The sequence below is a fragment of the Castanea sativa genome, chromosome 6 (genome assembly GCF_040712315.1).
Source record: "Castanea sativa cultivar Marrone di Chiusa Pesio chromosome 6, ASM4071231v1".
Taxonomy (NCBI): domain Eukaryota; kingdom Viridiplantae; phylum Streptophyta; class Magnoliopsida; order Fagales; family Fagaceae; genus Castanea; species Castanea sativa.
Window position 1 is genome coordinate 36,339,340 of NC_134018.1, and position 67,469 is coordinate 36,406,808.

General features: G+C 38.0%; 4 protein-coding genes, 1 long non-coding RNA gene and 1 pseudogene across 6 annotated transcripts; 4 read left to right on the forward strand and 2 right to left on the reverse strand.

Annotated features, from left to right (window-relative positions):
* Window positions 1-2,583: 2,583 nt before the first annotated feature.
* Window positions 2,584-8,931, reverse strand: LOC142639874 (heat shock 70 kDa protein 17-like). Its single transcript, XM_075814011.1, has 9 exons — window positions 8,736-8,931; window positions 7,440-7,685; window positions 7,168-7,301; window positions 6,787-7,027; window positions 6,050-6,134; window positions 5,769-5,919; window positions 3,005-3,071; window positions 2,812-2,912; window positions 2,584-2,677 (listed from the first exon to the last, which is right to left on the reverse strand). The coding sequence occupies exons 1-9, from the start codon at window positions 8,916-8,918 to the stop codon at window positions 2,584-2,586; spliced, it is 1,302 nt and encodes a 433-aa protein (XP_075670126.1). The 5' UTR covers window positions 8,919-8,931.
* Window positions 3,302-5,456, forward strand: LOC142638292 (transcription initiation factor TFIID subunit 4b-like; annotated as a pseudogene).
* A 10,305-nt stretch (window positions 8,932-19,236) lies between the features above and the next one.
* LOC142641024 (protochlorophyllide reductase-like) lies at window positions 19,237-22,125 on the forward strand. 2 transcript variants are annotated; one of them, XM_075815377.1, is made up of 5 exons: window positions 19,237-19,364; window positions 19,483-19,581; window positions 20,338-20,872; window positions 21,313-21,671; window positions 21,808-22,125. In XM_075815377.1, the coding sequence occupies exons 1-5, from the start codon at window positions 19,311-19,313 to the stop codon at window positions 21,961-21,963; spliced, it is 1,203 nt and encodes a 400-aa protein (XP_075671492.1). In that variant the 5' UTR covers window positions 19,237-19,310; the 3' UTR covers window positions 21,964-22,125. The 2 variants fall into 2 exon arrangements, with proteins under 2 accessions (XP_075671492.1, XP_075671493.1); XM_075815378.1 differs by lacking the exons at window positions 19,237-19,364; window positions 19,483-19,581 and adding an exon at window positions 20,107-20,236.
* Window positions 22,126-28,757: 6,632 nt separating this feature from the next.
* Window positions 28,758-29,885, forward strand: LOC142639875 (uncharacterized). The gene is made up of 2 exons (XM_075814013.1): window positions 28,758-29,200; window positions 29,339-29,885. The coding sequence occupies exons 1-2, from the start codon at window positions 28,758-28,760 to the stop codon at window positions 29,883-29,885; spliced, it is 990 nt and encodes a 329-aa protein (XP_075670128.1).
* A 7,285-nt stretch (window positions 29,886-37,170) lies between these two features.
* LOC142640406 (protein STABILIZED1) lies at window positions 37,171-40,665 on the reverse strand. The gene has a single exon (XM_075814478.1). It carries the CDS (start codon window positions 40,519-40,521, stop codon window positions 37,417-37,419), a length of 3,105 nt encoding a protein of 1,034 aa, XP_075670593.1. The 5' UTR covers window positions 40,522-40,665; the 3' UTR covers window positions 37,171-37,416.
* A 2,385-nt stretch (window positions 40,666-43,050) lies between these two features.
* Window positions 43,051-46,272, forward strand: LOC142638469 (uncharacterized). The gene is made up of 2 exons (XR_012845019.1): window positions 43,051-44,388; window positions 45,538-46,272. It is a non-coding gene; the product is annotated as an uncharacterized LOC142638469 (long non-coding RNA).
* The last annotated feature ends 21,197 nt before the right edge of the window (window positions 46,273-67,469 follow it).

Consider the following 67,469-nt stretch of genomic DNA (forward strand, 5'->3'; position numbering starts at 1 on the left):
AGAATTTTTACGACTCCAAAGTCGCAATAGTTTTGAATATGGCTCTATTTAATACTGAGAGTTTGACTTAGACAGTAAAATGCCACATAGTTGCAAAGTCATGTTCGCATGTATTGAATTGTATATCAACTGATCAGCATTCTACATTTCTTTTTCTTTATCTTTTTTATATTTTTATCATTCAAAACACCAATAAATACCAAGCATACTAAAGAATTGATGCCTTCAATAACCACAAGGTCCACAACTTACTCACTGAGGAGTTCTATTTCATATTTTCCCCTTTCATTTTCACAAAATTTTGAACCATCCTATTCTTAAAAAGAAATGTTGATAATAAGTATCCATATTATTACTTTTCTTCTAATGATGGTATCAATTAAAATTTACCATGAATGTTTCACAATCTTAGTAGACCCTTCACGTCTAAAACAAATTCAACTAGATTCTCTCGATGGTTTTTTTCCCCCCTTCTTCTTCTTTGGTTTATCAAAGGGATTAAAAATAATTCACTAAAAAGGAATCACAAGAAATAAGAATTTACTCGCTTATCACCTTTACTAAAATATAAGTATTAAAATCTGAAATTCGAGAATTGACCAATGAGAAGGAATATATGAATCAACAACGCCACCCTCAATGAGGTGCAAATATATCAATTTCCACAGACCTGTAATTGGTCTAGAGAAGAGACTATGATGACAACAAGCAGCTCTCAATTAACATAAACCCATTTAGATTGAATAAGAAATATATCCAGCAAGATATGTTACATGAACCATTCTCAAATATAAAATGGTCTCTAATCATCTTTACAAAAAATTTTGTATTCAGTGTGAATGTTTTCTAGGCCAACCCAGAACATGAAGAACCCAAAGCTGAAGGATCCTTCAATTCAAGACACCAGCAGCATCATGCCACATCACCTATCCAAAAATGAAGGGTTACATATCATTAGGGCCGGTGGCCGAAGGCATCTTTGGTGATGAGCAAGGTACCTCAAAGTTGAGTTAAATATACTTCTGGTAACCATTTGCTTCATACCTGATATTTATTATTGAGCACCTAACCTTTTAAATAGGTTATCGCTAGAATATCAGTTTCAGAAACACATGGCATCAGCTCCTCCAATGCAAAATTGCAGAGCAAGGTTTGTAAACCAAAGCATGAACAACTTAAACGTCAAACAAAGGAATAAGAAACAAAGCTGGTGTAGTAATCCCTTTGAATACAAAGAAAGAGGACACAAAAGACAACTGTCCAATCAATTAATTGTACAGGGAATGCAACTTAAACTTGCTATGATTTTACAAAAAGAGTACAACCATAACTCACATTTATTAAAATCACAGAATTCATTCGGGATGGGTGACTTTCAAAGGAAAACTGCATGCCCCATTGCCTTATGATAGAACCAACAGAGAAGATCGGTGAAAGAAATAAAATCAATTTTCCTTAGTTTTTTGGGGATCCTCAGTTTTCGGGGGACCCTTCCACTTGAAGTTTTCTGCATATGTTTTCACCTGCAAGCAGAACGGAAAAAGGTTCTACATAGTTAGGGCTGATATGGATATTTTGAACAAGTAGATGAAACAGTATTCTAAGGATGGCTATGATCATGTTATGTTTCTTAGGTCAAGTGTCAATACAAAAATACAAGACTAGCCACATGCTGACTAAAAACCATCTAAATCGTGAACTTACATGGCCACAATGAATCAATATTCCAGACAGTGGTGCTTAATAGCCCAGAAACCTGACCTAGAGGGTCGCGGATGGGTTTGAACAAGTACAAAGTCAGCTTGAGCCATGGGGGGTAGTTTTTTGAGGAAATTTAGTATTCAGGCAGGTGTCGAGTGTGAGAAAAACCCATCCAACAAACCCAACCCGTCCAAATTACAAACAAACTGCCAACCTTGTAAAGAGTTAGCAGAGAACATTCTCAATCCATTCTCCTGTGTCAATTGTTTTTTTCTAAGATGATTTGAAATTTGATTCAGTGAATTAAGCAACAGCAGCTTTGTTGTACTTTTTTTTTTCCCCCTGTAAGTAAGTTTTGGCCCCAAGAGGAGCACGGAGAGAATTAAACTAGTGACCTCCGTTGTATGAGTTGTGGTCCATCATACAAAAGTAATTAAGCCTTTTTGTTTTAGAAAATATAAATAAATTAGAACACCATCAAAATAATCTAATATTCTAGTCTATAGTAGGAAGAGATTGATGTCTAAATTACAACTAAAAGTATGGTTATTTTTTGTGCCAATCAGCCAACCATCATATATACTATGTACTTGACGATAAACTGTTTCCCTTTCTTAAGAGGCTAGGTTTGTTTCCAAAATTAAGCTTTTATCTTGTATAGTTCCACCTTACTGTCTTCCAAGTACTCATGCAATTCTGTAGGGTTAAATGTTCAACACATAAAATTTCTTCCTACTTTATACTAAATTATCTGACTAATATATATTTTCCCTGGCTTCAACAGTTTGAAAAACACTAACTGGTTCAACCACCATACTGATCTCCTCCTGAAGCACATGCAAAGGTACATATGGATTTTTTCTCAATTGAAATTTGTTATAACTACACTGTCACCATTTGAAGTACCTGTTGCAGTTCAACAAGATATCTCCGAGCGTGTTCAGCTGCTGTCGGCCGTGCAGTAAGCTCTTTAAATCTACAACCAAAAGTTCACTAGGTCAAACATCATGTTTAGCCTCTCTAAATTCACAATGTTAGAAGCAGACATACTCAATTCAGTTCAACTCAAGATAGCCTTAATTTCAACAACAATTTTATTACAAGATATACCTGAAGAACGTGGGATCACCAAAATCTTTTAACATATCTAAGCGTTTCTGAAACTCTGCAGCTGTAGCATCTTCACCGTCTGTGTACAGCCAATCTTGAACCTGAGGCAATTCAAGTTTCTTAAGTTAAAAAATATCTACTGACAGCTATGTGACTACAAGCATTCTGATTTGGTCAAAAAAGAAATCCTAACCTCATCAAGCTTTTCCTTAAAAGATTCACGTTCCTCAGCAGTAGAAATTTGTTCAAACTCCTCAGATGTTTCAAGCTGGAATAAAAAAAACATGGCATCAATTGAGAAAGCCTCTTTATATGTCCAGTAGACAACAACAATAACAATAACAACAAAGCCTTAGTCTCAAAACTTTGGAATCAACTATGAATCCTTAAAAGATTAATAGGTGTCGGCCAAATGTATTTTTCTCCAGTAGGTAAGGTATATTAGAGCATCTTTATGGATTTAGGGTTTGTTTGGTTGAGAGGATGGAAAATGGGAGATGGAAAATGGAGGGAACTACAGAGAAATGCATAGAAGCAAGAACAGACTATATCTGGAATGGAGCTAAAGCAACATGAATCTATTATTGAAAATCAGCAGCAACAGAGTGATGCCTCGAAGGAACTCAATCGCCTCCAAATGTCACAGAAAAGAACCCAAGATGATTGTCAACAGGGGCCGGGACAACAAATTTCCATCCAGAATCCTCAACAAATTCACATCCAGAATCCTCAACAAATTCCTGTCTAGAATCCTCAAACAACTGGTATGCAGATTTCTGAAAAAACTCCTATCCTAGTACATGAGCCAGATAGAAGCTCTAGTATTGAAGGTGAATCTCAATATTCAAAATTACAGAAGATAAGTAATCAACAGGCAACAACCACAGAGCGAGCAAGCAACCCAATAAATCCTAATAATAGAGCAGGGCAAGTACCATTTGGCTGGTTGTTGCCTATCTTGCAAGCCCAACTTGATAAAGACAGGGCCATGCAACTTCAAACAATATTTGCTAAACTGAAGGTGCGTGTCTGTTTGTGTGAATGAACTGGGTGTTCATTAATTTTACTGATGAAACTAATTTCTAAACTATCAATGCTTTTCTAGAAAAATGAGATCCCCAAAGAAGGGTTTTGTAGGCTCATGAGAGGTATTGTGGGAGACCAAATGCTCAAAATGGAAATTCAAAAAATACAATCACAGGCAAGTATAGAATATTTTTACACTCATTCATCTCTATTCTCTTAAAACTTCAAATTTTTATTTCCCCAACATTGGGAGGAATCGGAGTGAATGGAATTAAGTTTAATGAAATTTTCATTAAAATTCCCAAAATACCCTTATATACTTAGCCTTTTGTTTTAAAATAGTGGTCTAATAGTAATATTATCATAAAATGATTATATTTCTTTCTCTCTATATTACTCCAAACAAGGTTACTTACTTTTCATTCATTTATTTCAAAATATCCAAATAAGATTACTTAATTTTATTCCACTCCTTTCTTTTCCATTACTTAAATACGCTCTATTACATTCCTTTATGATTTACTCATTCCATTCCTTTCACCACGGTGATCTTGGTGTACTTTTTACACTTCGTTTGAGAGGAGGGAAAGGAATGGAATGAAAAAAAAAAATATTTTAGAATATTTATTCCACTTCCTTGTTTGGGAGTTTTTAGTGGAGGGAATTAAAAAATATTCTTTTGTCTGGGAGTTTATGTGGAAGGGAAGGGAATAGGTAGAATGGAACGCTCATTCCTTATTCTCTAAAAACCTCAAAATTTCACTCCTCCTAAAATTGGGAGGGAATGAAATTAAGTTTAATAATATTTTACTAAAACTCCCAAAATACCCTATGTATTTAGTCATTTATTTAAAAATAAGGGTATTATAGTAAAGTTGTTATAAAATAATTTCATTCAATTTCTTCTAATCTTATTCCCACAAGATTACATAATTTCATTCCATTCCATTCCATTCTTTTCTTTTCATTTCCATTACTTAAATACATTCTATTTCATTCAATTCCTTTATAATTTACTCATTCTATTTTATTCCATTTATTTATGAACCCCCTAACGAAGTGTTAGTCAGTTATGTAGTGGTTTGTAATCAAGATAAAACCAACCTGTTTTATGCCTGCAGCCAAGTGCCAACCAATTGCAGTTACAATCTCAAGTTTCAGCACGGCAACACCCTCAGCGAATGCCATCTGTTAATGCCAGTTCCACACAATTCAGTGATCCCCATTCATTTGCACAACTTCATCAGAAGGGCACGATCTCTTCTGCAGACCCTTCGCATATTCCCTCTTCAGTTGTTAATTCAAGCTATCCAGCCATAGAAAACAATGCTCAGAAATCTCGAGAGGTGAATCGCCAGTCAGATTCTCATGGAGTGCCCGTAAGCCAAATGACTTCTTCGAATGTGAACAGTGTCAATCAAGAAAGGGAGCGATCCTCAATTCCTGCACAAGGACTTAACAAGCAGCAACAACATTTGCACTTTCCACCCATTTATGGAGGTAGTGGTGGTAATTATCACCCATATTCTGTGTCAAATGTCAGTACTTCCACATCTTCTGTCAAACCACAACCTCATGATGCGCAAATGAGGCAAATTTCACAACTCCTGGAACTATAAAGGAAGAATCTTCAGAGATGCAGTCTACTAGGATGGGTCTTACAACTTCTACGAGTATGATGCCTTCAAATTCAGTTTCTCGTTCCATAACAGCACAATTGGAATCTACTGTCCCGGTAATCTTATCTTCATCATCAATATTTCTCTATTGCATATATTTTTTGAGGTTTTGATCAATAGATTTCCTATGTTTTTACAATTGTATTTCAATTTTAAATGAAGAGTGGACTTCAATTCAAGAAGTAATCTTAATTAATATCTCCCTGATATTAATTAAGAAAATCTCCCCGATCAAGTATACTAAAGTGAAAATCTATGGAAAATGGGAGATGGAAAATGTATTTTAACTGTGCAGTTCTTCTTCGCTCTGCATCCTTTTTGTCCAATGCTTCTAATCTACGTTTAGCTTCAACAAATGTTTCTTTTGAAAGAGACATTCCAGGCCCCAATGTCTTCTCAACAATCTATAATTAATAAATGAGGGAAGTAAGCAAGGATAGTGTGGAAAATGGATATTTAATATCAGAAAATGTTTTAGACAACTGTTAATACATCTAAAGAAAATTCAAAATTATTATTATTATTTTTTTTTTCCTTAAGCGGGACCTTAAATGTCTTCTTTTTCAGCTTTCTCTCTGTACCAAGATCTATGGTATTATGTTCTCCTACTGTCTCGTTCTATGAAGCATGGGTGTGTTTCGGGATTCGGGTGCGGGAGCGGGTGCGGGAGCGTGTGCGGGACTCGGCAATTTTTGAGAAAGTAAGGTGCGGGTGCGGCGATTAAAAAATTATTAAAAATATTTTTATTTATATTTTTAATATATTGCTAAACATACTTTTTTCACATTATATAAATATATACCAAATTTAAGAGCAATAGTAAATAATAACTAGAATACAGAGAATGAGAGAGAACCTAGCTAAAGAGTGAAGGCAGAGAGTGGGAGAGAGGCGCAAGAAAAATGAAGAGGGAGAGGGCTGGGTCTTGGTTTTTTTCTAAACAGTGCGTTTGCACCTCTTTTTTTTTCGGCCAAGTTAAATGGTTACGCACCTATTTTTTTGTTTTTTTTTTTGAATTTCGGCCGGTATCTGCCAATTTCGGCCGGTATCCACCGATTTCGCCGGTATCGATTTGCGCCCGATACGGACCGATTCGGGCCGAATCGGCGCAAATCGGCCCGATTTCGCGCGCGTCGGCCTGAATCGGCGCGAATTGGTGCAAATTGCACCAAAAAAATTATTTTTTTAATGCTTGACGCGGCACGGACGCGCAGGCAGCGGCGTCGCCTGCGCGTCCCCGCGTCGGACGCAGGTGCGGCGGCCCAAACGCCGCACCCATGCCTCCCAAGTCATCATTAATTTCTTCTGAATCATTATTTGCACCAGCTTCAATTGATATGTTGGGGGAAGCAGTAATTGAATTCTCCAGGGTCAAAATCTTTTTAGGAACTTCTACCCATTCCGATATTTCGATAACTGCATCTGCCCTATCCAAAGAAAGAATTCCACTTCTACTGAGAGAGAAATGCAAATTTGCCTTGATGGGGGACGACAAGTTCCGGGATGAATACCTGAAAAACATAAAGAGAACATGCCATAAATCCAAATTAGAATTTGTCTAAAAAATCTGTGTGGAGAGAGGGTTGCTATTGCTTGAAGAATCAAAGCAAAATGCACATGAACATAAGATTTAGGAATTTGCTAATCTTACTTTTCACTTGCATCTGTTAAACCAGACACATCATACTGAGCAAGTATGGGAGAGGTAATACCAGGTGGTAAAAGATCTTTATCGTAAGAAAGTGAAACTTCAAAATCTTTCTTATGGATAATGGACCTGAACATCTGTTATGCAAGCAACCCCAAACATAAATAGTAGAATCAGAGAGGAAGACTAATGCATTCAAAGTATTTTTCCAACCAACCTTTCTCTTACAGAAATAAAAATAAAAATAAAAAGATTCATATTGCTTTGTTGTTTACCTTGCTTGGAAGTTTCTTCATTCGTTGTACCAGTAACTGCCTAGTGCTCTCATCTTTCAAAAGTTCAGGGCCGTCTAACTCAAAAACAAGCCCATAGGAAGAACCATCAACCATTCCCAGCTTGCGGTTCAATTTGATTCCATCACTTAGATTTGCAGCATGTAGTGCTGCACCGAGAACTATAGCTTCATCAGCATCCAGATGTTTGTCCAGATCTTTCCTTCCAAGAAACTCCTGGAGCTTAGCCTGTTATTAGGGAAAAATAAGTTTTTTCTTTTTTTGGATTCATTGACTGTCAAAAATGAAAGCTCAGACATAAATTTCAAAAGCTAGTGCTGTACAATAAAATTAAATCAATTTCGATATATTTTTTTAATTGGTATGATACACATCTGGTGGGTTTTGAACCCACAACATAACATTCCAACCTATTCTTATGGAAGGAAGAAATGTCATTTGAACCATAACTCATTAGTTAAATAATTTGAAGTAATTGAGACACCGATATATAATAAATCATAATGGTGACAGGTAACACTAGAAATAAAAATAAAATAAAAAACTAATTGCACATTGGCATGCTAAACATTACCATGCATCTTGACATTGACAGTTTAACCTGTATCATGAAGCCCGCACAAAATGACATGCAATTGCATGCACATTAATATGTAGTTAAACCATATTTATGACTAATATCTAGCTGAATCTCATGCAAAGCTGTGAGTTATGCATTTTTCTTTTGATGTGTGCACAGGATGAATACACATTTTGCATTCACCTCTTCATTGAAACAAACAAATAAATTGAGTATTCTATGCAGCACTTTTTACATATATGCCAAAATTTCATAAACACATAAACCTCCCAACCATACACAAATCATTCATATTGGACCCTGAGGAATCAATAAGAATTTTGCCAGAGCTTCAAAGGATTGGTCATAGGTTTATTATTGTTGCACATATAATTCAGAAATATATGTCTAGAAGACAAATTCTAACTGACACGCAGAAGTAAAAAATGGAGAATGAATCTTAAAAACTAACTCCAGAGAGTATCTTTAAAAAAAATTAAGTTGAAGCATATCTTTTAATAGTGCCACAAGGGCAAGAAATAAACTTTTAAACTAAGCAAGTAAAGTCAAGATAATTCTCTCATAGAATTGAGCTCAGAACCCAATCTTTAATTGAGTATAATATGCAACTAGCCTCATGTGATTAATGTTTCACTACTTGAATTTGAGATAAGATTCTCGCCAAAGAGCAAATTCATCAAGAAGATGACATTACAAACCTGCAACTTTGGGACTCTGGTACTACCTCCTATCAACTCCACTGCATATATCTCATCCAACTTCAAACCAGAATGCTGAAGCACTTCTTTCACAGGTATAAGAGATTTCTCCCACAGATCTTGACAGAGCTCTTCAAACTTCTCACGGGTTATGGTGCTCCTGGGGTAGGGGAGAAAATTCATTATAAGTATTAATAATTAATCAGTTCAGTACCTAAGGGCCAACCATCAGTATGCATAACTTGTAAGATAAAGGGGACAAGATAATTATGTTTAGAAATATAATGTAAACTGTTGTCTATAGAAAAATATAATAATTTTTTTTGATAGGTTCTCTTTCATTTTAGTTGGAAAGCTAAAACCACTAAAACTTTTGAGCATAAAATGGAAAGCTAAAACCACTAAAATATGCCAGTGTAAGAAACAAAACAAGAAACAGTATAGAGAACAAAGCAAAAGGCAACAAAACACAAATGCTACAAAGGGTTAAAATATAACAACTACGAGTACAAGCTATGTCATAATAAAGTTTAATAAAAATTGGCACAAGTAGCCTATACTTTAAGGAAGAGAGTGACTACAAGCTGATTATATGAAGTATAAAGAAGTAAAGAATAGTTGAAATTGACATCTTTTTTTTATTTTATTGGTAAATTACACACGAACCAAGTGGGTGGGTTTTGAACCCACAACCTCCTCCAGCCATTCTTATGGGGGGAGGCAATGCCATTTGAGTGAGAGTTCATTGACACTAACATCTATTTCACATCAAATCAAAGTAGCCAACATAATCTAAATCATTAAAATAGTCTATCAATGTGAGGAGTTTGTGCCATCAATGTGAAACTTTCCAACGAATCTGGTATTGTTACCCATCCGCAACATGAATGGGGAACAAATATCAAACTCCTGACCTCCACGTGTTCGTCTATCTAGAAAAAATGGATGCTTTGAAAAAAATGGATACTAAAAAAAAATTTTGATTCTCAAGCAACTACTAAATTCAACAACTGCAAGGAAATAAATTACTAATAAAATGTTTGCTATGAAATGAATCGCAAATTGGAGTTCCTTCTTTTATATACTTTTATCAACTTAGATGACTTTCAATCATATACAACTTCAAGATGGAATTTATATAGTAGACGCAAGCTTGACACTAGTAAATCAGAATAATATATAAAAAACCTTGTTTGAACAATGTTGTATTACCACAGCATGTGCAAGCTTATCTATTATTTGCACCAAGTAGCACATTAGAGATACCATGTCAATCACCTGCAAACAGAACGCAGGTCTTCAACAATAATGAAATATGAATAGAATGAACTTATTGCTAAAAAATGTGTATAATCCCCTTGCTCATTTAACACATCGTTATCATAATAAATGGTAGACTAACTAATTTTGCGTTTTTTAACCCTCGTGTAATGTTTGGGCGGGGGAGGAGGCTGCGGGGCATCATCCTTAGGTTCATCATCATGCTACAAAGACAGTAGATGCATACAATCAATATTCGGTGTAATCATAAGAATAAAGTGAACTACAAAATATATCATTACATTGTAATTAATAAAATATACCATAGAGCTGTCATTGTGTCCTATTTTGTGTCCACCTGTCCCACAAGTGGGTGCTCTTCTAGTGCGTTGCGGTCTACCTCGTGGGGGTGAGGGCTGATGAGGGAGATGCTCGTCCGGTACATCTGTAGCTGGCTGTAGAGTGTCAATCCCAATCGAAGGTCCTAAAGGGTCAGATGAGGATGAGGTAGGTGGGTCTATGGGCATAGTGGGTGCACTGGAGCTGGTGGGTGGGTATGAGGGTGTCTCGGGGTGTATAGGAGGGGTCAAATGAAACTGAATACCAAGATCAAAACTGGGCTGCGAAGGTGGGGTGGGTGAAGGGACCTCGGGCTGAGGAGATGCATCTGGGATGGGTGGATGGACCTCGGGCTGAGATGCATGCGGGATGGGTGCAGGTATCTCGGGACTAGTTACAACCCGAGGGGTTGTTGCACGCTGACCACGGCCCCTAGCTACACTTGTGCTTGGGCTGCTTGTTGTAGTAGGCCGACCACGGCCCCTAGTTGCACTTGTGCTTGGGCTTGGTGTAACAGGCCGACCACGGCCCTTAGCTGCACTTGTGCTTGGGTTTGCAGTAGCACGTCGACCACAGGTCGATGTACTTGGGGGTGATGCGCTTGTGCTTGGGGTTGCAGTAGCTGTTGATTCAGTCTCATGCCCATTGTTTACCTGCCTATTTGCTGCAGGATCACCACCAAGCCCAACCACATTATTTAGGACACGTCGGACATGGTTGTGTGCTTGGCTGCTTGCAGGAAGCATGTCCAACAACGCTAAATGGCTTTCAATCTGAAACAGAGAAAGAACCAGTACAATCAGATTTGAGACATTTATGTATCAATTATAGAATGGATAATGTAGTACTTATTAATCTACTCAAATACTCAACTAAGAACTAAAAGTTTTATTAGAATGCTATATGTAATAGAAAGTCTTTTTAATTGGATGTCAGTCAGATCAAACCAAATTTGCTAAAAAAATAAATCAATTGATTCTACATACGTACATGTACTGAAGAAAAAACAAAGCAGACAATGCCATCTAATTAGAACACATTACCATTATATCTAATTTAGCGTTGTTGCGGTCGACATACTTTCGAGTGACCGGACGGTACCAGTGGTAATAGTCATGATCGCGAGGCATCTCACCAGTCTGAGGAAGTGCATGGCAAAGTCGTTGTTGTCTCATACCCCATGTAAGGATATATGGTCCATGCTCCTCCCTCCAATTCTTTTCCACCTTCCCACGCAAGTCTATTCTATGCAGTCTATGATCATACACAACATGGTCGGGCCGCTCCTGCGCCAACCCAAACTGTCGAAGGACACGGTCTGGGTGATGTGTCTCTACTATGCAAAAACACACAAGTGGCACCCTTGCCGTCCACGTATCCCTCCCTACAACGCAGAAGTCAGGAAGGTGGCCGAAGTCTGCCTCATATGGCTACCACATAATCTACAATAGAAACAAAAAACAATTATCATAACATCTTAAAATGTGAAACAAGGGAGTGTACATAGATAAAAGGGAAAAAAAATTAAAACAGAAGATATGTTAAAGCAATGATTTTAACATGTTCTTAAGGAAAATTAACATAACCAGACAGAATTTTTGTATATTATTACCTGGTCCGGCTGCATTCTAACTAATTGCTCGCGATAGTGGATCAACACCGTGCTAGATGGCCTACTCTTCGGGCTTGGCACCCGCACCCACCTACAGTTACGAGCGAATAACATAAGATAAGCTAATACCACTTAGTTACTAAGAAGAGTACATTGCATAACACACTGAATGTAATCAAGAAAATACTTACTTAAATGCAAGTGGAGCTTTTGGCCATGGGCCATAATCACATCCAGGTGGGGGCTCTATCCTCAGGCACAAGAATGACAACCTCGCCTATGCCCAATACTGGACCAATTGCAACGCCCCACCAATCTGCGATGCCTCTTTATCACTTGCCCAACACAACTCTCTATACAACCATGCCAGGCAACCACTGCCCCAACTATACTGTGGCGGATCATGAAGGTTCCGCAGGAACTCCAAGAACATCAGATGCACCCTATCTCCCGACTTGTCCATGAAAATCTTATCCCCTAGTAGCGCTAAAATATAGCACCGGGCATACTGATGTACTTGCTCCTCCGTTGCATCATGAGGCAGTGGCTCTGCAATGCGCTGAACGAGGCGGCTAATGAGAATTCTTTGCCCCGCCAAAGTTTTGTTGTCATTCACTGGAACTTCAAAACCAAGCAACTCCACGCACAGTTGCCTCCAGTTCCCATCCACCACAGTAGTCGGCCCAACCAAGACCTCACCGTCTATAGGAAGTCCAAAAATGACCTCCACATCTTCTAGGGTGATTGACATCTCACCATGTGAAAGATGAAACGTGTGAGTCTCAAGCCGCCAACGCTCAACTAGGGCCAATATTAGGCAATGATCTTTCTCTCTAGAAGGGACCCTAAACAACCCTTCTAGCCCCAACAACTTGATAATGTCAATCACCCGATTATCTTGCATCGTTATGTTTGCCATCTCCTTAGCACAACCACGGCACGTAAGTGGGCCCGGGTCCTGCAAAATCGATAAAAATTATAGTTGTTAGAACTAGATATACAACTTTGAAAGAACTTGCTAAAAGTGAAAGACAACGTAAAAATTAAAGCGGTTGTTAGAACTAGATATTTCACCTCGCCATTCCAAATGTCCTCTGATCGAAGATTTTGTTGTTGCGTCAACAATGAAGCATCTTCTGGACTAGGACACACGATCTCTGGCTCCTCATCAATCCTATACTCCATACTGCAAACTGTGCTACTGTGAGATCATTAATAGTGTGGGGGCAAAGGAATGCTATTCTACATGCAAGGAAAATCTATACTGAAGAGCAGCTTATTGGCATTATTTAAAAAAAGATGCTAAAAGAATGGAAAGCAAGAAGAAGTACAGCCTTGATCTTTTCTGTTCCTATGTTTACCTATTCATTTGAGTTAAGCTAAGTGATACTGAGTTTGTACACTAAAGATTCATTGTTGAACACTAACAATTCATGTTGGTTTTTTTATTTAGTGAGAATCATGTTGGTATATATTTTTGTATTTAGTTAACATAACATCTAAAGTAGCAATAAAACAATGTTCACATTCACTTAGAATCTTATCAGAGTATTTCAATAACCTCTTACAAAAAAAAAAATGCATCATGATGCCTTTCAACTGTGAAAACCAAAACAACCAAATGTAACTCCCAACTTCTGACCATCTCAAATAAATATAAACACTAGGGAAGAAAGTCATTGCAGTCATGATAAAAAAGCATGCACATATATAATGGGAGAATCATAAGCCTAAACAACAAAATCAACATGAGATAGATCCCCATTCAAAATAAGACTATATATTGCAACATCTCAAAATGGAATACAGAAAAAACTAGTTGGGACAAAGGGAGTAACAACATTCAAAAGTGAAAATCAATGAAATTTTCAGTTTTTATGCACAATAGATGCAACACTTCAATGCCACATCATTTGATCAAGTAGCACATAGATTAAAAGAAAACAATATGGTGATTGGAATGCATGCGAGTGTATAGTGATTACAAACACATTTTTAACAACGCAATATGCATTTCACTTCCAAAAATTTACAGATCCATTTTTAACAACACATTATATAGTTGCATTTTACATTTTATTAATTATTTAAAAAATTATTTTATTAATTGTTACGATATATTTCCTCGAATCAAGGGATAAGATTTAATTAGAATTTAATTTAGCTAACATTTTATCATCAAATTTTTAGAAATTTAAATCCTACTCCAACTAAAAATTTATTATCAGAATTTCAAAAATTATATATATATATGAACAACTGATGTTGAAAATTTGCTATAGTACAACCCATTTTTTTATTGGGTCTAAAAAGTTTTCATTGAGGCCTATTTTGCTTATCCTGCTCATATATTGGGCTGAGAAAGGCATCTGCTCATAAATGAAATGTACCTCTATGAATTGCACGTCCTTTTTTTTTTTTTTTTAAATATGTTGTTTCTTAGGTTGGAGTAGCATGATGTTAGCAAATCAGCTGTGCTTGAATCCTAAGCAAAATTATGTAACTGACACAAAATACGTTTTGCAGGAAAGAATTTTTGAGTAGTTGCCAGCAGATGTTACAGATCCTACAACTTAATGTTTTTTGCAGTCAAATTTGTTAGTGACAGACTGACATAGGTTTGATTGAGTTGTTGTGGCCAAAGGATTCAAGTTCATGTGTCACATTGGGAGTAAGGTACTAAAGGAAATTGTCCTGGTTATGGTTATAATGGATTTTAGAGACAGAAAGACCATAACCCCTATTGTTAATTCAACCTCGATCTTTTATTCTTAAATGATAGGAGTAGTATATTTAGAATAAGGTATAACTAACTTGACCGCAAAAGGATGTGGCTTTCAGCCAAAATAGAAAGTCTTGGAGCACTCAAAATAGTAACTCTGCCTCCTCACCTCTAGTTCCTCTCAATTCCTAAACTCAAGCAAGTAGTTTCGGATTCCCAAGAAACAAAAAGAGTAGGGAATAAAAAAAAAATACAAAAAACATAAAACAAAACACACCTTTCATTTTCAAACTCCATTTTCCTTGACCAAGATCCAAACATTGCTCAACTTTTTTTTAACATCAAACCCGGAAGGAACAATAAACGGACAGCTGAAAAAGAGAGTAAAAACATGGTGTGAGACACAGATACAGAGAGAGAGAGATCAAAATTCCACATCTTGTCTTGGATGTTAAGTCATTGTATTCTTCTTCCACATCGTGTTGGGTCTCTCTTCTTCCTTCTTTTTCTGGTAAACACAGTAACATATGCTGCAAACCTCAAATTCCCAAAGAAACAATGTTGCTGACTTACTCACCAGCTCCCTCTTTCATATCCAACCCACCTTTTCCTTGTAAGTCTCTCTCTCTCTCTCTCTCTCTCATACACACACACACACACACCCTGTAGAAACACACTCATTTACTGTCTAAAATGATATCAGAATTTGGGGTGTGGAACTTCTCAACATTTTGTGGGTATTGCGGCTTTTAGTGTGTTTTGAAAAATTGCCTCCACTATGTTGTTTGCAGCTTTAAAAAATGATGTCTTTTTGCTAAGAGCAATTTTTTCTTATTTTTGCAAATGAAGGGAAATGGTGTCTTAGGGTCTTTCCCTTCTTGTCAAATGAGCCACTTAAACAAAAAGCATCTGTTCACCGAGCTTAAGATACTTATTAAAGAATATATATGCATCACTGTCATTTGCATTCAAATGATGCACAGTCATATAGCAACAATACTTTCTAAGGTTAAATTTCTACCAAAACATGCAGTGTTTTACAGTGACTGCCTCACCATTTGATTTCATGAGTTGTATAATATTTATGATAAGGATATATTAACTGGGCATTAAGTGATGGAGATCGCAAAGGTTTTGTCTTCTCCAACTCAATTTCTCAATATTTTCTTGACACAAAAAGAATGATGAGAACTTGAATAATGAGTATTTTTCATCAGTTATCTTCTTTAGATCTTCCAATTGAAATTGGGATAGGGTGAGAAAATTATCAGTCTTAAAATGAAAGAACAACGTTTTTCATTTACATTAATTTTTTTTTCTAAATTTAATAATTGAGGGAGAGAAGATTTAAAGCATAGAAATCTTCATTGGAAAATATCAATTAAGACTTTTTTTTTTTGGAGAGATGAATATCACTTAAGACTTAAATCAACAAAATGCTATAAATTTCAATCCACAATTCATTTATTGGGTTAATTGTACCACGAAATGATTCAGATCAGAATTGAGGTTAACTATTTCTCAAAAAAAAAAAAATTTGAGGTCAACTCGTCACTTGACTTGATCTATCCGGGTAGATAGATTTTTGACTTTTTGTTGACCAATTGGTCAATCATAACCAAATTTATCAATCGGTTTCATTGGATTCGAAGAAAAACATCAGAGAAAGAGAGAAATCAAGTAATGAAAAAAGAAATTGAAAGGATTCACAAACTCAAAGGAATTTGTCTCAATGTGGATATCAATGCCACAGCTTTGTTTTGCATACAGTTTACGGTTCCCTAAAGAATGCTTGGTGAAACTTTTGATTATAACTTTCTCATAATTAGTGCCAGGTATCATATACTCAAAAATAGTTGGTACTTGCTGTAGTTTAGCAGAAATTCAAAAAGAAAGAGGGGCAAAAGGGGTGAGACGTAGTTTTGTACAAGTACATCAGTAAAATGCATCAAAGTTGTCCCAACCTTTGCACCAAAAGACGCAGCCATGCATTGAAGGTTGGCTTCAACTCATGACTTCTGGAACTGGAATAGACACTTATGGCATAATCAAATAATCTAGTTGATATTTCACTCAGCTTATTGCTGTAATGAGGCTATAGCATAAGTTGTCCTACATTCTCAATTCACAGATAAATATAAATATAAACTACATCCTCAACCAAATGTAACTCCAACCAATGAAAGACTCTTGATCCCATAGCAGTTTGAACAATGCCAAAAAGTATCACCATTTAAATAAATCTCAACATTAACACAATAAGCATATAACAATCGACAACATTGTCAATTTTCAATGTCAGACATCAAAGCATATGAACCAAACTATAAATTCAAGAGGGAACTAATTAGAAAAAGGCTATACCTTTGAAAATCGCAAACCCAAATAAATTTCTGAGCAAATTAGTTACAAAACCTACAACGAATAATAAGAATTCAGAATTACTAACTAAATCCCCCATCTTTCAAAGATACAAACATATAACAACATTTGATACTAACTAAATCTTACAAAATATAAACAAACTGTTAAAGAACAACCACCATCAAAAGCATTCAAAACCAAAACACAAACAAACACAGTTTCAACTTTCAAGGATCAAACTTTCTTAGCATTCAAGAGGGAATATTTGAAGAGAAAGAGGGATCAAACCTTGAGACAAATACTGTGGAATAAACCGAATCGAAGAGAAAGATTGAATCTTGAAGGGAGAGACGTGAAAAAGGATGGAGTGTGTGTGTTGAAGTGCACCATTAGAGTGAGAATGAAAGAGAGAGTCTCCGTTTGAGTGAGAGTAACTGAGCGAGAGTGAGGAGAGCTGTAGTCAGGTGAGATTTTAGGTTTTAAGTGATCAAAAACGTGTTTCTGAAAGGTGGGTTTAAAAACGATGATTAGAAATCGAGTTTTAGAAACTCGATTTTGTAAGATATCCACGTGGAAAATTTTGTCCACGTCAGTAAATGAAAAACCACAAAATCGAGTATTAAAAACTCGATTTTTAGTTTAATCTCGAGTTTTAGAAACTCGAGATATTAGTTTCCCACATACTCTCAAAACCGGCCAACTAACGAAATCCTTAGCACAGTAACATTATTTGGAAAGAGTGTTCCCAAGAAAACAAAACAAATTCTTCTCATCTTTTTCTTTTTCTTATAAGGACATATATAACAAGAGAATTCTTGGACCAAACGTTTTCTTTTTTTTATACCAAGTTTTGCTACAAAATTAGTTGTAATATAAGACTACAATCTTACTTAATATCTTTTTATTGGAGGCGAATTTTGACAAATCTACCATTAGATTACATTTTCTTATTATATTCTCAATACTTGCAAAATTTTAAAAAAATTAAAGATCAATAACTATGTCATCAATAAATTTTTAAAATTACAAATTTTTATAGTTTAAAATTATGCATAAAATATAAGCTTATAAATCATCTAGTAAATAATCTCTGATTAACACAAAATTTAACATGTGTATTAAGAATGTAAAAAATATACAATTTAACAGTTAGATTTTTAAACTATATGTATATGTATATGTATATTAAGAGTGTAAAAAATATACAATTTAACAGTTAGATTTTTAAACTATATGTATATGTATATGTATATATATATATATATATATATATATATATATATATATATATATATATATGAGCCAAACCATAATATGGTGATTATTATGCATAATAATAATCACTATATTTTTTCCTTAGTGATTATTATGCATTACGATTCACATCATCTCGTCTCGTGAAATTGTTATTTATTTATTTCTTTTAACATAAAAATACTTATGTCAAAACAAGATTATGGGAATGTGAGATTATTTGCTAGAAGGCTCTGGATCATGGGCGGAGCTGTTATTGGATGGCCCCCCCTAATTTTTTTTATAAAAATATTATTATACAAATAGGTACTAAGTTTAACAATTTTGTTCAATAAAATTACACTTTGCCCCCCTTAATAATGCCATTAATTCTTTTGAGAGTAATCTTATAGCCAAAAACATTTTTACAATGTTTATACAAACTATTAAGGTAGCAAATTCTTATTAGTTCGTACACTTGCATAACTTTTTATATATCAATAACCACTTATTACATTAGCAATTTGTAAAAATTTTGTAGTTTTAGCATTTTTCACCTTTTAAAGGACATAAAAAATTAATAGATTAAATCTAAAACAAAATATAAAAACTCAAAAAAATTAGCTCAACAACAAAAATTACCAATATAATAAAACTAAAAAATTAAGTTCAATCAATATATTTTACCCAGAACAAACTACTTGGCCATTTAAAACATTTTTAACAAAAATCCTTAGTAGTAAAAAAATAGACTCAAGGGTTGGAGCCACCGCACACAGCTAGCAGTAAAGTCGCCCCCCCTAACTCCAAGTCCTGGCTCCGTCCCTGCTCTGGATGACAATCACCCACCAAACTGCACAGACACAAGCTATCCATTTAGAAGAGAATCCAAAACTCAAAGACCTGATTGATTGATATAAGTCCACGTGGCGGGTTAGTCAGCAACACCCTTACCATCTTATCTCTCCTAACAGAAAAGAGATAATAATTTTAGTTTAAGTTCCAGTTAGCAAAGTACATTTAACAATTCTAGTTTCTGTTTCTCATGGCTCTGCAAGCAGCACTTTCAGTTCCTTCTGCTAGCTCTATACACAACGAGGCACACTTTCTACTAAGCTTTTTTCTTTTCTTTTTTCAACATATCTTGTGGGTGTACTGTTTTGTAAACTAATGGGTCTTTTAGAACAATGGAATTTTCTTGTTCTCTTCCTTGACAGGTGAAATCCAATGTTTCTCTCAAGGAGACAGGTCTATTTGGAGTTTCAGTCTCAGACCCCCTCAAAGCTAAAATCAAGTGTCCTCTGATAAGGAAGCAGGTGCTAAATTCATCACTCTTCCTATAATTTTCATGTCTTCTTTTCCTGTTACACTTCTAAGATTAAGCTGAAAATGGCTGTCTAATTCTTATGTTGAACCATGGGAATTCAAGCTATTACCTCGTTTCAGATGCTGAAAAATGTTAGGCACGAAGCATTCTTAGATTAAATTTAAATAAAAAGCCAACAAAGATTACTAGAACTGTAGATTTCATAAAATGATTTTCTTCTCATTTTAAATGACTATCTAAAGTTCTAGACTATTACACTAGTTTTTTCTTTTTCTCTAATCTCCAAGTATGGCATCAAAAAGTGGGAATTGTGTATGGATAACATAGGTTTGAATTCCCAGCTGTACACTGATTACTTTTTACTGAAAGTTATAAAATATAATTAGTAACAAAGAAGAAAAAAAGTGATACTTAAAAAGTTGTATTAAGTAAATAAGCTACTAAACGAAATGGCTAATGGCAAACAAACGCTTTTTATGGATGATTTTAATGCCACTTCCTAAAAGCTAAAATGAGTTCATAAAATCCAAAGAATGACATTGTGCATTGCAGAATATCCTCGTTTCAAAATGCTAATTACAAGATACACATGCTGTGCAGTACATAATGAGATGAACTTCAGGTCAACGGGAATATGTAATTTCGTAGGTGCTTCTGATTTAAACAGATGCTATACTTAGCCGTGAATTCTTAAAAATTTCAACTAGTAGTTTGTGTTGATATAATCAATTGGCTCCATTTGCAGGAAGATGGAAAGAGGAAACTCTTTGTTGGAACCATTAGAGCCCAAACAGCAACGACAAGTCCAACAATCGGCCAGGCAGCACCAGAAGCAAAGAAAACTTTGAGAAAGGGCAATGTCATAATCACTGGAGCCTCCTCTGGGTTAGGACTGGCCACTGCTAGGGCTTTAGCTGAAACAGGGAAATGGCATATAACTATGGCATGTAGGAATTTCCTCAAGGCTGAGAGAGCAGCTAAAGCAGCAGGCATTGCCAAAGAGAACTATACAGTTATGCATCTTGATCTTGCCTCCCTGGACAGTGTCCGGCAATTTGTAGAGAATTTCCATCGATTGGGTAAGCCACTTGATGTGCTGGTTTGCAATGCTGCTGTCTACTTACCCACAGCTAAGGAGCCATCTTTCACAGCCGAGGGGTTTGAACTGAGTGTTGGGACAAACCATCTTGGACACTTTCTCCTCACTCGGCTACTGCTTGATGACATGAAGCAATCAGATTTCACTTCCAAGCGTGTCATCATCGTCGGTTCCATCACAGGTACTAACTTCCAACCACAATTCGAATTCCAAATATGTTCACTTCAGCATTTCTCAATCAAACCTCGGTAACCAATTTTCGACCTACATGTTATAAAGGGAGAGTATTTAGAAGCTTCTTAGGTAGTCTTAATATCAAAATCTGGAAAATAATTTTCAAAGATCGGAAAAGGTTCCTGGAAAGAAAAAAAAAATGAAGCAGCAGCAGCAGCATACGCAGAAAGCATTACCTATTGCGGTACTGTCAGTGTGTGGGTGTGTGTTGGCAAAGGAAATTACTTGCAAGTTAACTAATGAAATATAAATGATTATAATAAGAAGTGTACCTTAAAAAAGAAGGCCCATAATAGTCTACATGTATGATAAAAGCAATCCAGAATTAATTGTTACAATGACAAGATACATATTATAAATGTGGTTTTGCAATGGATTTGATTCTAGGTAATACAAACACCTTGGCTGGAAATGTACCACCAAAGGCAAACCTTGGGGACCTGAGAGGTCTTTCAGGAGGGTTGAATGGGCTAAATGGATCACCAATGATAGACGGAGGAGATTTCGATGGTGCCAAGGCCTACAAAGACAGCAAAGTCTGCAACATGCTCACCATGCAAGAATTCCATAGGCGCTACCATGAAGAGACAGGAATTACCTTTGCTTCTCTCTACCCTGGTTGCATTGCTACAACAGGCTTGTTTAGGGAGCACATACCCTTGTTCAGGCTTCTATTTCCACCTTTCCAGAAGTACATCACTAAAGGCTATGTCTCTGAAGAGGAAGCTGGGAAAAGACTTGCACAGGTCAGTTGATTTCTATACAATGCAAGAATTAATACATAGATACATATGCATACATAGACATCTATTTACTTGTATGTGTGTGTGAAAAATGAAGTTTTATGTTGAACATAAACTAAATGAAACCTTGGTCATTCAGGTTGTAAGTGATCCAAGCCTGACAAAATCAGGTGTTTACTGGAGTTGGAACAAGAATTCAGCCTCATTCGAAAACCAGCTCTCCAAAGAAGCCAGTGATGCCGAGAAAGCACGTAAAGTTTGGGAGATTAGTGAGAAGCTAGTTGGATTGGCATAAAAATCACCAAAACAGAAAATTTCCCTCAACAATGTGCCTTTGTCAAGGAAAAATGAAGCTTTGGGAATCTCTAATTTGGAAGTACCCAGGAAATATTTTACCCTCGTAATTGTAGAAATTTTTAGTTGCATAAGATGGTAAAAGTTTTCTCCCCTTTATATACACCTTAACTCTGCAAGAAGATAAGTAACCATACGGAGCTCAAAATTTTAAAACTAGCAAATATAAACCTCAAGATGGTCCAAAACTGAGACTAACATTTTATTACTCTTTTTTTAAAGACGCCATTTCTTGGGACAGATTTTTACTTCGATTGGTAAGCGAGGCATACATTGAGTGGCCTTGAACAGCCAAAGCTTGAGAACCAATTGCCTAGCCAAACCCAAGTCTGAAGTACACAAATCCAAACATCTGGGTACCACATATTGCTGTAATAAGGAAGATTAGTGATTATTTCCCCCTTTTTTTTTGTTCTGTAAAAGCAAAGTAATAGTTGCAGGATTATAACCTGGACAATTATTCAGAGAGAGCGCACAATATTCCCCTTAAAAGCATTGATGGTCTGCCGTCTGCCTCATATTCAGACAGAGCACACAATATACCACATTTTTCTAGAGAGAGAGAGAGAGAGAAAAGAGAGAGGGAGGATAATGATTTTTATTTTCTCTTTTGGTGAGCAGAAGCGTAGTAATAGTTGCAGGATGGTAACCTGGACAATTATTCAGACACAGAACACAATATATCTACCAACTATCCGTTTAAAGATTCCCCTTAAAGCATGGATGGTCTACCTCATTTTAGACAAGGTCCTATCAATAAGGAACTGAACAAGCAATCTTGCATGGCCCCAACTAGGCCATTCCAGTGACAAACAATGACCCAAAATGCTGGCCGAGTGTGGCACCAGCACAATGAACTCAATCAATCTAGGACCTGACTGATACAAAACAAGTTAAGTATGTACCAAAATCTGAACAGACCTCTCCATCCATTATATCACTTTCTCTTGCCTAAGCTTTAGAGATTGTTATTAGATTAGGCAGAGAAACCTTCAAAGAAGTGCAAATTCCCATCAAGACCTACATTTTAGAAATACTTAAAAATACCTAATAGTCAAAACACATAACAAATAGACCTCAAAAAAGGGATTAATTCCATACCCAAAGAAAGAGTGCAACTCTCACTAAGAGCATCCACAACAGTGGAGTCAAATTTTAGCTTTTTAGCACCACAAAAAGTCACTTTATCTATTTTATCTTCTCACATCCAACAGCAGGGGTTTTATTTTAGTTTTTAACACAATAAAATAATATAAACACTATAATAAAATAATATTTCATTTAACCACCAAAACACAACCACAACCAAAAGTAGTGTGAACACGTGGTGGACATTGTAATAGACACGGAGAGGTAGTGAGCAGAGAGACAAAAGCAGTGTGAACACAAAATATTATTATTATTTTTTTTTTTTTTTTTTTTTTTTTTTTTTTTTTTTTTTTACCTTTCAGCTACAGTACACAGCCAAAAGTAGTTATGCACAGTAGCTGTAGAGCCAAAAAATATAGCTTTGACTCTACTATTGCAGGATACATTTTGATATTTAGTGGTGCTAAAAATAGCTATTTAGCACCACTATTGCTAGTGCTCTAACATGTAAAATCATCCATGGTTATCCCATTCTGTAAAATATGCAGAATCGGCTGGGTTAACATCAACCTTTTGTTCCTCTCTTGAAGTAGAGAATGTAGCCACTGAACCCTAGACAAGGACATGAGAGAGAGAGAGAGAGAGAGAGAGAGAGAGAGAGAGAGAGAGAGCAAATTAGTGTAGGATGAAAATTGAATCAAATTTAGGGAGTGAGCAAGCAGCCATAAAGCAATTATAATGAGATTCTAATCTTACCTTCAAATTGAAGTGGAATATCTAGCTAATGAACAAGGCCATAGAATAAAGAATAAATCAAGTGATGCACTAAAAAAACCTGTGTATTGAAACCAATACCTAAAAATTCAAGAAGCACCTAATACAACCAGGGGGAAAAAAATAGGTGAAACTAAGTGAAGTAACCATATGTGTGTGTGTATAAAACTGAATTATCCTTCTAAAACTAATTACTTCAAGAAAGTGAACCAGGTGAGTCTATTGTAGGAAACTTCATTGTAAATGTCTCTCCCCTGTAGGAGTTTGTCTCTCTCTCTCTCTCTTGCATAAGGGAGTTGTTGTCTCTCTCAAGTAGGAGTGTCTTTCTCCCATAGTTTCTGCAACTGTGGGCCTTTGCGTTGAATCTTTCTCCCATATTTTGTGTCTGCATATGGTCAAGTTGTAATCTCTAGTGATGGAACAAGCCATTTTGGATGGGCTGCAGAACTTGCAGCTTACCAAAGAAGAGGAAGAGGGTATTCAAATATCAACTTCTAGTAGAGCTGAGTGTTTGGAAGAGTATCATCAAAGCTTGTTCAAAAAACTTCTATCTGATCGTCAGCAAAACCAACGTGCATTAAAGAACACTCTACGATCGGTGTGGAAGATGGGATCAGATCTGAGGATCATGGAAATTGGGAATGATATCATCCAATTCAAGTTCAATTCTAAATACCAAATGGAATGGGTTGAGACGAAAGGCCCCTAGAATTTTGATAACAATATTCTATTGTTATGCAAGTGGAGAAAGGGATTAACAGCCGTGAATATTGTCTTCTCTCACTCACGATTTTGGGTTCAAGTTTGGGGAGTCCCATTTGAGCTTATGATAGAAGACACGGGTAGAGATATTGGGAATAGGATAGGCAAGTTTCTTAAAGTAGATACGAGATCTTGGCAGTCAAATCAGGTGAAGTACATGAGGGTCAGAGTGGAATTGCCTTTGAACAAGCCATTACATAGAGGAGGATACTTACTGAATGGGGAAGGAGAGAAGGTGTGGGTTACCTTCAAATATGAAAGGCTCCCAACGGTGTGTTACAGGTATGGAAGATTGGGCCATGATGATAGGCATTGCGAAGCCACGAAACCAGGGCAAGCGACAAAATACCAGTACGGCAAATGGATAAGGGCCAACGGAAGTTCTAAAGGAGGGCCGGAAAGGATGAAGCCGAGAAAGGAAGTGCACCATCCGTTAAGCAATGATTGGGGACGGACGGTGGCACAACCAACAACGGCGGAGGAAGCCATGGTTGGCAGTGGAGAAGGAAGTAAAAGTGATGATGTGGTTCAGGTGGCAGAGAAGCAAGCTGGACAGGGTGACGTAGGTAGTGATGGACGGTCAGGAAGTCAGGTGGCTTGTCACCTTGGTGGATGGGACAGATCGGTGGTAAGTCCACCAAATGCAGAAACGTCTGAACTCACACGTGCCACAAGAAAAGTTTTAAATTTTGAATTCAATGGAAGTGAGGGTGACATGCCAGGAAAGGACCATTCGATGGTGGGCCTTCAAAAAGAACACATGTTGGAGGAAATGGAGGTCACAAGCCCAATTAAGCCCATTATTGATTTCTCAAAATATAAAGATGATGGGTATTTAGATATGAGCTATAAGAATAAAGATAAGGGGCCCAAGACCTTAGGAAGTTGGAAGAGGCTTGCAAGGGAGAAAGGCTTCGTTAAAGATGAAGTTGTGATGGGCCAGGAAAAAAGAAGTAGTGTTAAGAGGGCAAGAGAGCTAGAAAATTTAGAAGCAGAAGAAAATAGGAAAATGAAGAGAAAGCAGGGGAAAGGCACTAAGGAAACGAGGGTGACTGCTGAGCAGCACCGCCAAGAGCCATGATGGCTTTAGGCTGGAACTGCCAGGGGCTTGGGAACCCCCGGTCAGTTGGAGCGCTGTGCATCCTTGTGCGGTGTTGGGATCCCGAAGTGGTTTTCTTATCGGAAACAAAAATGAAGATTGCTGGAATGAGAAAGGTTAAGATGAAGCTGGGTTTTGTTAATGGTCTCTATGTTCAAAGACAAGGGAAAGGAGGTGGTTTGGCGATGTTCTGGAGGAAGGAAGTTAACTTGGAGATCAAGAGCTATTCAAGGCACCACATTGATGCAGTAGTAATAGAAGAAGGGTCTAGATTCAAATGGAGGCTGACCGGCTTTTATGGGCATCCAGAGATACATCGGAGAAAAGAATCATGGAGGTACCTTGATATTCTTAATCGTCAATTTAATTTGCCTTAGTTATGTTTTGGCAATTTTAATGAAATTACCTCAATAGAAGAAAAATTAGGGGGAGCTCCAAGATCCCAACATCAAATGGAGGCAATCCGAAATATTATTAATAAGAGTAGTTTTAAGGATTTGGGTTTCTTGGGTTTTGAGTTTACTTGGTGCAATCAGCAGGAAGGAAATGATAGAGTCTATTTAAGGTTAGACAGGGCTCTTGCAACTCCAAGATGGATAGAGCACTTCTCAAATGTAAGATTCCAACATTTAGAGGATACCACGTCTAACCATTGCCCCTGTTAATTGCTGACTCTAATGCCTTTCAAAAGCATGGAAAGTGTAGATTTTTCTTTGAGGCCATATGGACAAGACGGGCTGATTGTAAAGAGCTGGTTGAGAAGGTCTGAAATGCTAACACTAATCTCCATGATCCGAGTAGTTTTAGTGCAAGGCTTAAAATGTGTGCAGACAACCTAGCTAATTGGGGTAAATCTGTGTTCAGGCAGATTTCGAAGAAAATTCAAGAGAAGAAAGAAAGGCTAGGTGAGCTGTTAAAAAATGACACCACACTTTAAAATGGGACTGAAATTAATAAGCTAAGAAAAGAGATTAATCTCTTATTGGATGATGAGGAGGTGTGGTGGCAGCAGAGATCAAGAGTGCAATGGTTGGGGGAGGGAGATCGTAACACAAAATATTTTCATCATCGTGCTTCAGAGCGAAGAAGGAAGAATAAAATTGTTGGTTTGTGGAATGATGAAGGTGTTTGGTGTGATAGTAAGGAGGGTATAGTTAGAACAGTCACTGGTTATTCTGAAGACATTTATACCTCCACACACCCGTCCCGTCTGGAAGAGGTGACAAACTTAATTCAGGCCAAGGTGTCCAAGGAGATGAATGGTGATCTTACCAAGGAATTCACTGCAGAGGAGGTCAGAACAGCACTTCGGCAAATGCATCCAACCAAAGCACCTGGGCCAGATGGTATGTCTGCTATCTTTTACTAGAAATATTGGGATATTGTTGGGTCTGATGTTACTAATATGGTATTAAATGTGCTAAATTCAAATGCCTCTTTATCTGATATTAATAATACTTATATAACATTGGTGCCAAAAGTTAAAATGCCCAATAGGATGAAGGATTCGCCCCATCAAGCCTTAGTAATGTAGCGTACAAATTGGTCTCCAAAGTGCTTGCAAACCTCCTTAAGACAGTGTTGCCTCAAATAATATCTGAGAATCAATCGCTTTTCTATCAGAGAGGTTAATCACAGATAATGTGCTTATTGCCTTCGAGTTAATGCACTATTTGGATCATAAGAAGAGTAGAAAGGATGGCTACATGGCAATCAAGCTTGACATGAGCAAGGCCTACGACAGGGTAGAATGGAACTTCATTGAGAAAGTAATGAAGAGGTTGGGTTTTCATGAGAAATGGGTTGGATGGGTTCTGAAATGTATAACAACAATCACATACTCTGTGTTGATTAATGGGGAAGCCCATGGTAGAATCTCTTCGACTAGGGGGCTTCGACAAGGTGATCCGTTATCATCCTATCTGTTTTTTCTATGTATGGAAGCCTTCTCTGCTCTTATATCTGATGCAAGTAATAGGAATCTTCTCAATGGAGTGTCCATTTGTAGGGGCTGCCCTAGAGTCACACATTTATTCTTTGCGGATGACAGTCTGTTTTTCTGTAAGGCTGATAGGGAGGAGGTCAGCAAGTTTGTTGAAATTCTGGAGTTTTTTGAGGCTGCTTCGGGGGAAAAAATTAATATGGATAAGTCTTCGGTGACCTTTAGCCATAATACTCCTATTGAAACAAGAGATGAGGTCCTGGAAATACTAGGGCCAATGCAAGAATTAAGGCAAGGAAAATATCTTGGCCTCCCATTAGTAATAGGCAAGTCAAAGAATCAAGTTTTTGCAGAAATAAAGGAGAAAGTTGGAAAAAAACTTTCTGGGTGGAAAGAAAGAATGCTCTTCGTGGGGGGAAAGGAAATTCTGATTAAATCAGTCACGCAAGCAATCCCTACATATACAATGAGTTGCTTCCAACTCCCAAAGGGCCTATGTGAGGATCTAGAAAGAATGGAGAGAAATTTCTAGTGGGGTCAGAGAGATCGAGAAGCTAAAATGGCTTGGGTCAGTTGGAGGAAAATGTGCAAATCAAAATCAGAAGGCAGAATGGGTTTTTGCAACCTACAAGCATTTAAACTAGCAATGCTTGCAAAGTAGGCATGGCGTATCCTGACGAACCCAAACTCGCAGATTGCAAGGATTTACAAGGCTAAGTATTTCCCTTATAATGATATTTTGGGTGCAAAGCTTGGATGCAGCCCCTCTTATGCTTGGAGAAGCATTTATAACAACTTGGAGGTTATTAATAGGGGTATAAGGTGGAGGGTTGGCAATGGTAAGATGATACATATTTGGGAAGATAAGTGGCTGCCTACTCCCACAACTTACAAGATTTGCTCCCCCCAACAAGATATTGGTGATTTCCCAATGGTGTCATTGCTAATTGATAAAGAAACAAGGCACTGGAAAGTAGACATGGTCAAGAGGTATTTCCTTCCTTTTGAGGCTGAAACCATCCTAAACATCCCTCTCAGCTATAACTTGCCGGAGGATAGCATAATCTAGATGGGAAACAAACGAGGCGTTTTCTCTGTCAAGAGTGCATATTATATTGCTCTTCCTATTGTGGAGAATTCTGAGGTGGGTGAATGTTCAGGCGGAGATAGTAGGATTTGCTTATGGAAGCAAGTGTGGCAACTCCAGCTTCCTGCCAAGGTCAGAATATTTGCTTGGAGGGCTTGCTTAGATGGGCTACCTACTAGACTTAATCTAGCAAAGAAAGGTCTGATTGTTGAAGCTGAATGTCCACTCTATGAGAAAGCTACTGAAAGCACTAGTCATGCATTTATTTATTGTGATAAGCTTTGTGAAGTTTGGTGGAATTGGCAAGGTTGTCCAATAAATCTATTGGCTGAGAACTTGTGCCTTCTGGACTTAGCCTTGAAAATATTGGATGCTGGTTCTTCGGCTGACCTTGAAACACTCTTCGCCACTGCGTGGGCCATTTGGTTAAACAGGATTCAAGTGATTCATGAGTCTAAAAGCAGTCCCCATTCTCGAATATGGAACTTTGCGGTGCGCACTTAAGAAGACTACAAAAATGCTATAGTGTATGATTATGTTAAACAACAAGCCCCAGATGTTAGGTGGGCGGAGCCTCCTCCGGAAATCTACAAGATAAATGTTGATGGTGCTACGGCAGGGATTAGGAGTAGGTCTACGGTGGGTGTGGCTATTCGAGATAGTAGGGGGGTGGTTGTAGCTGCAGCATGTATAGTGTTGAATGGGGATTATGGAGCAACTGTCACGGAAGCCTTTGCAGTGGATGAAGGAATTCGGTTGGCCATGGAGATGGAGCTTCATCAAATCATTGCGGAGTCCGACTCAATTGGGGTGGTTGACGATTTTAATGAATGCAACTGCAATGGTGAGTTTGGGATGGTCATCCAAGGATCTTTGGAGCTGCTTCGGTTTTTTAGGAGCTGGAAAGTGAGATACCTGAAAAGGGACTACAACAGAGCTGCGCATGAGCTTGCACATATAGCTAAGACAAATGGATCTTCTCAGCAGTGGAAAGGAATGGAGCCGCCAATGATACGGCATGTGTTGCTGTTAGAGCTAAATGTTAATTCTATTTTTTTTGCTCTTTCTTTCCCCTTCTCTGTGCTCTACTGTATGCCAATTTCAACTTAATGGAATTCCAAGTTCATTTTCAAAAAAAGAAAGTGAACTAGGTGCAGAAAATTAACTACCATCAAAACTGATGATTTCAAACAATTTATTAGGTTATTGGTCAATTTGATTGACTATCCCAAAAGAAGTGATTATTGTTCAATGGATGAGAAATTTAAACTACTCATTACTATCATAGACTGGGAAACCAATGGGGCAAGTATTGTATAAACTCACCACACCTATATGCTATTATGATCAGATTTTACAATCAAAACAAGGGGGAAGAGCACTAACAACAAAGCATAATACACTATGTCATATAATAAGGAAAAATGCCCTAACACCTCCATGAACTTTGGGGGTAGTTGCATTTATACCCCCTGAATTTTTATTTTAGCCAATTTAGTACATAAAATTCTGTACTGCAGAAAATATACCACCTTAATTTTATATTTCACCAATTTATTCCATAAACTTTGATAATGTCACTGTAATATCCCTTTAATTTTTTCCCCCCAATTTAACCTCTTTTTGTACTAAATCAGTATGGGGGAAAAATTAAAAAGAACATAAAAGTTTAGGGAGTTTCTTATCAAAAAAATAATAACAGTTTAGGGGGTTTATTGGTACATTTTCAAAGTTTATGTATAGAATTGGCTAAAATAAAAGTTTAGAAGGTCTATTTGTTATAGTACTAAAGTTAATGTACTAAGTGTCTGTTTGGATAGCTTATTTTTTGCTAGCTTATTTTACTATTCAGCTTATTTTTGCTACTATTTATTGCTCCACTACACTTTTTGATACTATTTGCAGTACCATTTCAACTAACTTTTACCTTAATTTACAGTACTTTCAGCAAAAAGTTTTCAGTTTCAGCAAAATAAGCAAATCTCAAACAAAACCTAAATTGACTAAAATAAAAGTCCATGGTGTGTAAATGCAACTACCCCAAAGTTCAAGGGGGCGTGGCCATTTTACCACACAATGGTAATACACTAAGTCATGTTTAGAGGATAAGGTGGATAAAAATAACAAATTGTTTGACAATTGGTTAAGGAAAGCCCATGAATTTGATTTGGGATAGCTAAAATGCTACAAACACAAACACATAAGCATAGTTAATACTCTCAAAAAAACAGAAAACTGATTATAGATATTACAATCAATAGTCTGACCCAATAAAACTATAACATTGCACATTGACAGATTCCAAGCATGTTTTGCACTACCTAGTTTACATATGTAGTATGCATTGCCCATCACATGACTCCATAATTACTTCGATGTTTTACATGCCAAAAAAATCCATTTAGGTAACGTTTGGATTGGGCTGACACGCAGTGCGTTTGCGTTTCAGCCCGGTTTTTTTTTTTTTTTTTTTTTCCTGAACGAACAATTGGCCATGAACAGTGATTTTAAGCGTAAACAGTGTTTTTCACATTTTCAGTTTTCAATTTTCAGCTGTATCCAAACGGACTCTTAACATTGCTAAGCTAACATTTATATAGTACACCAAATATTATAGCCCTTTTATCATAATCATTATCGAGCTCAGCATAATCAATGTAAATCTCATTTACATTCACCCACAATGTATAATTTCTCTAAATATATATAGAGAACCATGAAATTCATCCCGAACTAAAACCTCTATTTATGATATGGCAATCCATACGTTTATAAAGATCCAACTCCATTACTCATCTTATTTTTGCATTCATTTCCCATTCCTTTCTTAAAATTTATCACAAAAACAAAAGTGGGTCATTCACAAAAGTAAGCCAAGAAACTCATACACATGAAAAAAAAAAAAAAAAAAAAAAAAAAAAAAAAAAAAAAAAACACAAACACAAACACAAACACAAACACAAACACAAACAAACAAACAAAAGGCCCTGGACATCTCACATATAGTAATTAGTGTTTACTTAGTGGGGTTAATACATACCTTGCCTTTGAAAATATTCAGCAAAGAGAAACCAAGAGTGGAAAGGGGCACAACCATCATCACGCAAATCATTAAACCAGAATCATAATAGAATTCATTTGGCTCTCTAACCCATACTCAAGACAATCAACTTGCACGAGCAGGAAAAAAAATTGATTATCCATGAGATAGAACTGATACTTGTGTTATTAAGGCCTCTATTGGGCTTCAAAGAGACTGACAGAGAACATGTAGGGAGAGAGAGAGAACAAAGAAATTAGCCTTGATTTTCCGCATAAACATTCACTTCTGCCCATGATTTTCCACATACAGTCTGAGTGAATCGGGGAAGTCATGTCAAAGCATGGTGATAGAGGAGTAAATTTGTTCATTCACCGCATTTATTTCTGCTCTCTACCTCCCCCCTCACTCTCCTTATACCTTTCTTTGTTTCTTTCCCTCACTGATACTCTCTCTTTCTCTAGCCAAGACCAGCACCTTGTTTAGCCTCTCAAGATGCGTTTCATTACACCACAAAGAGAGAGGCCAAAACTCTCCTTTTTTATATATTGTAAGAAGGTAGCTTCACTAATCCCATATGGTTGCCCAAACTTACACCCTGTTACTTCAAATTGTATAAGAGCTTCCACGAATGATGGTCCAGAATATCCAGTCAAATGTTTTGGCACATATGAAAGACCTAAATGCCCTAAACAGGTTCCATCTACTGGTGAATCATGCACTATTATTTCTAGGCATATTGGCACAAACCATCAGAAAAAATAGAAACAAATAAGAACACAACGGCTAACAAATACATACAAGACTAGAAGATGATAGCTTTACATTCCCGTCCTTGCCAGCAACACGCACATTAGTAAAGTCTTCAATCCTAACTGAATTGATCTGTGCACAATAGCAAACATTGGAAATTAGGTCACAAGTCTTTAACATAATGGATAATGTGAATAGTATAGATCCGTATCCCATGAATATTCACCAACAATCATGCCATCAAATGTCTTTACTCCAAAGAAGAATCAATCGCCTTTGCTTCATACAAGAGAACAGGAATTGAAGTAAGACACCTTACATATTAAAGCAACTGTTGATTTCCATCCTCAAGATGTATAACCTCATTTTCTAAAATGACATGCCAAATTACATCCTTATCATCCTTTTGGAGGATGCCAGGAAGGGTCAAGAGGACCAATTACCCTGGTCATCCATTTTGAGCCAACTAGTGCAGAACAAGCAGTCGGCCAATAATGCTGCCCGTACCTCTTCTCATTGCTATCTCATCATAAGTGGGATTTGTGGGACAAAAGAAGAGTCCCACGTGCATCTGGACTAGGAAAGTATGGAAACACCGGCAAAACTAACAGCATTGCAGTAGAGACATGATCAAGACCACCCCACATATAGCAAATAAAAAGTGCAATGGTACTGTCAATCAAGGATCTTTTTTTTTTTTAATAAGTAACAAAAATATATTAATAAGAAGAAGGGTGTCACCTAAGTATACAGGAAGTATACATCAGGGACAAAAACAAATCAAGTGCATAAAGTACAAAAGTCCACGAAACCATGGACCGAAGAAAAAGAACGAAAGCCTGACACTGCAACCCAATCTAGAAGAGTCTTAAGGAAGAAGAGTTTAAGATCTGAAACTAATCTCTCTAAATCCTCAAAATACTGGTTATTCCTCTTACACCAAATGCACCACATAAAACAATAGGGCACAGCCATCCAAATAGCAGCATTCCAATGCCTCCCAAACTTTCCTTGCCAACAAGCCAACAGCTCCACCACTGTTTTCGGCATAACCAAGTGAATGCCAAACAAAGTAAACACCCTCCACCTTGTTCTTACAAAGGCAGCACCATTTGAGCTACAGGTCATTGTTAGAATGTGCATGATTTTATTCAGAGGAATTTACTGTATTTACAGATTTTCATTGATTATAATAAAATTTAAAAGCAGGAGACCTACACCAGTCACATTTAGGTAACAATTAATGGAAGTTAGGAAGCACAGGGACAAACAGAAATACATAGAAAAATTAACAACCCCCATCCCAGGGGTCATAAAGAGAGTTCCACAAGCTTCTAAACTCTTCAGTGCATGAGCTGTGATTGTACCATGAGCCCATTTGTACCCGTTCAACATACAACATAAAATGTTATCAAATAAAATAAATAAATAACATACAACATAAAATACAATTGGGGTTCATGACTGAAAAATGGATACAGCTGAGCAAAATTAGCTTCAAGATCTACTTCGATTAGCAAAGCATCTCATGAATGTCACAGGTATATTATCTCCAAAACCTAAAGTCACCAAAACCATTGCCAATAAAATCAACCTACTCTTTTGGGGCATGAATCAGAGAAATTATCTGAGGCTGTTCAAACCGGCACAGGTCAACTAAACAGTATTTCCATTCCCCAGCAATTGTGGTTATGGATTTTCAGATTATGGGGAGCAGTGTGGGATCTATAGTTGGCGAATTATAGCATTTATTTTAATAAAGTGAAAGCTAATATCCATAGTATATAAATACTCTTTTCTTTTTCTCCTTTTCTTTTAATAAAGTGAAAGCTAATATCCACAGTATATAAATACTTGTAAATAATATATATATATATATATATATATATATATATATATAATTGACTACCAAGAAAATAACAATGTATAAGTCATGACCAAGTGAAGAACATTTGAGATGTTACCTAGCATTGCTGCAATCAAGGGAGAGAACCCTGTAGACAAAATAGTTTCTACTTTAAAGAAGAAAAAGTCCATGAAAAAATGAAGATCTCATTTCTCACAAAGCAGATATGTAGGAAAGCAATACCTGCTAATGCAAGAAAAATGCTTAAGAAAGTAGCTAGAACAACTCATACCAGATTATCATTCTCAACTAGTGTCCATAGAAGCATCAGTGGGACCTGGCACAAGTACACAACAATGTACTATCTAAACCACAATTTTCTTTTTGTTTTTTTGGCTAAGTAAAGGTTTTGAGGAGATTAGACTCTCAGACATGTCCCACTGCTGGGGTTGATGTGCCAGTTGGGTAAAAGACCATTGACACCATCTAAAACACAATCTCGCAGACACTAATATCTACGGTCTCGTTTGGGAGAAGAGAATGGAATGAAATGGAAAGAAAATGAATAAAAAGAATAATTTTAGAATATTCTTCCCTTACTTGTTTGAGAGTTTTTCCATTCCCTTGTTTGAGAGTTTAAGTGGAAGGAAATGGAATGGATAGGAGAGAACACTCATTCTTTTCTATTCCTTTAAAACCTCAAATTTTCATTCTCCCAATTGTGAGAGAGAATGAAATTAGATTTAATGATTTTTTTGCTAAAACTCCCAAAATACCCCTATATATTCAACTCTTTATTTTAAAATAAGGGTATAATAATAATATTGTCATAAAATGATTTCATTCCATTCCCTCCATGCTACTCCCAAACAAGATTACTTATATTCCATTCATTTTCATTCATTTCCATTCCTTGATTTTAAAACATTCAATCAAGGTTAATTCCATTTCATTCCATTCTTTTCCCTTAAATACATTTCATTCCATTCCATTCATTTCCATTTCTTTATGATCATTCAATTCATTCCATTCCATTCCCTTATGAACTCCCAAACGAAGCCTAAAGCAATGAAAAGAAAATCTGTATGACCTAATGATATCATTAAAAACAATTGATCTTGATATGATATTAGTTAAAAAATTTGGTATGTCTGCTACTGTGGTAGTTCTTCAATTTTGGATGCCAAACATTTATACTTAACACAAAATATATGTTTAAGAACCTAATGATTAGGACATTCTATTGATGAACCTGTGTGCTTGTATACCTTGATGACATTTTTTTTTATAAGTAATAAAATTTATTCAAAATGAAATCAACAAGTACACAGGAAGTAAGTATACCATCTGAAGGTAAGAGATTCATGTGCCATGTAGGATATCCTACAACCAAATTCAAGAAAATAAATTCCACTTTCTCCTGTGGTAGATAATATATAAGGCATATTCACCAATATAATGATCACCTCTCGATATGGGGCAAGAGGAGCAACAGCAATAACCCACACAACAATGATCACCTATTGAACCCAAAAACAACAATTTTGACACAATAAATATAAATCAATGAGCCCCATAAATCACAATATTAGTTTGCTCTGAGCCGTTACCCAGATAGAGACAGGGAAACAAACAAACCAGCAGCAACAACAACAAACCAAAAGAAGCGAAAACAAAGCCAGTCCACGAACCTGAAAGAATACATCTGAGGTGGTTGGAGCATGTACACATGAATCGTAAATAATCATGAACTGATTAAGTACCAAGTTCAATCCGAAGAAAAATAAGAGAAAAGGCTTAATCAAGCATAGATCATCAAAAGATGCACGGCGCTTTAAAATCTGAAAACGAACACCAAATATTTGGAAGCATGACGATGTAGAACAGCATAGGAAAATAAGATAAAAGAATATTAAAAGGATAAACTGGACAACCCCTAGGCTTCACCACCTAGAATCTGCTTGCAAGCCCTAGGCATCAACACCAAACAAAGAGAGAATCATCAAATTATTCTAATTCAAATTGTACTGCCTTTCACAATTACAAGAGCACTACTTTAATAGGGTTTAGGGATTACACCAATATGGGAAGTACTTAATTAAATCCCTTAAAACCCTCAACATTAAAAAAACCAAAAATTCAAATTTCAAATTCAACAACAAAATTCATTTCACATTCAAAAATAAAATGGTTTTGGTGCTCCCTGCATCACATGAAACTCTAATTAAATTGCAAGGTAGCAATACGATGCTGATGCATATTTTTGGCTAATGTCTGCTAGCTGGCTAGTGAAGCACTTCAGAGGAAAAACAAATAAAAGGCATCCCATCCTCAACCCTTTTGCCTTATAATTTGTTGGTTTCTTCCCTACAAGCTTTGGCTTGTGAAAATTTTAGAATACTAGACCAGGTTGGCATCCAAAAACTTGAATCAAGACAAACTCTTTACTTTGTTTTGGTTTGGGAGATTGGGGGTAAAGATGACGAGAAACTATTAGCTTAAGTAGAATCACAACATAGGGTCTGACAATAAAGAGTTATAATGACTGTCAGCTGCCCAAAACCTATCCTTTAAGCTCCACAATAAAATAAAAATAAAAATAAATAAGCCCCTGATTAAAAAAAGCAAAGTAAATGATAACAAATAACCATAGAATGGAGCAGCAGGAAAGTGATATGGCATTGAGATGAATGGTAATAAATGTCAGTCATACCTAATCTACAAACTGAGGCAAAGAAACATAGAGAAACAGGGAATTAAAGTATAGAGAAAAATAGTGGTTCATTAATAAACAAAATCTAGAGATTAATCATCAAATCAGTACGCTAAAACAATCTTGTGAGGAAATAAAAAGGATATTATCATCAGAGCCACTAAGTAAGAAACATATGCTAAAAAAAAAAAAAAAGAGGCAGGCAGTGCAAGTCTATCTCAGGATTAATACATATAATTTACCACCAAAACAAGAAGAGATGCTTGCATGACTACAAGCTGACTTATAACTAGTGTCTGCTATTCTCAGCTGCACTCTCTTCCTTCCCAAGTGCAACCACTAATTTTTTCAGGATGGCTTCAGTTGGCTGGTGTGAATTCTCTACAGCCTTGGATATTGCTTGCCATTTCTCACCATGCTTAGGTTCTGCAGCAATGCATCTCTTTAACACATCTTTCTGGATCTCTTCACTCCCATGCTGAAGTTCGAATTTATAATATAATGCCCAGAAATCTCCAATATCCGGGGCAAGGGTGACTGCCCTGTTAAGCCAAGTACGAGCTTTATCTACCTTCCTATCATGCCAGAATAACTTAGCCACAGCAGCAATCACATGGGGATCATGATCACATTTCTTGAGAGCATCCATACTCTTGGATTTTCGTTGCGGACGGGGGACCATCTCAATTGATGCTGCCCATAATATACCACTGTTGGGACACTCCTGCAATGCCTTTGCCATCAAAATATCAGATTCCTTCTTATTACCATGCCTCATTTCAGCTCGGACAGCAGCAAGCCAGAGCTCAGGGTTCTGAGGATTTTTCTTCCTTGACATGGTGAGGACAGCTCGAGCTTTACTCAATCCATTCATCTTCTCTTCCAGATTAGCAAGAGAAAGCCAAAGGTGTATACAATGAGGGCAACGCTTCAAACCCAAATCGTAAGTTTCCTTGGCTTTCTCCAAGTGACCAAGCCTCTCCTCTAGTTGTCCAAGCATCAACCACAGTTTAAAGAATGCAGGGAAGAGTTTCAACCCTTCATCCAACAACATCCTCTCCTCATCAGTATTCCCCAATTCTCTCTCGACAATAGCAGATTTCATCCATACTCTTTCAGTGCCACCTCTCTCTCTAGCCTTAGCAAGAAGCATTCTAGCTCTCTCAGGCTCATGATTCTCAAATTCAAGCTTAAACGCTGCAAGCCAAATCTCCTCAGAGTTGGGAATGGCAGCATATGCTTCTTGAAGGATTGCTCGCGCAGCAGGCACATCCCCTGCAAGCCACTTCTCTTTAGCACCCATAAGCCACAAAACCTCAGCCTGTGGCCTGTAAGTAACTGCCTTACGAAGCAAAGCATCAAGAGACTCCCTCGTCCCATGACTCTTCTCCAGCTGTGCTGCCTTGAGCCAAATGCTCTTCTTTGTCAAGAACACACTCAATGCATGAGCATAAATCGCTCTGGCTGTCTCAATTGAACCCCTCTTCTTACACTCCTCTGCATCTGCCACCCATGTCCTCTTCCTATCCTCTTCCTCCACACCAATCCCAATTGTATTCTTAACAATGGCTTGACAAGTCACCACAGAACCTGCCCGTTCTGCGGCTTCTGCCTCTCTCATCCATGCCTCCCTATCAATTGCCAAACCCTCTCTCTGCAAGGCCCTTATACCCCTCTCAATAATCTTAACCACCATTCCTGTATTCCCATTTGCCTCCTCCAACTTCGCAGCAGTTATCCAAATAGCCGGCTCCTTTGGCAGCCTCTCCCTCGCCCTATTCAACACTTTCTTGGCATGATCATATGTCTCTAGTCTTGCCAATGCTAACCACAATTCAACGTGCAACGGACAACACTCCACAGCCCTGTGCAGTAATAGTCTGGCATCCTCCTCATTGGCCAACTCTACAACCGCCTTCCAAAGCCGAACCGAATCTGGAATATGCTCTAACCCTTTCCTTAACACTCTGCTCTTGTTCATTTCATCATGCTCCAATTTCGCTGCCTGTAACCACAGCTTAACTGAATTCGGAATGGATTTCACACCTTTTGCAATAACTGCCTTGGCCTCATCCGGGCTTGCTAATCTACAAGCCTCCAACCACACATCCTCACTCTTCGGACATTCTTCACAACCCTTTTGAATCAACTGTCTAGCTGCCTGAATCTTTCCAGCCACCTCTTCCAGCCTTGCAGCAGCAATCCAACCCGGTGGATGCTTCGGATTCGTTTGAGTCACACTCTTCAACAACAGTCTCGCCTTCTTAATATCAGAAATCTCCGCATCACTCGTGATCTTCATACTCTTTAAATCAGTGAGATAACCTTTTGGATCCACCACAGTTTGTCCCGAGACCGAATCCGATAACCTATCCAACTTCAATGACAACACAGTACCTCTTCCTTCACCCACAGCAGTCAAATCCGTGACCGGAGTTTGCGACCACGGTGTCTCAGTACCACCAACAGCTCTACTCTTCGGGTCCAATGCCGTAACATGCTCTTGCTCTTGCCTAGCTTTTTCCAATAGCGTATCCGGCACAGGCACGAAGCTCTCAAACCGCTTTTTCTTGTTCCGAAGCGAATAATCTCCAATTTCGGGAATGCTATCCCACTCCTGAGTCGACAAGGTATACAATTTCCTCTTCAAATCGGCAAATTGCTCCGTAATTTTCGGATTCGACGCCCGGTACTTCTCGATTTCCTGCTTCAACCTAGCTTCTCTCCTATCCTTCCGCCGCGAATCCATTCGCTTATCAATCGCTTCCCAAACAGCATCAGCCTCCTTATCATCTTCATCATACTCACCATTAGCAAACAGACCAACATCATTTCCTTCAAACTCGTCAAACTTCTGATTCTCATCATATCCTTTCTCATCCGCCTCGTCGCCATCTTCATCTTCATCGGGCTTTCCGCGGCCCCGGCCCGCCCCAGAGGGCCCGCCGATGGTAGTGGCGGTGCGGTCAGGGAGGTCGGGGGCAGCACGGGCAGGACCGATATCGGAACGGGTAGTGAATCCAGTGGCACCACGGCCGAGCCCGGCGACGTAGTTGGGCGGCGGCTTGGAGTTGAGGAAGTCGAGTTTGGGCTTCGAGGGAGGAGGGATTGGAGTTGGGGTTAGGGCCGGGGTTGGGGTTTGGGCCTGGGACCCACCGAGGAGAGGGAGGTGGAGAGAGAGAGTGGAGTAAGGGGTGACGCGGAGGCGGGAGAGGAGGACGGCGTCGTTTTGAGAAGGGAGTGGGTGGGATTGGGAGAGGTAGAGACGGTGGAGGTGGTGGATTGGGATGTGAGTGTGGTGGTGGAGAGAGAGTTTGAGGGAGTGGAGTGTGGTGGTGTTTGGGTCTAGGGTTAGGGATAGGGTTTTGTGGTTTGGGATTGTGATGAACACCATGGTTGGTTTTGGTTGGTTGGGTGTGTGATTGTTTGAATTTTGAGATTTGGGAGAGCAGAGATGGATCGAGAGAACAGTCAAGTGACAATGAATTGAATTGAAAGAGTTTTGAGAAGGGGGGGGGGGGGCGTTGTTTTGTTTGTGTTCGTATGGGATTTGGATTCGGAAAAGAGTGTATAACCGACTCTGGTAAATGGAGAAAGGATTGTATAATACGACACTCACCCACATCAGTATATATATTTGGTGAGACTGCCCAATAAAAATAAGACACGTTTACAAATGCTCTCAAGCCCTATTAGTTTCTAATTTTTTAGACTTCTTTATTAGAGGTCTGTCAATTTTACACATTAGTATTATTTAAATAAAAATAATAATTCTGATTTTATATTTCTAAAACCCGATAACAAAAAAACATATTTTCTGGTTTTATTTTCCACGTCAACATTATGTTATTTTTAAAATTTAATTTAATTTCTTTCTTTCAAGTTTCGAAATTTGTACATGAACTCTTATGCTCTCTACCCATCAAATGAGACGATTTCTTGAACTTTAACAACAATCACTAGCAATCAACACCCCTAAATTTGTCACCTCCTTTGACGGAATCCATGAATACTCAAAAACCAAACAACCATTGTGGAGTTAATCTCCCACCAAAAAAACCCAAAATCTCTAATTATAAAAAACCCACTTTACTTGCCGGCTAGCCATAGCTGGACTTCACTCTAGCCTTCACTTGAAGCCCAGTGCTAGATCCATCCAGATCTGTTCATTAGTGTGCTGCGTGCAATAGTATACCCTTCTCTCTTTCAATGTTTATATTTGAAATTTATAAAAAACTGAGTCTATTGAGAACTATGTTCGTATAACTGGAATCTATTGATACTTTTGACAACTGAGTAAATATTTTGTAGTTTATAGATCACATGTAGAATTCTTGTATTATTTTGAAAATACATTTTATTTTATATTTAGTTTCAATAATCGTGCTACCTATCTATACAGTTTGTTAATGAAGCTATGGTCTACACTTTTTTTTTTACAAGAGTGGTCTACACTCTACAATAGTGCAATTTGATTGTTTGTGGGTGTTTTGGGGTTTAATTTGATTGTTTGTGGGTTTTTTTGGGTTTTGTTTGATTTGTTTGTGCATCTTGTTTCATGGTATTTTTAATGATTTGTTTTGGGTTTGTCTTTATTTTCTATTTCTATTTTCGTTTGTGGGTTTGAAATGCAAATGATGTGTTTGATGAAATGCTTCAATGAACTATTTATGAGTTGTGAAGTAAAAAGTGAGAGAATATTCATTTGAATAATGATTTTGTGATGATGGAAAGTGAGGAAGATGGAATCTTATATGTTGCACATAACGGGATTATTAGAGGGGAGTTGTTAATTTGATTCCTTTGAGTTATAGTGTGTTTTGTTTGCCCAATTGGATGTATTTCATTGAAATCATTTTGGCTTAACTGTCTAAAACAGGATTTGTTTGTAGATCATGTATTACCATGAACCATGTCCAACCACTAATTTCCCAATTCCACTAAAAGTTCATTAAATACAAAATTCAACACAATACAAAGCTAAGCCCCAAAAATCTAAACAACATGGAAAAGTACCCAGCATAATGAAGACCTAATCAAATGCAAAATTTTAAACTTAATAATAAAAGAGTTTGACTTCACAATACATATATAACCTAATATATTTAGCAAACTTATTGTCACAACAACAGTTCATTTTTTGTTTTGTTACTTTTTCTGGGTTCTCTTTGTTTTCTTCTATAGTTTATTGGTTTTAAGCTTGAATGGAGATTCACACTAGTCTCATGTACAAACAATAAAGTGAGGAATACAGAGAAAGAGAGAGAGAGTTTGTAGTTTGTGTGTATATGTGTATATGTGTGTGTTTGTGAACTATGAAGTCAAATTGCATTATTGCTTTCTTTTATTTAGCAAACTTATGATTTTGGGTTTGAAATCAAAAGCAAATTTTGTTGATTTTGCATATGTTTCCTCTGTGAATGTGTTGTACACCGAACTATTATAAACAACGCTAATGACAAAATGTGATTCTTTCTTCATAATCTGCCTTGGTTTTCCTATTGATAATGATTTTTTTTCTCTTAACATTACAACATGCAATCATTTTTAAGATTGAGATATTCCTTATGTTGAAAATTTCTAGAATAACATATTGTAGCAGTCTATAGGCCTTTTTATGTTTGGTTCAAGTTGTAACCAGAAGTTGTCATTAAAATAGATCCATAATAACATCAATTGGAAGTTGTTTTAATTGCTCTCTTTCAAATTTGATTTTTATAAATAGGCTTATGGTATCGGTCAACATTGATTATTTATTATTCACACAAAATTGCTTGTATTCTTTTTTACAATTTATTGGGTTGCTTACCTTTAGTTGTGTTAATTATCTATTATTTATATTTGTAGTTGCAATTACATTGATTTGTTTGGTGTGATTTCATGAATTTTCTTTGATAACATTTTTATTAGTTATAGATTCTTCTTGTTTGTATTTGAAAAATAAACAGAGACAAAAATGACCAATGATTGAAGAGATATATCTATTCAAAAAAAATGTAAAAGAGAGAAGATGGAAGTATATAAGGAAGAGGCAATGAGATTTTTGCCTTTGCTAGTGAAGTTTTTTGTTATGCTTGTTGGAATATTCTCGTGTAGGAAGTACTTTGTGAGAGAATCATTACGAAGTGAAATTGAAGAGGGGATTTATCAGAGGAGACTTTTGGATGGGATCTCTAGCTCAGGAATCTAAAAATGCATATTAGAATTACGTATAAACACGCGTGAGTTTAACAAGTTATGTAACATTTGTGTGTGATGAGGGTGGATTGGTTGTCACAAGAAATGTTACAGTTAGGGAAGTCATAGCATTGTTTTTACATATTCTTGCTCACGACCTCAAGAATAGAACAATTAAAAATGATTTCGCTTGTTCTAGGGAAACCATAAGTAAACAATTTCATTATGTGTTGAAAGCTATTCTTAAGATAGGCAAGAAGTATATCAAACAAGATCATGCGGTTCTTCACGAAGGAGATGATAGATGGAAGTGGTTCAAGGGAGCACTTGGTGGAACACCCCGGCCTAACTTTATTGTTAACCTATGTGTTCAAGTAATTAATTATTATTTGAATCGCTTACTTTCTAAAAGTAATATAAGAATATTTAATAAATATATTATTTTATAATGCCATTGAATAAGAATTGTAAATATTATAAATAATTAATGACTATTTGTATTATAAATATATACTAAGTACGTGTAAAACTATATTAAGTGGTTAAATTATTAGATATATAGTTGTTGGTGTTTAATTAAGTGTATAAAAGTAAGGGTTTATATGCAAAGTTATTTTATTACTTGGGTCTATCTAGAATATAAGGTTATGGAGGGGTGGTAAGTAAATTTTGAAAAGTGGTAAGGGTGAGTCATTAGCCCTTTTTCCTTTGCAATACACATACCCCACCAAGTCAATCTCCCTTATCTTTTCTTGACTACACCAGAAGGTTCAACTCTAATTCTTCTTTCCCTATTCCTTTTTCTTTGTTCTTATTTCCTTCTTCTTCCCTTGTTCTTACACGACAACATCTCATCTCTTCTTTGACTTTCTCAAAGCAACTAGAAGACTCAAGAAGCTCTCTCCCTCTTTCATACCCACGGGTCCAACGCCAAAAGAAAGAAAAACTCTCAACTCTTCTCTCCCTCTCACACCTATAGGTCCAGCAGCAAGGAAAAAGGTTTCTTTCAATTTTTCTCAAGCTTTTGTTCTCAATTTAAAGTTAGAGTGATTCTAGCTTTATCACTCCAAGAACTGTGCTTTGGGTAAGGGGAAAAATCTAATTCTTTTAGTCTATTGTCCATTTTAAACTTAAGTGAGGGTTATATGATTTAATATATGGGTGTGTTGGATTTTAGAGATTGTTGATTTCATGAATGTGAATTGAATCATTTTATGCTTGCATGTGCTCCTAGATGATAGACTAAGATAAAATCTGTTATGGGTAAGTGTCAAAAAGAGTAAAATAGCTAGATTAATTTTATGGAATTGTTAATTGAAGTGTTGAATGTGTAGTTGATTCAATAATTGAAGCTTGTTGAGAGTTAGTTCATGAACTTGTTAAGAGTTGCACTCATTAGCTAACCTGTTTAGTCATTATAAATCCTGATTTTTCTAGGACAGCTATGGGTAAAAGGTTTATTAGAGATTATTATATGATATGTTTAGTATGTGTGTATTAAATTTCATATGAAAATACCATCGTTTGATAATTTTTTGTGAATTTCAAGAAAATGTTGCAAAGCTGTCACTGTGACAGATTTTGTGTTTACGCGTGATAAATTATGTATTAGATTGTATACAGTGAATTTGGATGCTAGGAGTAGTTCTTATGAATGCTAAGACACATATGGTTCTAATGGAAGTGATCTCACAGCCATTGGATCAATATAAAAATAAGGGATAATTACACTTTGCTCGCCTGTTGTTTGCCTCTAATTTGATGTGCATACCCGTAGTTTAAAGTTTGACACTTTGCCCACCTGTGGTTCCCACCGTTGCTCTGCCGTAACCCACTTCTGTTAAAATTAAGGGTAAATATGTATTTTTACTCAAGTTTTATGTTTCTCTCCTCCCAAAACAAAAAATAGCACAAAAATGCAAGAGAAAGAGATCAAAAATTGATATTTGTCTCTCTCTCTATTCACACAAATCTTGAACACGAAGAACATACTCAAAAAAAAAACCCAGATCAACCTACACAAGATCACTGACTTAATGACTCAAATTGTCCAGTTTCTAAAAATATTGCACCTTTTACTGTTAACACTCAGCTCATGAGTGAGATGTACAACATGAATAAAGTTACTTTGTAGTTGCTTTAAATCTTAAATTTATCTTCTTAATCCCTCTCTCCTTTTTTGGGTGAATATCATTTTCATCTGTTTGCTTCCACTCATCTCTCAATCTGACAGCACAAGTCATGTAGAAGACCCACAAGGATATGGGTTTATCCAAACAGGAAATTTATATCAACAAGTCATGTAGAAGACCCACAAGGATCTGGGGAATTCATATCAACAAACAAGAAATTTATCCAAATAAAGAAGACCCATAAGGCCAAACTCAACTAGGACCTCCGCGACTCCATCCGAGTTCATCCGCCTATGGGACCTCCGCGACCACTTGATCGATCCATTCTACGTGCTGAACAACAGCAAGACCTCCGAGTTCTGCACTCCGCTCACTTTGTTCCCACATAATCACTACCGATCTGGGTTTTCAACCATGGGTTTAAAGAGAGAGATAAAGATGATGTATTAGAGAGAGAGAGAGAGAGAGAGAGAGAGAGAGAGAGAGAGGACCAGACATCAAGAGCTTGAACCGAGAAAGCCTTAAAGATCTGGGTTTTTGGCTGGTGGTGGCGGTAGCGGTGGTGTAATCAATGTTCAACCTGTGAAGTTTATAGCTTTGTTGGTTATTTTGGATGATTTTTATGTTTTATTATTGATTTGGTTAGGTTTTGATTTACTAGATTTGGAGATGTTTGGGATGAAATTTTTTGTATTTAGTTGAATTTGTGTGTATGAGAAATGTTGGAAAAGAGAATATTTGAGCACTCTGTTCTTCATTCAACGATGGGTTGGCTTACTCCATCAAAGAAGGCACAGTCAATTGGGAAATTGTCATTACCATAAAGACTTAATTGAGTGTGTTTTGATCTATTTGGGATTTGATTTTTTACATATTTAGTGTTAGAGTAACGGCTGAGGGAGATGTGGGTTACGACAAAGCAACGGTGGGAACCACAGGTGGCCAAAATGTCAAACTTTAAACAACGGGTAGACACATCGAATTAGAGGCAAACCACAGGTGGGCAAAGTGTAATCATCCCTAAAAATAATGGTTTAATTTCTAATTTGCATGAAATTCTGGCGGGATATATTTGAACATGTTGTCTTGTATGATTTTTAATAAATCATGATTTTATGCTTTGACTCTAAAATTGATATGGAATCTACTAGACATCCAAAGAAGTGGCTCTCTAAAATTGCATGAGAATTGGATGTGTTTAGATAGCCCATTCTTATTTTACAATGAAATGAGCAGTAAACAGTAAATGATAACTTTGACTTTAAGGATTTAATTCTAAAGTTAAGGTGAATGTTTTGAGCTATAATTTAATATGCTTATCATTTAGAATGTCTAGATCATAGATATATTTTGTATAACTAAGCTCAAGGTTTAGTGCTCAAATGAGGGGTTCTAAACCTCTCAACTGTTGTTTTTATGAAGCTGTTTTGTTCAACGTGTTGTATGTTGTCTTGTGTAAGTTTATACATGCATCATTGCTTCCAATCTCAAACACATTCTGAATTGATTTTAAAGTTGTTTGACATAATCTGAATATGAACATTAAAATGATGGTTTCTCTATGATTTGGTACATCATCATGTTTGATGAATGTATCTTGTGTTTAGGGAACTTCGTTGAGGTGGGGTTAGGATTTCCTTGATTATGAGAGATAGGTTTTGAGATAAATGTGTAAATTTATTCCAAGGTATAATTAATAGTAATATGCTTTGATATTTGGTTTAGGTGTTACCAGTACTTAAGTTTGAACTCCTTTGACTTTAGGCTCTTAGTTCCTCTGCTTTCAGGTAAATGATAAGTTATATGAATATTTGGTAAGTCATGAGGTTATTTTAAAGTTTATTATGCATTAAAAGGTTTTTGATTAGAAGTATGACATCAAATCATGTTTCAGACAAAGATATGTTTATGAGTTCTCGGAACCTTATGCATATGATTTAAGCATATTGATGCTATTACTAATTCCACGAATATGATGTTTAAAGAAAACAATAGAAATGTTTTTATTATGAAATGTTAAGCAAACTATGAATTTCAGTATGATGTATAAGTATGAAATGTTTTTGGGTTATATCCTCTGGTGATCTGAACTCAGCCAGTAAGGGTTAAATTATTGGCTTTTCATGGAAAATGTTATCTGGTTGGCTATTAAAAGTGAGACTGGCTCTGCTGTACCCGCTCTTGTTGGTAACGGCCGGCTTGTGGAGGATGCCAACTTACCCCCATGGTTGAAGATATGTATTATGATGTGATCCCGAGAATACCTAGGATTGTGGGAAATGCTGGATGCCTAGCACAGTGGTGCTAAAAGCCTCCCAAATAAGTACAAATTTATTAGATATAGACTAACCAATATGTTATTTATGAACAACTATATTATGTTATTAATCATGAGAGAATGATTTTGTTTAAATGCATTATGAAAAGTTAAAAGCTCTCATAGAAAGAAGAAGTTTCTAATGAAAAGGAAAGTTGTTCTTTAAAGATAAAATTTTTTGAAGTTCTGTTGTGCTTTAAAGATAAAGAATTTGATTAAAAGGTTTTAGTGTTGTTTAAAGATAAAACTTCTGATAAAGGTATAAGTTTATGTTAAAAAATCATCAGAAATCTATTCATTAAGAAACGTTAAGTTTTATGACTACGAAAGTTATAATATTTTTTGAGAAGAAGTTTATAAAGAAAAGTTTTCTTATTTGTTAAGATGTTTTTAATTTAAGATAAAGTTACCAATTATCTAATTTAAGTCAAAATGATTATTTTGTAATAAGACTATATATATATATATATATATATATATATATATATATATATATATGATTTTAAATAATTAATATTATATTTGGTAACTTTGTAAGAAATAAAAGAAATTCAACCTGAAAGGTTTTGGTAATATTATTCTGATAAGAAAAAGGAAAACAATTATTTTTCTATGAAACAACGTATAAGGTATTATTATGAATAGTATAAAATACTGTGCATGAAAATATGTTCTCTTATCTAAATAATCGTAAAATGAAATGATTTGATTTACATGCATTCTTATTAAATTCTTATGTATCTTACCCTTACTGAGCTGTATAGCTCACCCCTTCCACTCTTTCAGTCAACAGGTTTTATTTTGGAGCAGAGGGAGCCTTAGTCGAGTTTTGGAAGGAGCTAGTTTTAGTTTTAAAAGTATTGATCCCAAATTAGCAATGTGATGTTTAGCTTTGTAGTATTACGTATTTTAGGACCTAATGAAAGTTGTGTAACTTAAAGTATTAAGAGATATATCATGTGAAATTTAGAATTTGATTAACTGGTGGATTATATTATTCTTTGAATACAGTGTAGATACTTTGAATGTCAAGTGAAAGGTTATATCACTTAAGTAAAAAAACAAGAATTAAAAGAAAGAGGAAAGCTTTTGTAAAAGTTTTGTAAAAGTAAAGTTGGTTCTTGTTAATATCAGGTTTTAACTTGATATTAGCATGCCGGTCATGGTCACAAATCCGGGTATCAAGTTTGGGACGTGTCACTTGGAGCCCTTGATAGTACACATTAACTGTTCCCATAGAAGATCAAGGTAGATATTGAAATAGGAAAGGTGGACTTAGTACAAATGTTTTAGGAGCTTGTGATGCTAATTTGAAGTTAATATATGTATTACTTGGTTGTGAAGGAACTGCATCAAATTCTTGAGTGTTGTGTGATGCTTTGAGTTAGCACCATTGCCTAGAAATAACACCAAGTACGTATTATCTTGTGGATTATGGGTACACAAATTGTCTTGGGTTTTTAACTTCTTATAGAAGAACTTGATATCATCTAAATTTGTGGAGAGGAAATACACTAACAAATTATAAGAAGCTATTTAATCTTCGACACTTATTTGCAAGAAATACAATTGAACAGGCTTTTGGGTTATTGAAGAAAAAGTGCGTAATATTATGCACAGCTAGTTTTAAAGAAGTGAAGACTCAAATTAGGATTACTAATGCGTGTTGTGTTTTTCATAACTTTATATGGGATGAAGTGAATGAGGATAAGTTGTTGAGAGCTATGAATCTTGAATTAGAAGATGTTTCACTAAATGAAAATGAGATATCAAAAGAAACCATCACATTTTTTAGAGTTATTGATGAGTGGATAGCTTTTCGAGATGCTTTGGCAAAGGAAATGCTTGAGGAATATCAATCTTGGCATCGTTGTGTTATTTGAGACTTTATATTTAAATTTATATATTACAATTTTCTTATTTTGAATTTTGCATTATTTGAAAAACAAAATAGAAATTGATAGAAAATACACATATTTTTGGTATTTAATCTGTCTCTCTTGATATGTATACTAACTTTTTATTTGTTATGAACTTTAAAATAAGTTTTTAGTTTGAGGTTTTGAATGTTATGAAAAAATCAATGCATTTGGGTTTCCTCTCTAGTTGATATAAAAATGTTGTTAATAGTTGGCAAGATATTTTTTTTAGTTTTTTATGACTAAAGATATTTAGTTATTATCTTGTCAATTGAATTATTAATATTACCTCATGTATTTATTAAAAACATTACTAAAATTAAAATGTAGAAGGATTAAGAAAAATAATAATTAAAAAATAATTTTATTGATCTTAAATCCAAATCCAAATCCAAATTTAGGTATCCAAACAATGGTATTTTAAATGATGAGTTTCAAACCCTTCTTTGTTTAAAAAGACCCAAATAAGCAATTTTTAAATCAGAGGATTTCAAATCAAGGTATTTTAAATCAATGGATTTCAAATCCAAATCTAAATCTAAGTGTTGTCATCCAAACACAACCTTAGAACCAATATGGATACCAAAAATCCCTTTTAATGTGAACCATAGGAGGTATTTTGGCTTAGTTTAATGAAGATGTCATTCTTTTTTGAGATTTTTGCACTGAAATTCAGCTTGATGTTCATAGGATGGGTGTTCTAATGTCTAGATAAGTCTCACGTGCAAAATAATTGAGATTTGGTTACTTTAAGTTAATAGTGACTCACTAGTTTAGGAGGGTATATTGAAAAACAAAATGAAAATTCAAGGTTTATTTATTTATTTATTTTATGTATGACCATCCCAAACTATTTGGGAATTATGTAACTTACCCATCATTGGGTGAATACGTTTTTTATTTCCATTAGGTTGTTATGGACCCAAGGCATCTATAATTGCCATTCCTTGCCTTAAAATTAAATCCAAATAATGAGAGGTTGTTGTGGTGGAAGGGGTTATGTGTTTTCTGCCTTATTGATTTTTGAAAGAGAACAACACATGACAATAAAAGAAAAGAAAAATATATTTTACGAAGTACAAAACTTATGTACAGTACCTTAAGAGTTGTTTCTTAGTTCCTCTCTTAAAATTCTGCCATGTGACTACTAACTTAAAAAATACGCTTCCATCCATGAGAAAAAAGCCACATGGCAAAATTTTAAGAAATGAACCTAAGGAACAACACTTAAGAACAACTGTATCAGTGGGTGCACAGTAGAAAAAGTGGTGAAATTTACACAATATTGCTCAAAATTCATCAACATCAGTGCTTGCATACCTTTGCATATATCCACACTTGCTACAATAACCGTGCATATATACACGATTACTGTAACTTTGCAAATTATTATTTTATTATATTCTCTCTCACACATTCAAACTCTATCCCTACTTTTTCTCTCTTCTTTTTCTTCTTCATCTCACACGCTGCTTTTTCATCTGCATAGCCGATCAACCATCTGCCCACCACCACTCAACCAATGCAACCCACCACCACCATTTTACAACACATAAAAATCTAACCACAAATTCAATAGAAAATCAAACCCAAAATCAACAAAAATCAAACCAAAAATCAATCAAACCTGAAATCAACCCCAACATGTTAAACAGAAAACCGAAACCCACCCGAAGCCTTGTCCGATCTCACCCTCACCGAAGCCTTCTCCGAACCCAAGCCGAAGCCCTCTCTGATCTCACCCTTGCTGAAGCCCTCTCCAAACCTAAGCCCCTCATCGCTTGCCACTGCTTTGTGGTGGTTTCACTTCTTCTATTTTTTCTTTATTTAATCAATGGATCTTGGGATTTTGATTTGGCTTGCTTGTTAAGTTCTGATGTTGCTTGCATGTGTTTAGGATTTTTCTTGATTTCATATGTAGCATTTTGGGATTTTGCTTCTGATGTTAAGATCTATGGGCTTTGGGATTTTGCTTGATTTTGGCTAGCTTTGGGTTTGTAAAAGAGAGAGGGGTAGTGAGTGAGGAAATAATAAAAAATGTAAAAGAATGAATATTTTATTGAATAAATTTGTAGAATAGATAAACTAATGTGAGTGTTTTGTAAAAATGAGTGTGTAAACTAAAAAAAGTAAATTTCTTGTGTGCAAAATAGACAGAAATTTTGCATTGACTGATGCGATTGCTCTAAGTACTATACATAGTTCTTTCTCTTGTAGGAGCACTTGAAAAGTGAGCTCCACCAAGAGTTGCTTTTTTCACTTGAATTGTAGCATTTGAGGAACTTTCTTACCTCAAATAATTTGAGAAAATGAAATAAATTGTGGATTGGTGTTACATCTGTGGATATAATGGGGTCTCTGTGATCATCTTTTGTTAAATTTCATTATTGCTTATGAGTTGTGGGATAGTCTTTTGCATTTTTGGAGTTAATCATTTAGTTAGTTTGGGATCATAGTTCAAATCTCACCCCATTATAATTATTGAATTATCATTGTGGGGAGTAAAAGGACCCAAGTGGGCATGTGGGCCTTTGGGCTCTAGCAAGGAGGGCCGATCTGTTCATAAGCTAGGAATTTGTTAGTACTATGAATCGGCCCATATGCCAAGGGTCCGAAGATACAGCCGAGGGTGAGTTCCTCCTTGGACCGTTCCAAGAGGACTCGGAGATTCACTACAAAGGTCAAGGCAGAATTCTGGAAAGACTGTTGGTTAAAAGGGGGAGGCCCTGAACCTTCTAGATGCACCAATGTTAAAGAAAATATCAAGAGCAAAGGCTGTCACCTCCACATTAAAGACTCTGCACCTACCTCCCTAGCTGCATTAATGGGGAAGTGACCCCTGAACAATAGGGCTGAAACTTCTAGTCACTGTCCAAAAAGTATCAGGGAAGGAAGTATTTAAGGGGGGGGTCGATAACTAAGAGAGGGATGAAGAATTGTAACCTTTAAAGAAAGAAAGAGAAATAATACAGAAGTAGTCCTCGGCTCACGTCCGAGGAGGTCTATTTGCAATTATCGTTTATTATTTATAAGTGTTTGTAACTTTTAGCCTGTTATCAAGTTCTCAGTACTTCTGACCTAGGTTTCAAACCCACACTCTACAAATTTCATTGTTTAAGGCTCATTGGGCCTGAGCCCATAACCTTCTTTGGGTCCAGGTGCAATTGTGCACTTACAATTGGCGCCGTCTGTGGGAATCTAGTCAAAAATGAGCTAGGATACGATGGCAGGCCTAGGTTCTCACCATGCAGAATCACAGGGATCATAACTGGAGGATCATTTCAAGCGTCTTGAGCGTCAAAGGGATCGTGAGGGAAGTGTCCATACAGAATACCCCAGGGCTAGCCATACTCAGGGTGGGGGTAGCACCACCCACGAGGATGGTGCTAAAGCCATGCAGAAGGAGATTGGTCGTTTGAAAAGAAAGCTGCGCCGTGCCAAACGTAAGCCTTCACCGTCCTCATCTGATCCTTCTTCAGAGGAAGCCCGGGGAGGTAGTTACAGCTCAAGGTCATGCTCGCCCCCCAGCGCAATGTCCTCTTGTGAGGAGGATGACCAGCCAGCTCGCAGACGCAAGAAGCTTCCTTCTAGGGGCTTAGGAAACGATGCTATGAGTCGGGCGTTGCACCAACTCTCCAAATCTCCATTTTCACGGAGGATTGAGAAAGGGAAGCTTCCCAGGAGATTCACCCAGCCTACCTTCACCATCTACAATGGCCGGACTGATCCGGTGGAGCACGTGAGTCACTTTAACCAGAGGATGGCGGTGCACTCTCATAACGAGGCTCTGATGTGTAAAGTTTTCCCCTCTAGCTTGGGACCTGTTGCTATGAGGTGGTTCAACGGCCTTAAATCGGGGTCTATAGGTTCGTTTGGGGAGCTCACTAGAGCATTCGCTTCGCGGTTCATTACGTGTAGCAGAATGCCTCGGCCATTGGACTCGCTGCTATCCATGACCATGAGGGAAGGGGAGACGTTGAAAGCGTATTCCGACCGGTACTGGGAAATGTTTAATGAAATAGATAGTGATTTTGATGAGGTGGCGCTCAATACCTTTAAGGTAGGTCTTCCTACTGATCACGACTTGAGAAAGTCTTTGACCAAAAAGCCCGTCCGCAGCGTACGTCGCCTCATGAACCGTATTGACGAGTACAAGAGAGTGGAGGAAGACCAGCAGCAAGGAAAGGGTAAGGAGAAGGTTATCCCGCAGGAGAGAACGGATTTCAGGTCGGACAGGTACCACAATAACAAGCCGAGGAGAGATTACGTTGGGCAGTCCGGCTCGGCAGCACCTCAGGCCGTGAACACTGTGTTTAGAGAACCAGTACATCAGTTGCTGGAGAAAGTTCGTAAGGAGCCCTTCTTCAGATGGCCTGGTAAGATGGCAGGAGACCCTGCGAGGAGGAATCAGAACCTCTTTTGTCAGTACCATCAGGATGTGGGCCACACTACCGAGAACTGTCGGACCCTTTGGAACCACTTGGAGCAGCTGGTCAGCGAAGGAAAACTAAAGCAGCACTTGTGTCAACCTGGTGGACAGGGCAGTCAATCTGGCTCAAACAATCAGAGGAATAATTCATCTCGGCCGGCGTTAGGAACAATTAATGTTATTTTTGCTGCACCTGGCAGGACCGGCTCGGGTCCCACCAGGGTGATGGCAGTTTCACATCCTCAGGCCGAGGAGCCAGGCTGCAGGCCGAAGAGGTTGAAGTTGAACTTGCCCATCTTGGGATTTTCCGAGGAGGATAAAGTGGGGACTATCCAACCCCATGACGATGCTCTTGTAGTTACTCTTAGGATAGGGAATTATGATGTGAAGAGGGTGATGATAGATCAGGGCAGCGGTGCAGATATCATGTACCCTGATTTATTTAAGGGGCTAAGGTTGAAGCTGGAAGATCTTACTCCTTATGACTCGCCACTCATAAGTTTCGAAGGAAGGGCTGTTGTGCCGAAGGGACAAATCCGTTTGCCCGTTCAAACCGGCTCAGAAACGGTTGAGGTGGATTTCATTGTGGTCGACGCGTACTCCCCATATACAGCCATCCTCGCCAGGCCATGGCTGCACGCTCTGGGAGCTGTCTCCTCTACCTTGCATGTTAAGGTTAAGTTCCCATTTGGGGAATATGTTGAAGAGGTCCTCGGCAGCCAATCAGTGGCCAGGCAATGCATATCGGCTGCAGTGCTGCACCAGACGGAAGCCGAGTCTTTGGCTTTGATCACCAAAGACTTATAGCAGTTAACAGCTCCTGATGCACCTGGAATGGTGACAGGAGAGGAGGCTCATTGTGAGGAGTTAGAGAAGTTTTTGATAGCCGATGATCCAGAGAGGTTCTTCCAAGTCGGCATACGTTTGCCGCACCAGGAGAAGATGGAGTTGTTGGAATTTCTGAAGGACAATATTGATGTTTTTGTGTGGGACCCTTACGAGGCTCCAGGCGTGGATCCGAGCTTCATTTGTCATCGTTTAAACGTCAACCCTGCTATTGTTCCGAGAAGGCAGCCACCTCGGCGTTCTTCCAAAGAACATTCCGAGGCTGTGAAGGAAGAGGTGCTCAAACTCAAGAGGGCTGGGGCTATTAAAGAAGTTTTTCTATCCCGAATGGTTGGTGCATACGGTTGTGGTTAAAAAGAAGAATGGAACGTGGAGAGTATGTGTAGACTTCACAGATTTGAACAAGGCCTGCCCCAAGGATTCGTTCCCAATGCCGCGTATTAATCAACTGGTGGATGCCACTTTCGGACATCCTCGGATGAGTTTTTTGGATGCCTTCCAGGGTTACCATCAGATTCCCTTGGCGTTGGAGGATCAAGAGAAGACTGCTTTCATTACTCCAACGGGGAACTACCACTATAAGGTCATGCCATTTGGGTTGAAAAATGCTGGGGCTACTTACCAAAGAATGATGACCAGGATGTTCGAACAGCAACTAGGGAAGACTATTGAAGTATATGTGGATGATATGGTGGTGAAGAGTAAAACAATACCTTCACACGTGAAAGATCTAGCTGATACCTTCCAGATGCTAAGAAAGTACAAGCTGCGCCTTAACGCCTCAAAGTGATCTTTTGGGGTGGGGTCTGGAAAGTTCTTGGGATATATGATTACTCATAGAGGCATAGAGGTAAACCCAGCGCAGGTTAAGGCTATTCAGGATTTGCAACTGCCTCGGAACCCAAAAGAAATCCAGAAATTGACTGGGATGATTGCCGCATTGAACAGATTCATATCTCAGTCAGCTGACAGATGTCGTCTTTTCTTCCAATTGTTGAACAAGTGGAAAGGGTTTCAATGGACCGAGGATTGCGTGTTAGCTTTCCAACAGCTTAAGCAATATCTTTCTCGGCCACCCATTCTGTCTCGCCCCGAGGCGGACGAGGTTCTGTTTGCTTATCTGGCAGTGGCCGTCCACGTGGTTAGCCTGGTCCTCATAAGGAATGAAAGCGGAGTGCAAAGACCGGTCTACTATGTTAGTAAGTCTTTGAATGAGGCCGAGGTGCGCTACCTACTCTTGGAGAAAGCACTTCTGGCCATAGTTCATGCCACGCGAAAGCTCCCTCATTATTTCCAGTCCCACACGGTGGTGGTCCTGACCCAATTGCCTCTCAAGGTGGTGTTACGCAGCGCCGATTACTCTGGCAGGGTGGCAAAGTAAGGAACCATTCTGGGAGCCTTTGACGTTAAATACAAGCCCCGCACCTCGGTAAAGGACCAGGTCCTCGCTGACTTGGTGGCAGAGTTTACTGAACCATTGCTAGAAGAAACTCTGAAAGAAGCACACATGGATGGAGAATCAGTTGGTGTGATCACAGCCGCAGTGCCTTCGACTTGGAAAATGTATGTGGATGGGGCAGCTAATCAGAGAGGGTCTGGTGTCGGACTTGTCATGATATCCCCTGAGGGAATTATCTTCGAAAAATCTCTAAGGCTGTCATTCTCGGCTACTAATAATGAAGCCGAGTACGAAGCAGTTTTGGTGGGCATGAACATGTTACATAAGATGGGTGGAAAGGAAGTCCATGCGTTCTCGGACTCTCAGTTAGTGGTCGGCCAAGTCACGGGGACCATGGAGGCTAAGAACCCAAGAATGCAAGAATATTTGGCCCAGGTCAAGCGTCAGCAAGCTGAATTTGACTCCTTCGTCTTAGCTCATATCTCTAGGAGTGGAAAGACCCATGCCGATTCTTTGGCTACGTTAGCAACGTCCTCGGCTCAGGGTTTGCCCAGGATTATCCTTGTGGAGGATTTGCTAAAACCAACTCTTACCGCTGTCAATGCAGCTCGCATCCATCTAATAAGGCTTGGACCTAGTTGGATGGACCCGGTCATATCTTTTCTTAAGAACGACATCCTTCCTGAGGACAAGTCTGAAGCAGAAAAGGTGCGTCGAAAGGCCCCACGTTTCTGGTTGTCCGAGGATCAGAAACTGTACAAACGATTCTTCTCGGGACCGTACTTGTTGTGTGTACACCCGGAATCAACGGAAACGCTTTTGGAAGAATTGCATGAAGGGATTTGTGGAAGCCATACTGGGGGAAGGTCCTTAGCCCATAGAGCCATGACTCAGGGTTATTGGTGGCCTAATATGCAGAGGGAGGCTCAAGACTATGCCAGAAAGTGTGATCAATGCCAGAGGTTCGCCCCTAATATTCATCAACCTGGAGGGGCTCTAAACCCTCTCTCCAGTCCTTGGCCTTTTGCACAGTGGGGATTGGACATAGTGGGGCCATTTCCAAGGGCTGCAGGAAATAAAAGATGGCTTCTCGTGGGGACAGACTACTTCACTAAATGGGTTAAGGCCGAGCCCTTAGCAAATATCAGAGACGTTGATTCCAAGAAATTTTTCTGGAAAAACATCGTCACTAGATTCGGTATACCACACACCCTTATTTCAGACAATGGCGTTCAATTCGACAGCAAGGCTTTTAAGAAATACTGTGATGACATGGGCATCATAAATAGATATTCCACCCTAGCTTATCCTCAAGGAAATGGGCAAGCTGAGGTCGTTAACAAGGTCATAGTTAGTGGGCTTAAGAAAAGGTTGGACGATGCGAAAGGCAGATGAGTAGAAGAACTCCCACATGTTCTGTGGACGTATCGGACTACACCGCGCAGGTCCACGGGAGAAACACCATTCTCTATGACTTATGGAGCCGAGGCGGTTATACCTCTGGAATCTGGTTTTCCCACCCTGAAGACGAGTTCTTTTAGCTCGGAGAATAACGATGGACTCCTGGAGAAAGGTCTTGATTTACTTGAGGAACGACGCGAGGCAGCTATGGTCCAAATGGCTTATTATCAACAGAAGCTAAAACGGGGATATGATGCCCACGTGAAGCTAAGGCCACTCGCACCTGGAGATCTTTTATTAAGAAAAGTAGTGGGCACTTCGAAGAACCCAGCTTGGGGTAAGCTAGGACCAAACTGGGAAGGCCCCTATCGCATTGTTTCAGTAGCTGGCATAGGGTCATATCGACTAGCTGACCTAGATGAAAGAATTGTACCACGCCCATGGAATGTAAATAACCTTAGAAGGTATTATTATTAATAAAATGTGCTTTTGTTAGTTAACATTTCAAAGTTATAAGTACCTCTGGGGCTTGAAGTTACTATTCTTAAGAGTCAAACAGAAACTTGGTTAAGTGTAGTCCTCGGACCACAAACCTTGTGGAAATTGATATCTTATCATTTGTTAAACAGAACCTTAGTTATGCCGGGTCCTCGGACCTCCTACTTTGGGAAAATTAACATTTGAAGTTACTGTTTGTAAGATTCAAACAGAAACTTGGTTAAGTGTAGTCCTCGGACCACAAACCTTGTGGAAATTGATATCTTATCATTTGTTAAACAGAACCTTAGTTATGCCGAGTCCTCGGACCTCATACTTTGGGAAAATTAATATTTGAAGTTACTATTTGTAAGATTCAAACAGAAACTTGGTTAAGTGTAGTCCTCGGACCACAAATCTTGTGGAAATTGATATCTTATCATTTGTTAAACAGAACCTTAGTTATGCCGGGTCCTCGGACCTCCTACTTTGAGAAAATTAACATTTGAAGTTACTGTTTGTAAGATTCAAACAGAAACTTGGTTAAGTGTAGTCCTCGGACCACAAACCTTGTGAAAATTGATATCTTATCATTTGTTAAACAGAACCTTAGTTATACCGGGTCCTCGGGCTTCCTACTTTGGGAAAATTAACATTTGAAGTTACTATTTGTAAGATTCAAACAAAAACTTGGTTAAGTGTAGTCCTCGGACCACAAACCTTGTGAAAATTGATATCTTATCATTTGTTAAACAGAACCTTAGTTATGCCGGGTCCTCGGACCTCCTACTTTGAGAAAATTAATATTTGAAGTTACTGTTTGTAAGATTCAAACAGAAACTTGGTTAAGTGTAGTCCTCGGACCACAAACCTTGTGGAAATTGATATCTTATCATTTGTTAAACAGAACCTTAGTTATGCCGGGTCCTCGGGCTTCCTACTTTGGGAAAATTAACATTTGAAGTTACTATTCTTAAAAGTCAAACAGAAACTTGGTTAAGTGTAGTCCTCGGACCACAAACCTTGTGGAAATTGATATCTTATCATTTGTTAAACAGAACCTTAGTTATGCCGGGTCCTCGGACCTCCTACTTTGGGAAAATTAACATTTAAAGTTACTATTTGTAAGAGTCAAACAGAAACTTGGTTAAGTGTAGTCCTCGGACCACAAACCTTGTAGAAATTGATATCTTATCATTTGTTAAACAGAACCTTAGTTATGTCGGGTCCTCGGACCTACTACTTTGGAAAAATTAACATTTGAAGTTACTATTCTTAAATGTTGAACAGAAATTTGTTTAAGTATGGTCCTCGGACCACAAACCTTGTGAAAATTGATACCTCACTTACTGTTCTTATTCTTATCACATGCTTTATGGAAATCACTATTTTACTATTTGTTAACTTAGATCTTAAGTTCTATATCATTAAGTGTTAAATAAATTTTTGCAAGGAATAACCCTCGGACCTGATATCCTACTGAGAGTAATACTTCACATTACAAAGGTTTAATCATCATATGGGTCTTTTAACTAAGGCATTGATTAATGACCAAACTAAGTTATACGGCTGTTTTGAAGTCATAGTTGGTTGATTGGTGGAGTTAGACTTACTTATTCTGTTCTCTCTTTAACTATTTATTAGTGAGAACTTTCATGACAAGCACAAAAAGAATAAAGTAAAACAAATACAACATGAATGAAAGTTGAATAAAACTGTTCTTCATTAATTATATACAAAAAAAGGGGAGGAGTACAAAAAGTTCTATCTTAGGCCTTAAGCTTGTGAAGGGGGTCTTGGAGGGAGCTGCTGCCAGCCTCAGTGCTCTTCAGTTCCAGCTCAAAGGTGGACAAGGCTTGTTTCCCTTTGTCTTTTGAAGGAATGAGGGGCTCCACGTTTTGAATCTGCTCCTTCTCGGCACTACCACACTCGTCCTTCTCTTTATGGGAACCTTCAGGTTCTGTAGGATTAGGAACAAGTTCTTGCACCACAAGAGGAAGGGCAGGAGAGGCAGCAATAGGAAGGTCTTCAATTTCTTGTATGTCTAGGGGAAGCCAAATGTTCTCGGACTTCCTCAGCTCAGAAGCTTGAGGAACCCCTGCTACATTCATGGCCTCTCCCTAGACCTGCTGACAGTACTCTCGACACAAGGCCGCAAAAGCTTCTGTCAGCTGTTCTTGCGTTCTAGTCACCCCCTCCTGGTAGCTGGCCTTCTTCGCGGCCTCCAGTGCGTGCTTGTGGGCCCGAGCCTCCTCCTTCGCCCGCGTAAGCTCCTTTTCCAAGTCAGAGCGTGCCTGTTGGACTTGGGCGAGCTCGTCATCCTTTTGGCGGAGAAGCTTACGCTGCCCTCCACTTGGGTTTCCATCGTCTTCAAGCTGGCCTTGTCACCATCTCTCTCTCTTTTCAAGTCGGCCAACTGTGACGTGATTTTCCCATTTTCTGCTAGGGCCTAGCTTAGAGACCTTTCTGCCTCTTGCCTTAGCTCTTGCTCCATCCCAGCGCGCTTCTGAGAATCCTCCACGAACTTCTCGGCCGCGAAAACTTCTTGGATGGACTGCAAACATGTCAGGAGGTTAAAGATGGTAAAATGGTTAGAATAAATATAAAGTACGAGTGCGAGGTGGAACTTACCAGAGCTAAACCCCTTTTTAATGAAAGGAACAGCTGAGGCTGACCCATCCTCTCCAAGGTTTCCATGTCCTTGGGCAGCAGAAGAGGACGCTCCAACACCTCTGCCAGATGGTGGGCGTGGCCTTGCTGGACTGCCCTAATGCTGGAGTGGCAGGGAATTGGTGCGCCGTCCAGCCTCAAGTCAGGAGACCAGGTAGCTGGTGCTCGGCGCACCTCGGCCACGTCTCTAATCTCCCCACTTTCAACTGAGCGGGCGCGCCCTTTGCCTTTGTCTAGCTTCTGCTGCTGGGCCGGCGGTGGCTGCTGTTTTAGCTTCTTTGGCTTCTCGCCACCAGCCCCCTCGGCATCCACTTTTCTTTTCTTCTTAGAATCGTCGGTGGGAGGTTTGGGTTCAGCTGGAGGAGGGGGTGGTGGCAAGGCAGGGGGAACATGGGACCCCCTCGTTCCCTTATTAGCCACTCTCGCACCTCTCGCGGTCATGAGGCCCTTAAGCTCGTCCATATCTTCCTCAACAGAGCTGTCTTCTGGACGTGCTATCACTAGGCCTTCGATCCCAGAGATCTCGACAGGCTCCTCGTCCTTGTCGGCCACGTCTCTAATCTCCCCACTTTCAACTGAGCGGGCGCGCCCTTTGCCTTTGTCTAGCTTCTGCTGCTGGGCCGGCGGTGGCTGCTGTTTTAGCTTCTTTGGCTTCTCGCCACCAGCCCCCTCGGCATCCACTTTTCTTTTCTTCTTAGAATCGTCGGTGGGAGGTTTGGGTTCAGCTGGAGGAGGGGGTGGTGGCAAGGCAGGGGGAACATGGGACCCCCTCGTTCCCTTATTAGCCACTCTCGCACCTCTCGCGGTCATGAGGCCCTTAAGCTCGTCCATATCTTCCTCAACAGAGCTGTCTTCTGGACGTGCTATCACTAGGCCTTCGATCCCAGAGATCTCGACAGGCTCCTCGTCCTTGTCGGAAAGAACAATGAACGGGTTTCCACGAGGTCGTGAGGCGTCCTCGAGTTGAAATTGATCTATCTCCTCGTCCAATGTGTTCGAAGAAGACACCTGCTCCTCTGGGACGATAGTTGCCTGAAAGTGTGTAGCGAGAGGGATCGCAGCAATCGGTTATGAGTACAGTATGGTGTGGGGGGTGTCAGGAAGGTCGTGGTCGGCCAGGAAACGCGGTCTAGCTACATGAATCCTCCTACGCCGCCGGTCACCGGCAATAATGGCGTTCTCTATCTCCTGGAAGTCTGAGGATATCAGATCGTAGCCTAGTATCAGATAAGCCGCTCTAAGTTGTAAATCTTCGCTGACGAATACCTCGGAGTGTAGCACGCGGTTCAAATCTGCAACGTTGCAGTGGCTTAAGCGTGGGCGCACGAGTTGCTTATCTACAAAGAAAAACATCAAAATAAACAAACATGGTCAAATTCTTAAAACATGTAATAAATTAAAGTTGGACGCTCAAGTAAATGCAAATGCACATTTCTAGATGTTAGAGGGAGTTATGTGGTGGGAAGTTAAATCCTAAGGTGTCGCACTTGGATCCCCCCACTCAACTGGGCAGTGGGGGCCGTCGTGCCAGTTGCCAGAGACGATGAGGTAGTCATCCTTCATGCCTTTGTTGGATTTGGGCAGACAGGAGATTAACCTAACAACACTAGAACGGGATTTGATGTAATAACCTACCTTGGTAAGTTTATGGCACTCGTACATGAAAACAACGTCGTGCCAGGTAAGGTTGAGACCCATTTGCTCACTTAGAGCGTTGACGCTACCTAAAACTCTAAAAACGTTTGGAGCGCACTGACCAGGACACAACCGGTGGTTGCGGAGGTACTCCCTGGTTACGGGTTTCATTGGGAGGGTCATCCCACCCTCTACAAAGGCGACCATTGGGATGATGACCTCTCCGGTTTTCCTAGAGCCGGCCACGGCTTCCGCCGGGCAGTATTTTAAACCTACGTCGCTGGGAATGCGATACTTGGCCCTAAAACCTTCCATCCCAGCGGCGGTATCTACTAGACACTTGAACTTTCCCATCAGAAAGAAACGAAAGACTAAGTTCTACGAGGGGGAACAATTAGAAGGGGAGCCGAGGACAGGATCCGAGGAGAAAGGGTTAAGGAAAAAGAATAAGAACTTACAAATTTCAAATTGTGCGAATTTCCACAGATTTCTGCAGACAAAAGGTGATTGCTGATGTTTTGATAGGATTAGCCTCTGAAGAAATAAATGAAGGCGCAGGTTCCCGAAGTGTCACGACGTGCGGGAAGCGGTCTCGAAATTGTATTTGTCCCGCCCAAATTTTCATGGAGCAACAAGGACCGTTGGATGCTCATCTCACCGTTGAACGTGGGGGACAAGGTGTAACTTACGGTAATAAATGCGCGCGTCTTTGAAAATAAAACTGCCAAGTGGCACCCTCTGGAATGCGAAACGGTCTCCACACGTGCAGTTATTTACAAAACGTGTGGGGAAAATTCTCGTTGGATCAAAACCCTATTTTTCTCCTCGGATGCTGAAAAATAGAGTTTTGAGGGGCTATTGTGGGGAGTAAAAGGACCCAAGTGGGCATGTGGGCCTTTGGGCTCTAGCAAGGAGGGCCGATCTGTTCATAAGCTAGGAATTTGTTAGTACTATGAATCGGCCCATATGCCGAGGGTCCGAAGATATAGCCGAGGGTGAGTTCCTCCTCGGACCGTTCCAGGAGGACTCGAAGATTCACTACAAAGGTCAAGGCAGAATTCTGGAAAGACTGTTGGTTAAAAGGGGGAGGCCCTGAACCTTCTAGATGCACCAGTGTTAAAGAAAATATCAAGAGTAAAGGCTGCTACCTCCGCATTAAAGACTCTGCACCTACCTCCCTGGCTGCATTAATGGGGAAGTGACCCCTGAACAGTAGGGCTGAAACTTCTAGTCACTGTCCAAAAAGTATCAGGGAAGGAAGTATTTAAGGGGGGGTCGATAACTAAGAGAGGGATGAAGAATTGTAACCTTTAAAGAAAGAAAGAGAAATAATACAGAAGTAGTCCTCAGCTCACATCCGAGGAGGTCTATTTGCAATTATCGTTTATTATTTATAAGTGTTTGTAACTTTTAGCCTGTTATCAAGTTCTCAGTACTTCTGACCTAGGTTTCAAACCCACACTCTACAAATTTCATTGTTTAAGGCTCATTGGGCCTAAGCCCATAACCTTCTTTGGGTCCAGGTGCAATTGTGCACTTACAATCATCTAAGAATAATCTTTTGTTAGATTTATTCATTACCTAAAATTTGTTTATAAATATTTTTTAATTTGGGTTTCCATTTTTTAATAGATTTATTCTATTTATTTTTATTCTAATTAATTATTAAATTAATTATAACATCAGTATGGTTCTTCCTCTAAAGATCTTTCAATCGACCTCAAAAGTTTGAATCTTTCCATATTCTATTTTGTGAACAATTCTATTTTTGTAAAACATTGCATGCGAGTATTAACTAATTGGTTTTAAACTATTAGCTTAACAAGTTATTTAAAATAAAAAAAATAAAAAAAGTTTAACAAGTTACTTTATTACTTGTTTTTGTTACAACAATAGTAGTTAAGTTTGTGGGAATGGGCTAGGCCATTTTTCTAGTGGGTTTAGTTGGCAGTGGCTATTTTGGGCTCAAAAACTTGCAATTTAAACAATTTCAAATTACAAAAACTTGCAATTTAAATAATTTATTGATGACATAATTATTGATCTTTAATTTTCTATAAATTTTACAAGCATGAAGGATATAGGAGGAAAATGTAATTCAATAGTGGATTTATCAAAATACAATTCCAATAAAAAGATATTGAGTAAAGTTGTAACTTAAGATTACAACCAATTTTAAAACAAAACTTTATCCATACATTTATATACTTATACGTGGCCTTGCCTACCCAAATCTTAATTTTTTCGATTTTGGGCTCAACAAAAGCACTTGAGGCCTACAACATTAAAACTTATATGTTTATATACTTATACACTAAACCCAACATTACAACATTAGAACTTATACATTTATATACTTGTTTAAATTGCAAGTTTTTGTAATTTAAAATTATGCAATATATAAGCTTATAAATTATATAGTAAATAATATTTGTTTGACACAAAATTTGGCATGTTTATTAAAAGTATAAAGATCATGCAATTCAATGACTAGATTTTCAAAGTATGTAGTAATATTTATTTTATTGAGTAAGAGCATCCACAGCAGTAGAGCTAAAAATTTAGCTATTTGGCACCACAAAAAGTTATTTTATCTATTTTATCTACACACATGTTGCAACAGTAAATCTATTTTAGCTTTCAACACAATAAAATAATATAAATATCACAATAAAATAAGATATTTACTGTAAGTGCACAATTGTACCCGGACCCAAAAACGAATGTTGGGCTCAGGCCCAATGAGCCTTATACAATAAAATCTGTAGAATATGGGTTTGAAATCTAGGTTCGGGATATTGAAAGTTCAATTAACAGGCTAGAGTGTTACAATTTGTGCAAATGATGAACAAACATGACAAATAGATCTCCTCGGACATAAGCCGAGGATGATTTGTATAAATATACTCTCTTTAGGCCAAAGTTTACAGTCCTTCGCTCCTATTTTATTCTTAGCAGAAAGTCTCTCTCCCTTTCTCTTTCCTCTCTCGTCTCTTTATATACTTCTTCCTCTTCACTGTTCATCCACGTGTCGTACAAATCTTTCCCTTAGATACTTTTTTTCTCCACCGCCACCTGGAAGTCTTCAAACAAATAGTAGGGGGGTTGCATTCTACTGTTCAGTGGTCATTTCCCCATTAATGCGGCTAGGGAGGTAGATACAGGGTCTTTAATGTGGAGGTAACAGCCTTTTCTCTAGATATTTCTATCACATCCTTGCGTCTAGAGGGTGCTTGGATCACCCTCTTACCCATTAGTTTTTCCAGAGTTCTGCCTTTAACCTTCTTGGCCAGTCTCAGGGACATTGCTGGGCCTGTCCGAGGAGACATTCCTCCTCGAACAACTTCTCGGACCTTTGCAGCGTAGACTAACTTGTGGACATAGAGGCCTTAATAAAAAACAAACTGGTACCCGTCAATAAAGCCCAAATCCCAAATGTTTATTCGGGAATTTTTACCTCCCACATTTACTACAATAAAATAATATATCCACTACCTACAACCGGACAGGGAATAATAGTTTTTTTTTAGCTTTGAGCTACAGTGCACATCCATTGATAGATGTGCACTGTAGCAATGAAGCTAAAAAAAATAGTTTACATCCACTGTTGTATGGTTATTTTTGTGAGAGCTAAAATAGCTATATAGCTTTTTAGCTCCACTGCTACAAGTGCTCTAAGGTTGTAGTCTGAGGTTACAATCAGTTTTGTAGCTAAAATTTTGTCATAAATGTATAAGAGCACTAGCAATAATGGTGCTAAAAAGCTATTTTTAGCACCACTACACATGAAAAGGAGGGTTCCAATAGTGGAGCTAAAGGAAAATTTTTCCCTTCATTGCTACAATGCACAGCTATATATGGTTGTGCACTAAGTTGAGAGCTAAAAAAAATTGATTTTTTATTCTCCACCTGGATTAAAATAATATTTGTTTGTTTATTTTTTTTTCTATTATTTTATTCTCCAAACCGTGCTCTCTGAAGACAAAACCTTCTCTCTCAAACTCACTCTCTCAAACTCTCACCTCTCTATCTCACCTTTTCGCAAAACCTTCTCTCAAGCTCACTCTCTCAAACTCTCACCTCTCCATCTCACTGCAGCTAGCCAGACTCGATCCTCTACGTCACTGGCCCACCGAAGCTTGACGTCACCGACCCACCAGCCAACCCACATTGTCAAACTCCCAAGCCGCTGATCCACGCCTTAGACCCACGCCTCCGATTTGCCACTAATCCACACCTTCGACCCATCTCAGCCTTCTCTGATGCTCTCAACTCTCTCAAACTCAAACTCTCAAATAAATAAATTTTAGATGCAATAATTTTTTTGCTGTTCTTGTTTAATGAAAATTTCTGTCATTTGATCTCAACAAACTTATCCATGCTTTGGTAAGTTGAATTGATGAATGGATAGAATAGAGCAGTAAATTCAAAGCATCCATTCGTTTTGATTTGAATTTGAAACTTGCTTACTACCTTTTTTTTTGCTTCATGCCTTATTTCAATGAGTTGTGAGTTACTCAGTTTGATTCATATAATATTTGTCGTGAGTTGTGAGTTGTGAGTTACTCAATTTAATTGGAATGATAAATTTATAATATTTGTTGAATCTAATGATAAATCATTGAGGATTGGAATGTATTGGGAATTTTCTGTATTCAGGGATTTATGTTTTTGTTTTTAAATGTTAGTTTGGGAACAGTAGTGGCGGTGGTGGTGGCAGTGGCGGTGGAGGAGTCGGTGGCGGTGGTGGCGGCGGTAGTGGTAACGATAGCAGTTGCGGGTGATTGTGATTGTTGTTTATTGTAGTGGATATATTATTTTATTGTAGTAGATATATTATTTTATTGTGATGTTTATATTATTTTATTTTGATATTTATATTATTTTATTTTATTGAAAGCTAAAATAAATCCACTGCTGCTGGATGTTTTGTAAAGTGA

Coding starts and splice junctions, on each gene's coding strand:
- LOC142639874 (XM_075814011.1), bottom strand. CDS start 8,918: ATGAATTTTCTCCCCTACCCCAGGAGCACCATAACCCGTGAGAAGTTT. Junction 6,135..6,786: donor ACTTGGGAGGCATGGGTGCG/GCGTTTGGGCCG, acceptor CATGCTTCATAG/AACGAGACAGTAGGAGAACA. Junction 2,678..2,811: donor GGTGATCCCACGTTCTTCAG/GTATATCTTGTA, acceptor TTTTGGTTGTAG/ATTTAAAGAGCTTACTGCAC.
- LOC142641024 (XM_075815377.1), top strand. CDS start 19,311: ATGGCTCTGCAAGCAGCACTTTCAGTTCCTTCTGCTAGCTCTATACAC. Junction 19,365..19,482: donor CTAGCTCTATACACAACGAG/GCACACTTTCTA, acceptor CTTCCTTGACAG/GTGAAATCCAATGTTTCTCT. Junction 21,672..21,807: donor CTGGGAAAAGACTTGCACAG/GTCAGTTGATTT, acceptor TTGGTCATTCAG/GTTGTAAGTGATCCAAGCCT.
- LOC142639875 (XM_075814013.1), top strand. CDS start 28,758: ATGGGAAACAAACGAGGCGTTTTCTCTGTCAAGAGTGCATATTATATT. Junction 29,201..29,338: donor GCCACTGCGTGGGCCATTTG/GTTAAACAGGAT, acceptor CCCAGATGTTAG/GTGGGCGGAGCCTCCTCCGG.
- LOC142640406 (XM_075814478.1), bottom strand. CDS start 40,521: ATGGTGTTCATCACAATCCCAAACCACAAAACCCTATCCCTAACCCTA.